The sequence below is a fragment of the Lactuca serriola genome, chromosome 8 (genome assembly GCF_051521515.1).
Source record: "Lactuca serriola cultivar US96UC23 chromosome 8, Lser_US96UC23_V15, whole genome shotgun sequence".
NCBI lineage: Eukaryota > Viridiplantae > Streptophyta > Magnoliopsida > Asterales > Asteraceae > Lactuca > Lactuca serriola.
The window spans coordinates 18,871,582-18,943,670 of NC_136415.1; the positions used below are offsets into that span (position 1 = coordinate 18,871,582).

Sequence of the window (72,089 nt, forward strand, 5' to 3'; positions counted from 1 at the left end):
GGAGGTAAGGGCCTCGCCCCAACTCCGTTAACGAAGCTACTAAGGAATGCTACGGCTTACTCATAGTCTTCAACACTTCCACCACTGACTGCTAGTGCGAAGGCACCCATGTGCCATTAGCTCTCAAGATCCTCATTCCGACTCCCTGGAGTCCTACGGGCAATCCACAACCTGAATTCCCAACCACGTGCTAACCATTACCATCACACGCACTAGCTGATGGGGGTTTCTCAAACTCCCAACCCTGAAATCCTCGATCCATCAAACGCTGAACCACTTATTTTCCTTCTCGGAGATCATACACTCATTCAGGATCTGCGTGCTCCTACCTTTGCACGCTCGGAGGATTCTCCCCCACTACGATCCTGCTTACCCCTCGTTGCTCAATACTCAAAAGAAATCCTTGCTACTATTCCATAATCAACCTGCTGAGGAACCCAAGCTTACCATAGCTAGGGATCTAACCAATCCATCTCTAACACTATACAACTCCGATCTAGTGAGACATACCAAGTCCCTCCCAAGCATGCTACCGTTACTGCATCCTACGTAACCTTCTCCAATAGGGCACATCCCCTCACTACCATTCGAATATCCAAGGTATGCAGATGGCATAAAACTCGATCACAGTCAACCGCTCAAAAATAAAATACTCATACCGATAATGATGCAGAACTATAAAAATATAATTATGCACAAATAAAAGAATTGAAAACAGAAATCGCATACCTGCAACGTCTGGTGCTGATCACGCCTCCAAGGTAGTCATCTGAAGAGCTCTGCCTCCTACCGCAAGCGCCTCTGCACGGCCCTGACGGCCGTCTGTGATCCTCAAAGTTGCAGGGGCAGGTGCCATCACCCGTCCTGCTGAAAACAAACTGGGTCACTGGGCCTTCTTGTGGCCCCGCTAAAATGACCAGCCTGACCGCACTTGAAACAGCCATACTCACCACCGCTACCACTCCTGCACGCGCCCCCGTGCGCCCTGCCAAACTTCCCGCACCGACTGCGGTCCTGATAATCCCTCGATCTCGAATCCGATCCCTTGGGCCTTTTGCCTGAACCTGCAGTTACCTGAACCTCATCTGACTTCCTCTTTCGGATCTGCTCCAAATCACTCTCCCTCTCTCTAGCCCGAGAAATCATATCTTCCAGCGTCTTACAGCTGGATCTGCTCACGAACTCCCTGATGTCATCCCTCAACATCTCATGGTATCGGGCCTTCTTCATCTCCTCATCCGTGACCTACTGAGGTACAAGAAGAGCCCTCTCCTTGAACTTGGTGGTGATCTCCACCACAGTCTCAGTGGTCTGCGTCAAATCCTGAAACTCTCGTGCCAACTGCTGCACCTCAATAATTGGTGAAAACTCCGCCCTGAACCTGGCCGAGAAATCGCTCCAAGTCATCGCGTCCAACGCGGCATCATCCCCCAAAGCATGACCAATCTCCTCCCACCAATCCCTCGCTCTGTCCTTCAGAAGACATGAAGCGAGTCTGACCTTGTCCCCCTCAGGTTACCGGCTCGTACGGAATGCGTTGGCAACATCAGCCAACCATCTGCTGCTAGCGATGGGGTCCCTAGCCCCATGATAATCTGGTGCCCCGCAAGCCCTGAACTCCCGAAATGTCAAGGTACGCACTCCCATCAATGCCATCATCTCAGTACAGAAGGCTCCCAGCCTCTCATCCAAAATCTCCAATATACCCTCCTTGACCATGCCAAAGATCACAGAAGTCTAATCTAGAATACTGCGCGTAACCTTGGCGGATATCAACTCCCTCATTCGCTCCTCGAGCTGCTCGGCCCCTGAACCCGAGCCTGATCCCTCTCCGACACCTGATCCGCCCGCTGGTCTCTCTGGCAATGTCACCATGCTGAAAATATACCATAACCACTATCAGAATATTCATCACTGATGCGAGACCAAACACACCCTACAAGGTTCCCGGTCTTGTCTCGGCCTTTCCCGAATCGAGTACGGATCCTCTACTTTTAGTAGTACGGGACCATACTACCTTCCACATCTATCCGTACTTTCCTCAGGAATTGCTTCGACTCCACCAGGTCCCTTATCCACTACTACTGCTCCCAGCACTATCTCATCCTAGGCTTACCCTGGGAAAACCTCTGACTCAACTCAAACCAATCCTCAGCTGCTGAAGGTCTCCTTGTGATGCCAATTAGCCATCACCTGGATACCATCACATGTGACGAGGCTCAGATAATCCTTCAAGTAAAAGACTCGTCCCTACAATGGTTGGACTCAAACAAGAGTTGCGCAATAGGACCAAATCCAGCACTCTGAGATTATTCAACCCTGATCACATGTGACGTGTCGTATCCACCTAATGGCTAACTCCCATCACTCAGTATCCCACAATGCACAAAGCAAGCAGCATTCAGACAAGGGAAAATCTAACCACAACATACTCAAGCAATCATATCCACATAGCAAGAAACTGACTCGCCGAGTTGTTCATCCAACTCGCCGAGTTCCTACCCAACTTCATCTGACTCGACGAGATGTTCATCCCACTCGTCGAGTTCCTCCTCATCTTCATGCTACTCGCCGAGTCCACTCAAAGGACTCGCCGAGTCCATTCAGATCTCTATACATGCAGAGGACTTTTGAGTCATGCATGGACTCCAAACTGTAGATCTACCCTTCCCAAGCCCAATCCTCATGTAAAGTTGCAAACTTTACGTGTAGAGAAGGAGATCTAGGCAAAATACACCATAAACTAGGGTTTAAGGCAAGGAGGCTCCATAATCAACTCAAGGGCTGAAACTTATGCTTCCCAAGACCAAAATTGGCTTAGATCTGAAGTAGCAACTCCAGATCTGGCTTTTAACTTAAATGGACAACTAATCATGACTTAAAAAGCCCTAAATCTCACAACCATAGAAGATCTAAAGGAAGGAAATGACTTAATACTTTCAATACCTCAGAAAGGCTCCACAAACTCCAGATCTGAAGCCAATCCTTGAAGCTTCCCTGATTCCCCTCTTTTTTCTTCCTTCAAATCACCCAAAAATGGCTTGGAAGCTTGAATGCACAACAATGGAGGCTTAGGGTTCGTTTTCTGTATGAGGGAGGCTCTAAGGAACCCTAATGGAGAGAATAAGGAGCTTAAATAGCGCCCAAAGTCCCGGATTTAGGGTTTTCCTCGAACAGACCTGACTCGTCGAGTCTCCTTGGCCGACTCGTCGAGTCGGTCACTTACTCCTCGACCCGGATCCCGCTTGGACTCGCCGAGTCCCCCCTTAAAGTTAGGGTTTTCTTTCCTTTCTTGGCCTTTAAAACTTTGGGTGTTACATCCTTAGCCCTAACTAGCATGCGATTCACAGATTCACAAATCAAATCATATCAGATAACATGTATGGGTATTTTGGGAAAACTTACTTGAGCTCATCGTTTGCGTGCACCACACCCTTTCTTATATTAGAAAACCCTTTTCTTTTAAAACATTTCCTTTTTGAATTTTCTTTACCAAGTCCTCAGTTTGAGTTCATACACACCCGAGAGTATGTTTGAATCCCTCAAACTAAATCTTTGATACCAACTTGTAACGTCCCAAAAGAAAGACCCAAAAATTTCATTTTTAGAATTAATAAAATGGTAATCGAAAACATTTTCATACAACCAAGATGGATAAAAGTGTATCACTATATCATAAAATATCAGAGTAAATCACAAAATGCAGAAGGCGGTGGTGTGTGTTATGCAATCATCCCGGGTTCTGATTAGTACTCAATTGGTTCCAACCCTTGTCAAGATTCTTGGGTTTTATGAGTTCAAGCTCGTTCGGCTAATTTTAGAAGCAAAGAGTCGAATTTTACAAATTGGTCCAAAAAAATATTCAATGCAACGGATGGATTGGCATTTAATTTATTAGAAGTTTATTAAGTTGAAAGTTCAGCTCAAGACTCGCACAAAAAGAAGCGCTTACGGAAGGCAACCCATCATTTGAGTTTGCATTTCTTTTTCCTTTATCTTTCTTTTACTTTTCAATCTTATTTTATTTGTGTTTGAAGTGTTTAAGACAATTTTCTTTTTGTTTGTTTTATTTTGTTTGGTTGTTTTAAAACTTATAGTAAGTAGGGTAATGTAGGAACTTTAAATTAATGTTTGTTTTCCTTTTATTATGTAGTTTTTGTTTTTGATCTTTGCAGAAGTTAGGTTGAGAATAGAACGACTATTTAAAGCGTGAGAGGAATAAGCGAGGGGTCGAGTCGTTAACGAGAGATTAGAAGACTTTGAGCGACATTTTTTAGTCCGGTGATTATGATTGCTAAAGGGAGTCATGTTACAGAAGAAATAAAGAGGTGTATTGCATTAATACCCTCCTTGACCAAGGAATAAAGAGGTGATTATGATTGCTTAAGTAGACATTGCACATAATACGAATGCCTTAATCAATAAAGGATGAAGTTAAAACCCCTTGCGTAAGCATATGTTTTCTAGGTTTTTAGTTTGAGTGAAAAAAGTGCGTATGAAAAAAAAGAGTGATGAAATGTTTTAAAGAATCTACGAGTATGACAACATGAAAAAGAGTTACAAAGTATCAAAGATTCAAACCAAAATTTGTATTTTTATTTTATTTGTAATTTTCTTTTCTAGGTTATTTTTCCATATATATGCTTGGGGGTTTAACCAAATATTCCTTGAGGTTAAGAAAGTTTTGCGGATGGATTTGGAGGGATGCATAAAATGAGCGTTGTTCTGAAAAAGTGGGCGAGTGTTTATGAAGATTGTAAGTATTTAGGGATAGGGGTCCTTAGGAAAAATTAGACACAAATGCATGCATTGCGGTTTTGAAAAAATGGTTGGGTTCAATTGGGATTGCCTTATGTGATATTAGGTATCTTGGGGAACTCACTAAGCTTTGTGATTACGGTTTTCAATTTATGTTTCGGGTGCTTCGGTTTTCAAATGGAAAAGTTTAGGATGATTGCAAAGCACACACCACATGTTTCCGCATTTTGTGATTTACTCTGATTTGATGATGTTTTGATGAATCCTGATTACCTTGGTTTTGTGGAAGTGATATGTATTAACGATTTATTAATATAAAGACGAAAATTTTTAAGCCATTATTTTTGGGACGTTACACAGGTATTGAATCTTTCGGTTTCGTATTAAGCTCGTTGTCAGCTATTGGATTCCCTTCAAGTCATATTAGTTTTAGTTGTGGTAGCATATGTAAGGTGTGTTTGTGTGTTTAGACTTTAGGGTGATAGGAGACCAGGTTGAGGGTTATGATGAGGGCTTCCTTGTCTATTCTTGTTTGATTGGGGCTTGGAGGTCTGAGTCATAGCCCGAAGACTTGGTAGGATCGTTAAGTTTTGTTAAGCTCGAGTTTTGTTGATTGGTTATTGGATCAGGGGTAGGCCTGAGTGTTGATGTTGGTTATTGGATCGAGGTAGGCCCGAGTATTTTTGTTGGTTAGTGGATCGGGGGTAATCCCGAGTACTGTTGTCGATTAGTGGATCAGATGTGAACCTGAGTATGGTTAGTAGATATATGAGTAGGGTTGTTAGAGCGGAGTAGGAGCCCGGTCTAGTTTTGTATACGATCATTCGATTCCCTTATGTTGGTGCATTTCATGCAGGGTTAGTAGGCAGCAGTTGGCCAAGTAGATTTAGGACCGATCAATCTATGGATATCGGTCATCATAATTGATAGGAAATATGGTTTAGCCTTATCTGTCAGTTTTTTTCAAAATTCCTCTCTGATGCGTCAATATGTGTAAGTGGCAACTATGATGTGGGATGAAGTTCTTATTTCAGATATTGTCGAGCAATGCAAGGTAGGGAGACCTTGTTCATGAGTGTCAGCGGGGAAGTTCAGTGGCTGAAGGGTTGTTCGCGATTTCAGGACCTGGAGGTCCTGCCATGAAAAGTGAATTCTTCACTTGCGAATTATCGATGTTTTGGGGAATTGTTTATCGTCAGGTTGCTTCTTCCTTGTAAGATTTGTAGATGTATCAGGAAGTAATTGATTGTGTTGAGGTGTTGCACTTGTGTATCTTGCCACTGGAGTCTCTGCTTAATTTAGCTTACGATCCCAGATTTGGATTTTGAATGTTATGGGTGTGAGTCTTGGCTTTCAGGCAATACGAGACAGCGTTAGAGGAGTCGGACGGGAAGGGCCCTCAATAGGTAATTTATAGAATGTCAACAATAAGATATTTCGAGGACTAAATCAAATTTAAGTGGGAGAGAATGATAACACCCCATTTATAGATCGGATCGACTTAGGGCTTCAAGAAGTCAAAGGCCTGTTTTTTAGGGTAAAATCAGGGCTCACGACGTGACCATTGACGGGTCACGACGTGAGAATGGATTTAATGAAGATTCAGATTTAATTGAGCTCATGACATGAGCATTAAGAGCTCACGATGTGAGGTACGCTATGTCACACCCCCGAACCAGACGGCGGAAACGTCTGGGGGCTGTCGTGACTCAATTGAATACCATAACATTGAATATATATGAAACATAACAACATTCGTCCCCATGCATTAATATAGTACAACCAGTAGTGTTTACATGAAGTACATTGTTTAAACATTACATTCCCAAAAATAAATTGTTCAGTTCGTTAATAAATAAACTGCAAGCCATCACTGAGTACGATTTCCTTCGACTCACTGGTTCCCTGAGAATACAAGTATTTTGAAAAACGTCAACATGTGAAATGTTGGTGAGTTCATAAGCGGTATTTGAAGAAAAACAATGTTCGTATCGTTTGAAAACCACCAGAAAATCCGATATTTTCTGAAAAGAGAAGCTTTTGAAAACGTTTGTGAAGATCCATAGGTATGCTTGTTTGTTTCTATACTTGTAAAAAATTGTTCATTTGAGTTATGTACATTCGAATCCGTATGTAATGAAAAACCCTAGGAAAACTCGATGTTTTCCTAATTCTTTGAATTCCATGAAGTTACATTGAAACCATTGCATAGCGTATAGTGTCAGTCCCAGGCTAAGTTGGATTATTTTTTAGCATGATTAATTGCTACAAACACGCATTACACAAACGACCAGTTTATAGCTATACTAACGATCCCGTAGGCGTCGTCCGTACTAATCACGTTATCCAACCGCCCTGACTACGTGTAGTCCCACATCCGAAGAGAAAGAGGACACGAAGACCTCGATGACTCCATTAACCGGTTGGGGATAAAAAATGTACGAGGGGTCCCAGACCCGCCTCGCATAAAAAGGTAGACTCTACTAGCAATACCAAAGGACCCCTGGGGACCAGTAGTATACAAGCCATTGAAAGTCCATTTACGTTGTGTCAGATCGGTAAAACCCAACACTTCGTAAGATAGAGGTCTTCGGGCCTTAAGATCAGGTCATTGGGCTAGCTAGGCCCAACAAACAAGATTTTACACTTTTGGGGCCCAAAGATGGTGCGTAGACGTCTGTGCACACTCGCATGTATATTGAATTCCCAAACGTTACTTGTATGAATCGTAGTGTCGTAGTGTCATAGTGTCGTCGTGTTAGTAGTTTCGGATTTTTATTGGTTCGAGACCGAACCAATTCGTTTAACAACGACTTTTGGGTATTGTAATGTATTGTGTTTCGTCGATAGTCGCGGTACCATTGTTTGATCAAATTGCATGTATTGAATTAGCCTTGAAAGTTTTCTGTTTTCAGCCCCTCATTGTTGGTAAAATTTACTTTTTCAACCCTTTAATTAAATACTTTCCGGTTTGGTCCTTAAATCAATTTTATTGACATTTTAACACCAAAAATTATTGAAATTGATATTTTTCAGCATATTTTTAAATGAAAACAGTTTAAGTCCCTGAAATTTCAGTTTTCTCGGTTATAACCCTTCTTTTTCGCAATTTTGACAATTTTGGCCCAAATTGTAAAATTTTTGCAACTTTGGTCCTTTTTAAATTTAAAAAGCATTTTAAACTTTTGAAAAGGACTTGGAACACTTATAGTCCACTGTTTTGCAGAAAAACACAGTTTTGGCCCTCCAAAACAGAACATTTCGCATAATGGGCCTTATTGGGCCGAAAATGTCATTTTTAGCCCATTAAGCTTGAAACTTATGTTTTTAATCCTCCAAATGAGTATATTTCCAGAAATTGTTTTATTGAAACTGTTTTAACACACCTCATCCATCAGAATTCGTGGTATGTCAATTTGGGCCCTTAATTTTGTATTTTTCACATTTTAGGTCCAAAAATTTGTGTTTTTAGCCCAAAGAAATTGTTACTAAACCATTTAGCCATTTTTCTAGAAATACTTTGTATGTAGAAATATATTTGATGCTAAAATCATTTAACATAGGGTATATCTCGGTTTTGAGGGGTTTCATGGCTAGATCCAACATTATAACACACAAAAGCATACATATATGCATGGAAATCATACAAGGCATACAAAACACATATAGATCTACACTTTCACTTGTATTCCCCCCCCCCCCCACAAAACTCATAAAAACAGAAAATAGGGGGGTATGAAGCTCACCTTGGTGTGTGATTTCGGTTTTTGAAGAAAATATGGAAGAAAACTTGGTGATTTTTAGCCTTAGCACTCTTTCCTTGAAGATCTCGAGTTTGGTATGCTTCTAAGATGTAAGATCACGATTTTTGCATGGATTAGGAAAAGATTTTGATGTCAAAAAGAATCTAAGTCATAGATTCAAACATAATCTTACCTTAGATGAAGAATTTGTGGGAATTTCCTCTTGAATGCTCCCTAAATTTCGTGATCTTTAAGTGGAGAGGGAAGAGTGTTCTTGAGAGAGTTTGAGAGATTTTTGTGAGTGTGTGTGTGTTTGAAGTGGCCGAGAGTGAGAGAGAGAGGAAGAAGAGATGACCTTTGAAGTGATATGCATGGAGATATGGACTAAATTGCATGGATATCCAAGAGACAATAATGAGGTGGCAAACCAAAGTCAACTCTCTTCCTTTTCTTGGGTTTGGGCCTTGGGCCGAGATTTTGGGAGGGAAAGGAAAAAAAATTGGGCCTTTGCCCCTAAGCCCAATATTAGAGTTAATCTTGGGTATGTTTTAAGTCTAAAGGAATGTGGTAGGATTTTTATATTTTCATTGGACTAGTTTAGGTTATTCATGTATCAAGGCTTTTAATTCATTTCATTCTAGGTCCAACATGACCTAAAATGTTGAAATAAATTAGTGTGGGTCCAATTAGAGCCCAATTAGGGTTCTAAGCCCATGATAGTCTAATTGAAAGCTTATTGGTCCATTTGGATCCAATAAGGGAGTCCTAGTCCAAAATGGACTTAAACAAGGACTTCTAGGGTCTCCAATTGTTTGATGACTATTTGTAGTACTTGTATGATGTATTTGATTGAAGTTTTTGATGTTATAATAGTAGGTGTCAATCATGTTCTTAAGTTTTTGATTCACATTAGCTTGAATGTAAAGGTTACATGACACAAGATTTCCGGTTGTGACACGCTACAACCCAAGCCCATAGTGTTTTAGGGTTTCCATCATATTTAAACCCCATAAACTTCATTTTAGGGTTCCAAACCAGCCTCCTTCGTCCCCAAACTCGGTAAAAACCTAACCCTAGCCTCTGCTTTTGTTTCTTGAGATTTTGGTGGAGTTTTGGATATTTGAAGAAGAAGAGATCACCATGGAAGCATGTTTGCATCTTGGAAGCTTCATTTGCAACCTTTAGCCACACTTCTGGACCAATGTGAGCAATCAAGATCCAAGCTTTATGTTTCCTTATTGTTAGATCTAAGGTTTTATGCATATTTATCCAATATCTTAAGAGTTAGAGTGTTGGGACTCCATAAAGTTGGCAACTTTATGGGTCCTTAGGGTCCTTAGATGCTTATATGTCATGGATCTGAAGTTTGAATGATGTTGGAGTTCATGCATGAGAATTTATCTTCTTTTTATCCATGAATGACCTAATTTGATCACAAGTCTTGTATTGGACATACAAGACCTTAAAGCCTCGATTTTTATGATCCTTGGGGTGTTAGGAAGCCTATGGAACAGATGGATTAGTATGGATTAAGAGGTTTTTGAATCAAAATGGCATTCAGACGGACCACACGACGTGAGGAGATGCATGTCACGTTGTGAGGGTGGTCAGACTCGGGTATTTTTTCCTATAGTGGCTCACAACATGAGCCATAAATGGCCACGTCGTGAGGGTCTACTGACCGTTGACTTTCATTGACTTTTTTTATCAAGTTTGACTTTGGGTCAAACTTGAGGATTTTGGGCTATTGATTAAGATTCTATATGGTTATGATGTTAGTGGATTCGTGGGAGCAAGCAGTGTTGAAAAAGGGGTTGTATCGCAGTGTTCATATTTCTTTGATTCGGGTGAGTTTTGCCTCATTGTACCGTTGGTCGAAGGCACCAATGTCGGCCCACTAGTTTTGGTTATCTGTCAGTAGAATGATGTAGTAGGGATTGTATATAGTCATGTAGGATGGACTGAGGACTCTTGGTATAGGCTCTCTCACATGTTCCTTATTTGGTTATGGTTCTAGAGTAGGACCACCTGTCTGTGTAACTATCTCACCTCTGAATATAGACGATCATACATTCCTTGGATTGTTGATACTTAGGATGTTGCTATGTTGTAGTGATCTGTTAGATCGGTATCCTGGTATATAGGATGTTGTTATGTTGTAGTGCTCTGCTAGATCGGTATCCTTGTATATAGGATGTTGTTATGTTGTAGTGCTCTGCTAGATCGGTATCCTGGTATATAGGATGTTGCAATGTTGTAGTGATCTGCTAGATCGGTATCCTGGTATATAGGATCCTACTATGTTGTAGTGATCTGCTATATCGGTATCCTGGTATTTAGGATGTTGTTATGCTATAGTGCACGGTTGGATCTATATGTTATATGTACCTGTTAGTTATCATCTAGTAGAGTGCCTTAGGGAGTGTTTGTGGTCATGTAGGATAGCTTGAGAACTCTTGATCTAGGCTTTCTTGCATGTTCCTTGTTTGGTTGTGGCTCTAGAATAGGATCATCTGTTCGGGTGGCTATCTCACCTCTAGCTACTTAAGGTTACACATTTCATGGAGGTTAGCTGGTGGTGGGATTGGGTGGTGTGAGAGGACTATTAGGCGAGAGTGAGTTGTATGATTGTTGTTTGTTTGTATTATGTGTCTACTTCATCCTTGTTTGTTTATATGTTGACATATGGTAGCAGTGGGTTGAGGCAGTCATGCTTTGTGCTGTAGGCCAAGATACCCCGTGCGGGTCGGCCGTATGCCGAAGGTACGGAGGCTCTAGTAGAGCGACGGTTGGGTTGAGGCGGTAGGCCAACAAACCCTGGGTATTCCAGCCCGATGGCCGAGTGGACCCGATGCATGATTGTATTTTTATCGTATGGAGTATTTTGGGGGGAACTCACTAAGATTTGTGCTTACCCAGTCGTTTACTGTTTCAGGTATCATCGATTATCTCAGGAAGGCGAAGGTGTGACTGTACACATTCATCAGCAGCAGTGAAGACTCCGCATTTTTAAATATTAGGGCCAGACCTAAGGGTGTGCAGTCGCACATGGCCCCGAAAAAAATAAGGCCCAAATTTAACAAAATTATATACTTATAATGTGTATGTGTGTGTGTGTGTGTGTGTATATATATATATATATATATATATATATATATATATATATATATGTTTCTTCAAAAATAAACCATAAATGTCACTTAGCTCAACCGGCAAAATCCCTTCACCTTCGCGCGCTGATTTTTGTTTGATGTTGGTTCGATCCCCGCCTTATTCATCCTTTTAGTAAAATCAATGTTTTTTTTAAATAAATACAAGTTACATATCAACCCCTCAAATTTAGTAGTTAATTCCATCTAATAAACCAATTCCCATAAGTTACAAGTTTGGCTTTCCTAACTTTTACAAAATCACATTTAGAGTAATTTAATCAATTTTATTTTTCGTTTTTCCTCGTACAGTTCATCATAAGCTTTAGATATATATATATATATATATATATATATATATATATATATATATATATATATATATATATATTAGGGGGCCTTTATATCGTGTTTGCACCGGGCCTAAGATAACTCAAGACCGACCCTATTAAATATTACTCTGAAATTATAATAAATATATCTGGAATAAATGTTTTCTCAATATTAGTTTTATAATTGGGAGAATTTAGTTAAATAAAAATGAAAATTTTTGGTTATGAAAATGAGACGTTTCAATAATACCAAATTTTACCTCAAGATCTAGCAAATAAGGATCAACCAGGCAGGACAATCGGGATGCAGGACCATTTCGACATATACCCTTTATGAAATCCAACAACCAAGCCAACGTGACCCTTCTAGTCACTTCTCTCGTAAGTAAATCAATTAGTATAACAACTAGGAATCATTGATAAATCTTAATCATAAGTTACCTAGTAACGACTTATGACTATAATCATGAATTACACGAAAGAAGAGTAAGTGTAGCTCACTTACATAGTTTTCCTGACTAAAAGTCCAGAAAGTTCGCAAATAAGGCTCTAACTCCACTCTTCCGGAATCTCAGATCTTCCATAGCCTAGCTAGATACACAAAAACTAGAGAATTCTAAAGCTAAATCTTGAATATTCCAGAGGAACTTTGATTGGGATAGTGTTAGAAAGTGTTTGGGGGTTAGCTTCTATTTATAAGGTGTTTTGGGGTCAGGTGCGCCATTCCCCTGGTCGGAAGAGGATGACGTGGAAAAATTTTGTCCTGACACATGGCGTGAAAATGAGTGGGGTTGTGGGGTCTTGTCGGGTGCGTCGTGCCCTTGCGTGCATGCGTACTATTTTTCAGTTTTCCAAAATTACATATCTTCTTCATACGAGCTTTGTTTTTGACGTTCTTTATATCCACACGTAGCTATTGATGGGATCTACAACTTTCATTTAGACTTCGTCGGCTAATTTTAAATTTATTTATTTCACACAGGCTTAGACTGTTAAAACTCGTATAGAATGCATAACTCTCTCATTCGGTGTCCGTTCTTTTACAGACTTTATATATTTGGACTCCTATTAACAAAAGCTTCAATTCTCGTTTAGATTGTTTTGGCCAAAAATCAACCGATCTAAAATTTGATTTCTATGTTGTATACTGCTACACTGAATCTTAGAAAAATTATAACTTCTTCTCACAAAGTCAGATTTAGATGTTATTTATATGCATGCTCTCGGTTTAACGACTACTACAACTTTCATTTTGATTACTTAAGATAAAAAGCAATTTATCAAAATTTTACTTTTTACGATACACAGAGTTGTGTCAGTTTAATCGTGAAACTTCAAAGAAGCATAACTTCTACGTTCTAAGTCGGATTTAAATGTTACTTATATTTTTTGGAATCCTTATTACGTATACTAAGACTAGGCTAAGATTATTTGTGCTAATAATCTTTTATATTCGACGTGTATTTTAATCTTATTTATTATATTATTAAATAGCTATATATTTTGCATAAAATGTCTTATAAAACACATAAGCACATAAATATATGAATAATACTTTCTTATTCATTTATATAAAGGTTACAATAGTTGACCAAAGTGATTACAGACTACGACCAATCTAGCAGGAAACACGGGTGTTATAATCTATCAAAGGAATCATCAAGGTTCGAGCTTTATACCTCCTAGAGAATGTCGAAGAAGAGCAAAGTGTGGATCTACAAGCTATGGACTCCCGAGTACTCCTTCAATGGCCTCCTTCACAAAACACACAAAGAATCACTAAAATGCTTCAAAGTTCACGCTATGGGTGTAGGGTTTTGAGGTGAATGAATGGAAAGGTGGAGGTTGAGTATGGAAAGGGTCTCAAGGAGTTAAGGCCCTTAAATAGGGCTCACAAACCCACAATTAGGGTTTAAACCTTATGCACCTACGCCTTGCATAGATATGTCTACCCTCGCATAGGGCATTAAACCCTCGCAAAGACTTGTTGACCTACGTCATGCGTAGGTGACTATCCTACGCCCCACATATGACCAAATTTCCCAAAAATTAGAACTTTAATAATACAAGAAATGTAATCGAGGAAACGTGTATTACAAATTAAATGGGTTAAACATTAATTAATTCATTAGTAATTAATTAGAATATTCTAGAACCATCTAAAATAAAGATATGTGACGATTTCAGAGAAGGATAAAGATTATCCTTAGAAACTTGAATTAAGTTGGAGACAATAAATAAGATGCTAGGGATCAAACCCTGACATTTATTGCCTATTAGAATTTTATTCTATGCCCCCCTTTTTTCTCCCCATTTGAACGAAAATCATAACCCCTCTCTAGGGTTATAGAATTTTCGTAAAAAGTCCCTCTCTCATAGGATTTCATATTTGCTAGTTGGTGTCTTACGTGTGAAGCAAAAGAGAGATTCTTGGTTTGGGTTATTTTCATCCTTGCATAGTGGTTGTGACAAGATTTCAATCAAGAAACCAAGAAGATCGATAGGTTAGTATTTTCCGAATATTAAAATAGGTACCTATAATAGTAAAACCTAGATCCATACAATGCATGTACACATAAGGTTTATATTTTGATTCTCGTTGCACAAACTAGTATGTATAAAATGCATTAAATTCTATCAATTATAACATGTTATTACAAATAAACTATGCTTTATTTCCAAAATGATAAACACTATGTTTATTTTTTAGAAATCATTTCTTCAAATCTACAAATAACATGTTATTATTCAATAGTACTCCAAATAACATTTTTTTAAATCATGTCATAATGTTTAATCCTTTCATCAAATTAAGGCCCCGTTTAATAGTTGTTAACTGAGAAAATGTTCACTAAGAAATGTCTGTCTAAGTAAGAAATTCTGACTGAGTAAGAAATCATACTGTTTGATTGTTCATCTGACTAAACGTGTTGACTGATGCAAAAATGACCATTTTACCCTAATAATAATAATAATAATAATAATAATAATAATAATAATAATAATAATAATAATAATAAATCCACACCAAATAATATAACCAAATATCACAGGTTTACATCTCACAAAACAATATCGTCCTCTTGAGTCTATAAAACATACTAGAAATACTAATAAATTTTGCCAAATTGATTTCTTGATTGAATGTTTGTATGATTGTGTCACTCATCTCAAAATCAAATCCCATATCTGCTTATAAGTTAAAACCACCATATATGGCCTAAAATGAGCTTATTATATCATTAAACCTGAGGTGGAGGTATATTAGCTTATTATATCATTGCAAAATCCTATCTACACCACAATGGATACAATAAGAATAACCATCCACATATATCATACTTCAAATCACTGCTCTTTTGTGATTCCAAACGCTGCAATCAATGAAATGCAATATGTTCATCAGTAAACAGAATGACATTTTTACCCTCAAATTATTTATTTGTAGACAAGAGATGATATCATGGTATTGACATCAGCAAAGGCATCTTTGTTAATCACTTGAACAAATATATGTGTCTGTTCAGGTACGAATAAATTCAACAAAGGCACATTCAACATCACACATGAAGTGAACAAAATAACTTTTAGAGAAATAATGGCAGAAGTCGGAAACAACAATAATCGAAACAGCAAAAATCGAGAAGTAAAAATCGAAACTTTTAGATAAATAATGGCATAAATTGAAACTATTGCAGAAATCGATGCTTGCTAGTCGATGATGGCAGAAATCAGAAGTATTTATGAGACAAGGAAGGAAAAATCAATGCTTACCTGATCAAACGAGGAAGCAGCTTCGCTGATGCTTGCTGGTTGCGAGAGAAAAAACGATTCATTGAAAGATGAGAAAGAAAGGGAAGCATTGTGTATTTACCCGTCTTGACGTCTTTCTCGCCGAAGATCGAACGAAGGGACGGTCTTTATGTCCGACGACGGCGATGGAGAGTTTTCGATGGAGGCGGTCGTTGCTGGTATCGCTTTGGGAAGAAAGAAAAGAGAGGGTCTGAGCGTAATTTTTTCAGTTAGCTCCATTTCAATGTTTGACCGAGAAAGTGATATGGGCTAGACGGTTTGATTGAAAAAGCTTCTATCAAACATATCTTGTCTGACCGAGTCAACCCAAATCGCTGACTCGGTCCCAGTCATATGGTAACAAACAAGGCCTACTAATTCACATAGGTGATTTATTTCAAAGGGTTTGTAGCCCAACGGTATCAGATGTTTGTAGCCCAACGGTATCCGAGTCGTCTTCCAAAAGTCACCTTCAATAAACACCTTCAATAAATGTCATTACAAAAGGGTTTGTAGCCCAACGGTATCAGATGTTTGTAGAAATATGGCTTTCAGCCAAATGTTGAAGGTTCGCGTATTGTTGGAAACGAAATGAATAGTTTAGAATTAAGGTAGGGAAGTGTGTTGTGTTTGCTATTTAAAAAAAACGTAATTAGTGTTGTAATTAACTTCTAATGAATAAATACATGTTTAGAATTATTTTCAAATGAATAAATAACGGGGATAATGACTTGTTAGGGTAAGATACTTTTTGAAATGTACACATTTAGTCCTTATTCTTTTTTTTTTGTAAAATAAACCCTTATACTTTATTAATATGTACACATTAGGTCCTTTTCACCGGATTCTACAGGTTTTGCTGACGTGGAAGGGTTTATTTTACAAAAAAAAAAGAATAATGACTAAATGTGTACATTTCAAAAAGTATCTTACCCTATCAAGTCATTTTCCCTTTCTTTTATTTTGTTGAAATGAAATACCCAGGTGGTATCCACAACGAGATTTTTCCAACTTTTATTCATCATGAAAAAGAGGGAGAACCCCGATCTCCAGCGACTCCTTTGTGTGTTCCTACACATCACTGGTAGCAAGGAGGAATGGTGACAAAAACAACAAGGTCGAAAGGGGAGGCAGGAGGAAGTAGAGACGGTAGTTGGCGGCGAGGAGCTGCTCTGGTAGCCCACTCGTCGATTCTTTCTTCTTTTTTTGGCAACATATCTCAAAGATGGAAGCAAAGAAAGACAGATCGGAGAAACACAACAGGTAAAGGGTGTTTAGCTATTGTTGTTCGACCGGAAGGAAAAGAGACGAGAAAGAGAAAGGTCGCTGCCCTTTTCTTGTTGTTGGAGGATCACCCACCTCCGGTGACTAAGCTAATTAATTGCTATTTAGTGCCACTTGTGCTTCCACATCAGCAAAAACTGTAGAATCCGGTGAAAAATGACCTAATGTGCATATATTAATAAAGTATAAGGGTTTATTTTACAATAAAAAGAATAAGGACTAAATATGTACAATTCAAAAAATATCTTACCCTATCAAGTCATTTCCCTGAAAGAAAATTCGTATATGACCGGTATACCGGGTATAACCGGTCACAAGGATTGCATTATTAAAAAAAATAAAGTATAAGAGTTTATTTTACAAAAAAAAAAAAATAAAGATTAAATATATACATTTTAAAAAGTATCTTATCCTAACCAATCATTATCCCTAAATAAGGATTTAACCATGTTTAGAATCAATATTTATACGTGTTTAGATTTATCTTCAAATGAATAAATAAAGATGTAAGGTTATTCTTCTCAAAAATATATCATTAAAAATATGGAATACGTATTTTTTATTTTTTTTATTTTCCAGGCTAAAAAAATATTCCCTCTCTCTCTCCACGTCATCGTCTTCGCTCCATCCGCTACCCTGCAAAAAGCTCCTAAAACCCTTTTTTTCCCCAGATTTCCACCTCTCCTTCTTCATCTTCACAAACCCACCCACAAAAAACCCTTCGACTTTTATCAGTTTTCAAGTAAAGTCTCTGTATTGATCAAGGTATTCATCCTAATACATACTTTCTAGTTTCTATATTCTTATGTTTCGTATCTTCTTTAAATCAATACTAAAGTTTCTGATGATGCTTACATTTCATTGGGTTCCTCAACAATTCGATCTTCTTTAAAATCAATGTTCATAATTTTCTTGGAATTATCTATAAATTTTCTCTTTTGATCTTTGTTTTCAACCGGGTTTCCCAAGAAACATATACATTGAATAATCTAGGTTCATAATATTCTTGAACTTAATCGTATACGTTTTGATTTCTTGAGAAGCGTTATGTAGCACTCTAATCTCACTTCAGTTTCTTTGGTTTTCCCAAAAACAGATCTTATTAATAAATTATGTTCATACTTCATATATTCTTGATTTAATGATAAACTACTTGATTTTTTAGGCATGCAAATCCTATTACCCAATAGTTAGATTGTTTTAACTATTTATGTTCATATTTTCTTGAATTTTATGATAAAACAATCTGAGTTTCTTGATTTATAAAGATCCTATATTCTCATTGGGTTTTCCAGCAGTTAGATCCTTTTAGCAATCGATGTTCATATGTTCTTCAAAATAATGTCACAATTACCATTAATTTGTTACTTTTTTCTTGAAAACATACATCAAGATCAAAGAATGCACCTTTGACACAGATGGGGTTATAACTTATAACCAACTATAAAGATTCAATCTTTTTAGGGATTTTTAGGTGAAAATTGAAGAGCATTGAGGAATAATAGATCAAGAAGGGGGAAAGGGTAACTATGTCTTTTATTGGGACACAGCAGAAATGCAAAGCTTGTGGGAAAACAGTTTATCCGGTGGAACTTTTATCTGCTGATGGTGTTGATTATCACAAGTCATGCTTTAGGTGTAGCCATTGCAAAGGTACCCTTAAGGTATGTTTTTTATCATGAAGATACACTCATCGACATGTGAAATACCGATACTAACCCTCTACTCTGTCTGCATTCATACATTCTTCTTATTCGAGTTTAAGTAATTACGGTTTACTTTCAGCTTAGCAACTACTCATCAATGGAAGGTGTACTATACTGTAAGCCTCATTTCGATCAGCTGTTCAAGGAGAGTGGAAATTTCAACAAGAACTTCCAATCACGTATGATATCTCTTCAATTTCCCCCCCCCCCCCCCCCTTTTTGCTTGTTAGTTTCTGATAAATTTTGAAACTTCTGACAGCTGCAAGGTTTGCTGAGAATTTAACACCACATCTGGTAGGTTTTCGCACAAATTCGTGTTTGATTTGGATATGTAGCGAAGATGGATCTAAGTCATGAGTTTTTGGAACCATTTTTGTAGACGAAATCACCAAGTAAAGCTGCTGGGATGTTTTCCGGCACCCAAGAGAAATGTGCGACTTGTGGCAAAACAGCTTATCCTCTTGAAAAGGTATGAATCGAAGAACCAAATCGTGTTAAAATTGAAGTGATAGATTTATTAGGGTTTTGGGTTCGGGTATGAATCAAACCTAACCGTGTTAAAAAGTGATGGGATAATTAGGGTTTTGGGTTCAGGTGACAGTGGAGAACGAAGCGTACCATAAGTCCTGTTTCAAGTGCTCCCATGGGGGATGCTCGTTATCTCCATCAAATTACGCAGCGCTAGAAGGGATTTTATACTGCAAACACCATTTCTCGCAGTTATTCAAGGAGAAGGGCAGCTACAATCATCTTATTAAGTCCGCCTCCGTCAAACGCTCTGCCGCAGCTACAGCTGCAGCGGCCGTAGCAGCCACCGCTGTTCCTGAAGCTTGAAAGTTGAAATAGGATTTTGAAATCTATGATCTTACAAATAGACGGTTGATTTGTTTTGATTTTCATTTTCATTTGGCAATCGTTGATGATCGATTTCGATGGGAAACTGGTTTGATTGTATTTACCGATGACTGTATTTTCCAAAGATGTATTTTGGGCATTTCTGGTAGACGCAATTGTTGGAAATTCTTGGCCCGGACCCGCCTACAAAATCATCTATTAACTGCCCCATTAAGGGCTGTCTTATGCCAGTTTTATAACTGCTCGTGAGCCGTTTGTGGCAGTTTTCGTGACAGTTTCATAATGTCACTAAAGGGACTATAAAGGCATGTTGAGGTCATTTTGAAAGGAGTCTTTGATCTTGGATGAGAGAGAAACTAGAGAGTAATCAATTTTGCATATACATGATTGTCTCACAAAAATGGAGAAATAAACAAGTAATCGATTTGCATTCGTATGTTAATCTGGGTATGTTAGTAATTTTTTTCAATTTATTTGGTATCGGAGCATTAAACTTGTAAACGAATCGAATCGACACGAACAAGGGCATGTTCATGTTTGTTTGTTTAGGTTAGTCGAACAAATAAACGAATATGATTGAATAAACAAATGTGTTTTCTTGTTTATGTTCGTTTGTTTAACAAATTATATTGTTCATGTTCGTTTGTTTATGTCCGTGAAAATGTCAAAAAAAACATACACGAATGTAGATAAATAAACATATATAAACATAAGCGAACATATAATATAATAACGTAATCAAACACAATTGAACATATATGAATAAAAAAAAAACTTAAATAAACGAACATAATTAAACGAACGAGACCATTGTTCATATTCGTTCGTTTAATTAAACGAATGAGAATTTGTGTTTATGTTCGTTCGTTTATTTAATAAATGAACATAAATGCAATTTCCATTGAACGGTTATAGTTCGTATAACATTCGGTTCATTTACAGCCCTACATTGCATAGTGAGTTTATTTCACGGTTAAGATGAATGTCGATAATAAATTCATCGGTTGGAATTTAAATTTCACATTTTTAATGATTTTTTTATTGTGATTATAATTTTTCAATCATGTAGCAACATATATATACGGTTTTCATCAAAGAATGGATGGACAATCATTTTTATCACACTTTTTCATAATTAATAATAGAAAAAACTATATAAACCCAACATTAAAACGAAATCTTAGGTGGAAAAACCACCGGTGTAAGGTGGAGAAGTGACATTGACGAATAGAAGCAAAACATACTCATTTCCATCAATAACCCTTTGAGTATTATCATTGTCGAGTTCAAGAACTATTCGTCGGGCCTTAGTCAACACCTCCACCTCAGGGAAAGAATAAGAACTATTGTGAGATATACAAATCTAAAATGGGGTTTTGTTGTCAGAGCTCAAAACCAAACGACGTCAATGTTGATTTCTTCTTGTTATTGCAATTACACTTCTTTATTTGGGTTGACCATAACAGATCTACAAAACTTGTAACTGGTGAAGAGTTCTCTTTCCGATCTGGAGTCTCCGACAACAAAGAAAGCGTCATAATCTTATCTTCTCTGGTAGACGAAGGCCGTGGATAAACGATGACGTCACATTTTTACCACGCCTCTTCAAATTATTATGTTCTCGTTAACCCTAACATACTCTCTTTTACCTTTTCCACACTTAATGTACCCAACATTGTTCGCCGTCGTGGGACCACATAAACCTGACCCAACAACGGCTGATACTTTAGCATTATCCCCACCACCTTCGACTCGCCGTATATCCCACCACCCCTGCATGTCTTGCAATACAACAACCACCCAAACCGTTCATTTCCTGGTCAAAAGTACAACAACCAACACCTTATTCGAGGAGTATTTTTAGAATTTGTTTTAACACGACGAACGATTGTTGGAGGATAGACATATATAAAGAAATAGAGGGGCCAAGTGTGACGACAAATATTGGACTAGGGAAAAGAAGTGATTAGTGGAAACTAAAACTTGGCATGAGGACCCTCATGCCAATGGAGGGTGATTAGAAGAGAGCCAATTAGGTGAGGAGAGGTGTATAGTAGAATTCATGGTTTGAAGGGAACGGAGGGTATTAAGCTAAAGGAAATGGACATGTCAATAAAAACAAATGGTCACGTGGATATTAAACCAATTGTATTAGGTTAGGTGATTAAATGAACATCTCAAAAATTATTTTGTTCCCTCATAAAGCACGAAAAATTCTTTAAGAGACTGAATGACAAATGTGCAAAACATCATAAAGCTAATATGTCATTTTTTCAAAAATAAAGTTAAAGATCAATAATGCAAATTACCTAAAACCACAATAAACATTCGTGTAATTTACCCTTTATATTTTATCATTAAATATTTGATTGTCTTCGATAGACTAGTATACGTTTTTCTGTTTTTCTTTACAACATTATAGTGCATTTCAACCGAGTATTGTTGCTAATATCGGATGCCACATTTGTCAAAATATTAACGTAAAGTCGACCTAAATGAACCTTCTGTACTATTGAATGTCATATGTCATAGTGGACAGTTTACTTTATTGAAATATATTCAAATTATGTAATAAGAATTAAAAACATTAATAACCTATTAAATACAATTAAAAAAAATAAACAACTTAATGAATTGTTATCGGTTGTTAATGTTATAACACTAAACAAATCAAAAGCGTGTTGCATTTTTAATAAACTTTGAATTTTAAAAATCCCATTAAGCGGAAAAGGACGCCGTTTGTGTTTTGACGACAACTTCTGGCGGGATTACAAGTTTTTCCCGCCAAAATCCCATTATCTTCTACCCCTCTCCTTCACTCGGCATAGCTTCTGTACACCTCTCTCTCTCTCTCTCTCTCTCTCTCTCTCTCTCTCTCTCTCTCTCTCTCTCGCAAGAATCAACATCAGTTTCTCTCACAGACGAGAAAATGTTGGAACTAAGGTTGGTTCAGGGCAGTCTTTTGAAGAAAGTGATGGAATCCATAAAGGATCTGGTGAACGACGCCAACTTTGACTGTTCGGCGACAGGATTCTCACTGCAGGCCATGGATTCAAGCCATGTAGCGCTTGTCTCACTCCTACTCAGATCTGAGGGTTTCGAGCACTACCGATGCGATCGTAACCTCTCAATGGGAATGAATCTCGGTAACATGGCAAAAATGCTAAAATGCGCCGGCAATGACGACATTGTCACCGTCAAGGCTGACGACGGCGGCGACTGCGTCACCTTCATGTTTGAAAGCCCTAGTAATACTTCTGCTCTCTAGTTTCTACCTTTCATTAATGCGAATTTAGGGTTTTTTGAAGGCGATTTTAGGGTTTTTTGAATTTAACAAATATCTGCATCAATAATGCGCTTTTAGGGTTTTTTGAATGCATTTTGTTGAATTTACGGGAGACTATTAGTTATATCTGCAAATCAAAATTAAATATAGGATTGTCGTTTGGTATTTCGGTCGTTACATCTAATTGATAAATCTAGTACAGTTATATGCTACAATTTTATGATGATTCGCCGCTCATCCTCTGTTTCTTTTTTAAATTTGCTACTTGTATGTGCTTATGATATTGAATTATTCGATCGAAATGTTTCAGATCAAGATAAGATTGCTGATTTTGAGATGAAGCTGATGGATATTGATAGTGAACATCTCGGAATACCAGAAGCAGAATATGAAGCCATTGTCCGAATGCCATCTGCAGAGTTTGCAAGAATCTGCAAAGATCTTAGCACCATAGGAGACACTGGTATTCTTTTTTTTTTCATCATGGTTAAAACACTCCACTTCTATTTACTTTTCAAAATCTAGTGTTAATTCATGATCAATTTGGTGTTTGTAGTTGTGATATCTGTCACCAAAGAAGGTGTAAAATTTTCCACCAGAGGTGACATTGGGACTGCAAACATCGTCTTAAGACAAAATACTTCTGTTGACAAGGTATGTAAGACTAATTACAGACCTTTTTGAAAACAAATGATATGAAATTTTACTTACTTTTTTGTGTAAAAACTTATGCAGCCAGAAGAAGCAACTATAATCGAAATGGAGACACCAGTTTCCTTAACATTTGCTTTAAGGTACATGAACTCCTTCACAAAGGCGACTCCATTAGCAAGCCAAGTGACAGTGAGTTTGTCTTCTGAGCTGCCAGTTGTGGTGGAATACAAAATTGCAGAAATGGGTTATCTAAGATTCTATTTGGCTCCAAAGATTGAAGAAGATGAGGAGATGGGCGGTGGTCATCAGGCTGAGCCCAAGAAACAACCAGAGAAGAAACCAAAGACTGAGCCTAAATCAAATGGAGAAGGGGCTCCTAAACGACGTGTCTTGAAGGTAGATCTTGATGAAGAAGAAGAGGAAACTAAACCACAGGTTGTGAAGAAATCTGGAAGTGAGAATGGTGTGAATGGTGATTATGTTGAAGTTTTGGATGTTAAGGCTGGAACTGGTGTTATTGAGCCAAAAACAGAGGTTGAAGTAATGGATGTTGAGTAGGTTAGTGATGAAAAGTCTTATGAAGTTAAGTTGTTGGGGTTAATTTTGTTTATGCAATATGAAAGTATGTATGTAAACCCTTGAGTAGTGTTTTCAAATAGAAATGAGAGAGCATTGGTGTCTTGTTTTAACATTAACTAAATCATTTTATCCAGAAAGGGTTAATGCCACTAAATAGCTATTCACATTGACTAATTAAGTTCATAGTCCTATTTTTGGCTTCATAAACCTGTCATTATGTCTTTCATAAAGTGGTTGAATGGGAAAGATATTTGTCTAGATAAAGAACTGTATAACTTTTGATATTTTTAAGACTAAAAAAACTGCTAAATAACATGTTTGTTTCTTTTTTAAACCAAACAGTCTGAATAAAACTAAATTACCGTATTACTCTTAAAAGTCAAAGAAATATTATTCATCTATCAGTTTTAACTTGTAAGAAGCTGTGAGGAAAAATAAGTAAAGATATAGCGTCTTAATATAATTAAAGCAGTGTTATTTGTGGCTGAATCCATTAAGTTTTTCTCTCTAGATTAAGTCAAAAAGTTTAATAACTATTGAGTCCCAAAGTTATACAATAACCGACTAAATGCTATTAATTGACATTAACCCTATTAAAAATGTAAGAAGTCACACAATGAAAGGATAAATGGGCATAGCCTTGAATAAATAATCTATAAGAAGTTTGAATATAACATAATTCATAGCAAATTAATTCTACAATTCTTATACTATGAACCCTAAACACAGATGTAACTAATGGCTTACTTTTGATTTTTGATGTTTGCTGTTACACATATGCAGCTTCAATGTCCCTAAGCTCAAGGTTTTATGAGCATAAAATATATAGTATATAAAAAATATGAATTTAGAGGGCAAGATCAGCAGCAACAAGCAACAGCACATAAAGCCTAACCTGCTTCAAGTTGTCCATGGTGAGCTTGTAATCTTTAACTAATTAAGTTATAAATAATAATTATGGGTCTCATTTATTGCTACGCTTCTTGGCTTCACTATAAAGAATAACTCCAATCACTGTCAATGTGTATCCCGCCATCCCAGTCACAGACACCGGATTTCTAAAAATTAGTATCGAAACAACCACTGCAACTGCCCCCTTTGCGTTTCCCAATACCTAAAATATCAAACCCTAATTTGTTACAAACAAGATCATGTTTTTCTTTGAAGCTAGAGATTGAATAGATAACTACAGACATACCTGAAGTGTAAGAGCGCTGGTGTGTTTTGTGACCAAAAAGTTTGTCAAATTCACGAAATATGCAAGCGCAGAGTTGAAAAGCAATAGCCAAACAATCCCAAAATCTTGTCTTGCAAGGGCTATTGTTATACCAACGACATTCCTTTCCATGTATAATGTTGCAGGAAGCAGGAATACGACAGCAATAGGAGCCATGTATAGAAGGAGATTCATGGAGTTCAACTTCTCCCTGAAGTAAAAAATGACATGTAATGTTAGTTGAATAGATGATAGAAATCTATCATGAATCATGAATGATTCCTTACCCTTCAGAAGAAAGCAAGATCCCTTGAACCACAGTTTTTAATGCTCTTGCAGCAGTAGCACCAATGCACATTATAAACCCAAACAGATGAAAGCTAGGCTCGCCCTAAAATCATTCAGGAATAATCAGAAAAAGGAAACATAAACTGGAAACTAATATCTGAAAGAAGCATACCCCACTAGCGATAATAACACCAGTTACAACAGGAATGAGGGTGATATAAGTAAGCCAAGCCTCCTTCTTCAAAGTCATGAGATACGCGAACACGGCAGTGAAAAACGGCGTCGTAGCACCAATCGCTTGATTAAACGATACAGGTAAATACCTAAGCGAAATGTTGCCACTTACAACGGATCCACAGAAGATTAAGCTCAGAGCAGAGATCTTAAAGAACTGAACACGAGATCGGATAGTCTGCATAGGAACCATCTTTAGCCATGCGATAGCGATGTAGCTTAGCAAAGCACAAGCTGTCATATGACACATAGTGAGGAAGATCGGGTACTTGAACCCGTAATTGCTAAGCAAATATTTGTTGAGCAATAAAACCCCAATGTTGGATGAGTACCATGACGTTACAAGCCCAATCGTGAAGAACCGGGTGGGAGACGGGCTCTTTATTGCCGACATTTCTTAACAAAATCGAAACTGGACCAATTTTTTTTCAATCTGATTGATGATAATTGATTCTTCTCCCTCTGCTTCTACAATTAGAACAAGGACGGCATTGGATCTGAGGGAGATCTAGGAAGCATTACGGAATCTGGACAGAGGATGAACTGAATCGAAACAAAACCGCGTGTTTACCAGATTGAAGATAGAGAAGAAGAGAGGTGACGCTAGCGTTCTGCGAAGGACGACCGGCGATCGACACTCGACGATCGACGACCGGCGACTATTCTGCTTAGTTAGTCTGTCTCCTTGCACAGGGAAGAGAGAAGGGGTTTGGGAGGAGGCAATTTATATACGAGTGTAATAAGCACTAACTTATATTTATAGTGCACTAAAGTGTAAATATTAATTCTTCTCGGGCGAATTTACATAACAAGTACTTTAATAATTACGAAATTTCATCTAAGATCCCACATGTAATAACTTTTGTTTAAGTAGTCTCTAAATAATGAAAAAGTTTAGTCTTGACAACTTCATATGCTATAACTCTTTTTCAAAACAGGCAAATCTAATGTTAAAGACGAGCCATTTAAAGGATGTTATAAAAAATGAAAGTACTAATAGTACAAAGTTTTGGCAAATTGATGGTGTAGATTTATGTATACTAGATAACTGTAGTATCATTTTAATGTCATAATAGAAATATATGTGATTCTTCATGTACTTGATCATCTAATATTTATTAGAATGACACAACTAAATACAAACATAGAAGAGTGGAAACAAGGGATAGCATCACAAACAGTTGATAGCCTTTTGTACCTTATTGATATATACATTTGTATGTTTATATAAAATATAAAATATAGTTAAATGGTTAATTACTTGCCTATAATTTGATGATTATATATATATATATATATATATATATATATATATATATATATATATATATATATATATATATATATATATATATATGGGGACAAAGCTGCGAAATTGGTCTTTGTGGTTTTCGAAAAACTTTAGATAAGGTCAAAATTTTTTTTAACATGCATGGAAGGTCCAAAATAAAAAACTTTCTGTGATTTTGGTAAAAAAAACTTGAAAAGACGGTTATACCCTTTTATTTTTTTTTTTGAAATTTTTATAATTATTTAAATGCTATTTTAATTTAAAAATAAAAAGAAAAAAAAATAATTATCCCCCATCCACCCCATCGTTCTCTCACACACATACACATACTTCTCTCTCTCTACTGTACCCTTCTTCTCTCTTTAACTCAAGTTCTCTTTCTCTCGTCTTCTTCATCTCACCTTTCACCTGCAAATCATGTGCAATTGAAAAAAAAAACCTCAGATGGAAAACACCTTCCTTTTCTCTCTACCTCTCATTTCCATCTTATACATGTAAGAATGAGTGATCCAAAATAACAAAAACCCACATAAACACTCATTGCAACACAAACCCAACACCACTGAGGATTTCCATACAGTAACATCAACAATGTCGATTTCAACAGTAGTCACTCCGTCACGCCTCCCTCGCCGATGAACCCTCTCAGACGATGTATGTGATTTCAAGCCACATCCCGAAGTCTTTTTCTCATTCCATACCCCTTGTCTTTCTCATACCAGATCGATTTGTTTATCATATTTCAAGGCCCAGTTTTAGGGTTTTCAAGGTCCGATTCAAAGGTTTTAAACAGAAGACGAAGATGAAAGGACATATCTCTTCATATCAAGAAACGCTTGAGAGATAGTGACGAGCCCTAATTTCTGGTTTGTTCTTTAGAGCCCTAATTTCTTTGATGGTGGTGGTCCGGTGGTGTTGAGCAAGTGGGTTTGGGGTTGCGACATCTTGAATGTAATAGAAACTTAGATCTGTTCTTGAATGAAATGTTGAGTAAATTGTATACGCCGCCATCATCTTGACAGAGCAGACAACCTTCACCCTTTATCGCAACCAAACCATCACCAGCCTTCGTCTTTCAAAGCAGAAAATTGGTGCATTACTTACGCAGGTCTGTTAATCGGAGAGCCATAAAACGACCACCACTGTTGTAACACCACTGACGATTTGATGCAACTAAAACACCACCACGATAGTTCATACATATGGATTAAAAATCGATCCATAAAGATGGGTTTTTTTTAGAGATTGATTTGATGGATCGTTTATACATATGGTGTTTTAGAAAGATCAATTCTCTATATGTGTAGGTTTTGTTGGTTCTGAGAGAGAGAGAGAGAGAGAGAGAGAGAGAGAGAGAGAGAGAGAGAGAGAGAGAGAGAGAGAGAGAGAGAGAGAGAGAAATTTTTTAAGAGAGAGAGAGAGATTTTTTAATTTTTAATTATTTAAATACCAAAATAAATAAATAAAATAGAAAAATGAAATGAAAAGGGTAAAATCGACTTTTCAAGTGTAGAAGGGACCAAAAACCTAGAAAAATTTTGATTTAGGATTTTCCATTCAAATTTGGAAACTTTTGGGCCCTAACTAAAGTTTTTTAAATAGTAGAGGACTAATCTTACAGTTTTGTTATATATGGGAGATTGCTAAGCGCATAAAAAAATTTCCTAAGTTTACACACATTTCCCTTAACTGGCTTTATTAGGTTGCATTTCATGCATTCTTTTGCCATATTTAATGTATTGTTTAGCATAATTCATATACATAACCATTAATTATTCATGTATTTTCGTGACGACTCGAGAATTGTGTGATCATGACATAACATGTTGAAATCACTACCAATGTTATTTGAACTTAAAATGGTGACAAGTAAAACATATAATCCTTTTAATAGAGATTTTGAACAATCAATTTCATATATTGTAAGCATTATAGACCATGTGATGTCATTATGCATGGTCATTACACATTTTTTTCTTGTAACGTGACCTTGTGGAATTTGGCTAGGGGTGGCAAATCGTGCTATCGTTTCGTGTTTCTGTCTGACACGACACGACAAGGTTTTATGTGACACGAGCACGACACGACACGATGCCGTGTTTTTTTAACTAACACGAAAACGAACGAATTAAAAAACGACAAACACGACACAACACGAAAAATACACCATATACTAAAAACTAGTTTATTTAATGAATACTTTATCAAATATAACACGATAAAGAACTACCAAATCGTGTCAATTTCGTGTTGAATTTTGAACACGAACACGACACGACACAACATCGTGTTTTTTACAGTTAACACGAACACGAATTCAAATTTCAGTTTCGTCCGAATTTCGTTTCGTATCGTGTCGTGTTATAAATTGTCACCCCTAAATTTGGCTTCACTTGAGATTGTTGGATATTCATTGTAGTATGTATATAATGACATTACGACAGTTATTTTGGACTAATTATAGTTGTGTAAACACCTACATGGCTTCAAGTGGAAACACCTTCATGGCTTCAAGTGCTTATTCTTCGTGTTCTAAGTGGTATTCATTAGATCCATGATAGTAGCCAACACAGGGCAAGAGTGGGCCAAGGCCTACCCACACAAAATTAATGTTACATATATATGGTATGTAAAATATATATTTTTGTTAAATAAAAAGAATTAGGGTTGTGATATGGCCTACTCGATTTAAAACTTGAAATTAATAAAAGAAAATACATTGTTGTCTATGTTTATTAGACTTCACTTTAGATTATTTTAATGATGTAAAACAATATCGTGTGCAACTTAAAATAAACAATTTAGTTAAGAATGCATATATAATTATATTTTGTTATCGTTTGAAGAATTTTGTCACTCATTTATATTTTATATATTATGACTTATCCTAAAACAAAATTTTGGCTACGTCACTAATTAGATCTAATCAATATTCCCATGTTAAGCTGGATATCGATGGAGGTGAACTACTTTGGTCGTTGATATTTTGGAAACTTAAACCTATATAAGTTCGATTGCATTATGTATAATTTCCTAAACCTCCATATGGCTTCGTTTTATTGTTTATAACAAATTCCAATTTCATGATCGTTTTATTTCATCTTTACCACTGTTGTTTACTTGTTTTGTGTAACTTTTTAATTGTCCATAAACACCAACGTTCAAGAAAAATCCAAACATCACTTGACTTATTTATAAATATAAATATCATATACTTTTTAACTTTTTAAAAGAATTGATAGCAAGTCATTGTGTTGGTTTCCTAAAAGTTCACTCAATTGAAAACTTTTTTCATGTTTGTGTACGAAATCATCAATCAATTTTATAATTGGTCATTGCATGGAAAAGTGGAATATTTCCATCACCATAACCCTTTACCTTTTCAATAATCAATATGCACATGCATGTTTGAATATACTTGTACTATATGAATTGTCGATTGTACATTTAACAATTTCAATACATTTTTAATGCAAAATTCTAATCGTAGAATTTAAATATGTTTTGAGATGATCAATGATAACTCTATTTGTGCTAGAACATTTACATAATCACAATCCCTCGTATATGCTAATTACATAGCTGTTAAAATGATGGAATATTTCTTCATGAACATAAAAAGTTTGACACAATAAAATTAATAGATCATGAGGACTGGTGCAGTTTTGACTTAACCCATATTTTGTAGCAATTTATCAAAGTCAAAGGGTGTGGTTTGCCTTTCTATCGAAGAAAAGTGTTCACTTGATGCATATTAGGCAAAACTTTAACCTTTTGAAAAATCATAAGTAAGCTATAAGTCCATAACTTCTAGTTAACGTAAGTGTTAGATCGTGAGTGTTAAATAATAACAAATAGGTCGAACGTGTTAATGTGTACCATATAATTATTGAAACAACTATAATCTAAAATTTTCAAATAAGATAATGGAGTTGTGAGTTGTGCGCATTTTTAGTGTAGGGTTGACCAAAATAATATTAGGCCTTTCGAGACATTTTTTTTGGATCATTCCCTTTTTTTATTTTATCGTATCTGAAGGTAAAGATAACCAAACTCAAATAGTTAATCAATAAACATATTGAAATTGTTAGTGATTTTTAGTGTCATCCAATCATCTAGTAGTGTAATTGTGATTGATATAAGTGTAAAAAAAAAAATCCAGCTATGATACAATACAAGTTAGGTGGTGCATTGTACACATTTGTATAAGATGAATTTGATCCGGACACAACAAATGACGGAGTTCAAGGGGACCGTGCACCCTTGCGGGCTCCCTTCAAGGATATAAAAAATTATAATTCCAATCACATTCAAGTATACAACTAAATTGATCAAACTCAGTATATACTTCTAAGCATGAATTAGATAGACATTATTAAGTATACCATTTGAACGACATGATACCAAATGAAAAAAAAAAAAATAAGTCGAGCATGAACAAGTTGTATATCAATCAATTATACAGTAACAATTTTTCAAGGGCACAATCATACTAACATGCAAACATTCACGTGTAAACAAATTACTTACAAAACAAAATACCAATTATTGGAATATACCAATTATTAAAAGTAGTTATAAGAATTAAGTTGCAAATAGTGCATAGAATTCACTAACACAAATCTCCACACTTCTCAATCAAACTTTTGTTCTCATCCATCCATATTTCATTAAGTGTACTAAATCAACTTTTACTTAGAGCCATTTCTTCAAATATAAAACATGAAAGATATTATTGATACCCTCGAGCTTTGGTGCAAGGTGAAGCTTGTAAGCTTTATTTCCAATCATCTCCAAAATTGTAAATGACCTGATATAACACATATTCTATTTCCCTCGCTTTTGTTGTTACTAAATTCGTTCTTTGTTTGTCTCAACATTCTCATGCGCTCAATGTCATATCCATTTGACACCCCGTAAATTCCTCATAAGTATACCCATCCTTTCTTCACTTCCTCTTATCTAGGATATGTTTTCAAGGGCATGTCTCCTCTAAAGCTATGGTGAGATACCTCATGGTTTTCGTCACTAAACTCATTCAAGGTTGTATTAGGAATACCGTACAACATTCCCCTAAAATCTTCTTTGACCTTCATTTCATGCATTATCAACATGCCTTGAAAATCCATGAGCATTTTTGGCTCTTAACGGGAAGCATAGTTTCCAACATAGATTCAAACACATCAAGAATAGTTAGTTCGGTTGCACTTCAAAATTTTTCACCCATCACATTTTATCCGGTCGTTGGAATGACATTAGTGGGTTGTCCTTATTGCATAACTTGGTTACTTCTTATAGTTACCATATTTAGTGGAAGTTTAAATGTTAATCCCAAAAAATTGATCAGATATTACGATATTAAAGATATAATACCCTACTAGTCGATGCTAGATAATGACCTAAATGTATTTTTACTTAAATGTACATATTCTCTAGCATTTGTGGTTTAAGTCTAGCTATTACTCTAAATATTTGCTTTACTTAAACCTAAGCTCTTATCAATTGAAAAAGCCCTTGTATAGGTAATATGATAGTTTTTAAAACATCATAATATTGAGTTTGTAAACCATTCAATAATAATGAGAGGAAAAAGTCCCAAACTTGAAAATCTTTTAACAAAGAAAAGTAAATTGCTAAAAAACATATCAATCAATGCAAGAGACTAGGTAATTATATCAAGGTTAGCTATTTCAAACATATCATAATGTCATCTAAAAATAATCATAACCTCTTTGATATCCACAATGTCAATATACAATTGCTACTAAATTGAGTACATGACAAAATAGTAGGCTAGACTTGTGAAGCCTAGTAAGTAATATCATTTTCAAACAAGTATAAGCAAAATATAAAAAACACCGTCTATATATCATAATCAAAACCTTATTTCCTTTAAAACCCCAATAAATAACAAAAAGTTCATTAATAGAAGAAAACATTCAGTGAGTAAAGTACGTTGTTATTAACTTTAGAACTTCAAAGAATCATAAAAAACGCCAACAATATATATCGTACATAATATGTGAAATGGAATAAGTTCTAAACCCCAAGTCTATAAGTCACAAAGTCGTGTCCTTTAACTCTTAAGGGACTCTTAAGGCTCTAGAAGGAAGATGGTTAGTTGAAACACACACATTAAATAACACAATAACAAATTACTATTATGTAGAGGCTTCAACTTCACGACGTAAAACTCAACATGTCTTAAAACATAAATTCTAGCACATTATATATATATATATATATATATATATATATATATATATATATATATATATATATATATATATATATACTTGAGGTGAGTATATGAACATATGAGTACATGCCCTCCTAAATAACAATGTACTTGGAAATTTTCCTTTATGTGAAATATTATATGCATGTCTTGCTTTTCTACTATATATATATATATATATATATATATATATATATATATATATATATATATATATATATATATATATATATATATATATATATATATATATAGTAGAAAAGCAAGACATGCATATAATATTTCACATAAAGGAAAATTTCCAAGTACATTGTTATTTAGGAGGGCATGTACTCATATGTTCATATACTCACCTCAAGTGTGTAAGCAATCTTCCAACAAGTTTTTTTCTAAGCTATTAAGGGGTTATGAAACACTTATATGAATATTATTAAGCCATATTAAAACACTAATTAACCATGGAATATTTAATTAGGTTTACAAAGCTTAAACATCTTCTTTTATATGATATCAAACCATGTTTAATGGGAACCTACATAAGCGACCAATTGTACAAAGGATTAATACCAAAATAGTTGGTATTTGAAAACAAACATAAGATCACATGGCATGTGTAAATTTTCTCTTTAAAAGCCACAAATATTGTACGATTGGCTTACCAGTTCATTACGAGCAAAATCTCACACACATACAAAAAAAACTTGCGAAGTTATACAACTAGATCTTAACACATCAAATTCAAATTCTAATGACTTTGGATGAATTTGAATGATCTAAAATTTTGTTTAAACATATCATTGCATCCTAATCAACATAATTAACAAAGTTGACAAAACTAATTTGAATGTGGATTTTCTACAATAAATTGAATGTGGAACACTTGAATCCACACTCAAACCACATTAGATCACCGATTCTGTTATCAATTTCAAATTTAGATGAATTAAATGGCGACTCACCATTTTTTAGGGCTCAAAATTCAAATCAAAGCCCCAAAACTTCCTATTTAATCATCTAAGATAGATTCTATCCTAATAAATGAAAATGACTTTGCCACATGTCATTCTCTCATAAAATTAGCCACATGTCATTTTGTCATAATTTGAGATATATTTATTTTCCACTTGTCATTATTTTAATTTTTATTTTCAATATATCGTTAATTTAGTTTCCATAAATTAAACCTACTATAATGACTATTAATTTCAAATTTTAAATTTTAAAGTTTAAATTTCAAATTCAATTTCAAATAAATTTACAGTTCAAACCTTTGTGTTTATCATTTTGTTATAATTAACCCGTTTAGTACACACTAAACACATAATTTTAATTTATTTATTTTTTGCATGTTTTTTTTTCCTCATAATTTTCATTTATTTCAATTTCAAATTCAAATAAAATTTCTATTTAATCATTCGTACATAACATTTTGTTTTAATCAACCCGTATAATATATGTGTCTCACAACTAGTTACATTAATAAATTAGACATGTAACACTAGAATCCATCTTCAAACACATTGAACCACAAAAGTTCGAGATATGTGGATAGTGGATCTACGAATAATTCATCACTGTTGGCAACTCAAAACTCCTATTAAAGCTTCAAAGAAGTAAGGAGATTACCTTAAGTGAATTGCTACTTGAAATGATGCTAGAAATTGAAAATAATAAAGAATCTATATTTACCGAATCAATTTCTCCTTGGGAAGATGAAAAAAATATTTACCAAATATGTGTAGTTTCAAATATATTTACCAATACAGTATAGTAGTCAAAATATTTACCAAAACAATAATTTTTTTAAACTTTTTTTAATATTTTCAGCTATTATTTTAATTTTTAGTGTTTTTTAATATAATTTTTGAACTTTTTTTAACTCTTTGATATTAACTTATATACAAAAATTACAAATATATTATATCTCATTTAATCATCATAACAAATTAGTGAAATCTCAACAAATGTCCTTAATTGTAAATAAGATTAATTGATAAACAATAATGTTAGACATCGTAGATTAAAACCAACATCAAACATACGATATATTTTTTGGGTAAAAATCCAATAACGACTTCTTATAAAAACGGAATGAAAAAATAAATATTTCTATTGACTGAACTGATTAGTTTTAATGTCTTTGCATTCACCTTGGCTTAGAGGGACATTTTTTCCGATTATGACCACTTTGCCTACAAATCCCACAAAGGTACCCATTTTTCACTTCTTTGATGTCCATTACATTCCGTAGTCTTGTTGAGCGAGGACGACCTTTTTTATTAAGCAATTGTCTAGATGAAGATTGTAACCAATACGCTTCATGAGGAAGTGAGGAAAACTCGGATGCCCAAGTAGAGCAATACTCTGCAATGGAGTAACATGTATGAACATATTGCCAACTATTCAAGGATAGTTTGGCACATACACTCAAAACATGAGAACAATGATATTTAAATATCTTCCACTTACCACATGTGCAAGTTTTTTTGTTCAAATTAACTACTTGCACATTTTTTCCCCTTTGAGTTATCAACTTAAATATATCTTTCTCTCGATTAAAAGATCTCAATGAGTGTGCACTTGCTTTTGACATCAAAGCTACTTGTTTTACAACAACTTGAGGAGTATATACATTTTCATTAGCTCTAGCACTAGATCCTAATGGACGCCTCACTTCAAAATAATGTACCAATCTATAGAAAGTAAGTTGGACACAAACTGTGATTGGTAAAAAAAGAGCACCTTTAAGTATACTGTTAAAAATCTTTAACATTTGTTGTGAGACGCCCATATCTCCTCCCACCATCATGTGCAAGTGTCCATCTATCAAGTGGATGCCTCTCTATCCACTGCCGAGCTTGTGGATTTAACTTCCCAATTTCTTCCATGATGGAGTTGAATTTCCGAACTTGATTCTGACTCCCGGCACGATAAGCTAAAGCTTTCAATTCTGAATTACGAAACTTGTCATTAAAGTTGTTGGTAAATGTCATAAACAATACCTATAGAGTAAAAAAATAATGTTACTTATAAACAATAACTATGAAAAAAGTTATACAAAAAATAGTAATAATACCTATGAAAACCGCGTGACTCTAACCATGGAGATCCATGCTCATTGACTACCTTTAGAATTCCCAAATGACGATCAAATATTAAACAAATGCCTTCACGCTCTTTCACCACGTGACTCTTGATATAAGAAAGAAACCAATTCCAACTATCATATGATTCATTTTCTACAATAGCAAATGCAAGTGGCAAAATCTGATTATTACCATCAACTCCCATTGCAATCAACATCTTTCCCGTGTACTTACCATACAAGTGTGTGCCATCAATACTAATCACAGGTCGACAATGTGCAAACCCCTTAATAGAAGGAGCAAAAGCCCAGAAAACATGTCTAAACTCCACCTGTTCCGCATTGGTTGATCTCGAAACACACCACTCGACTATAGTCCCTAGATTGAACTTATGAAGTGCGCCGAATTTTTTTGGTAAAGCCGCATACGACTCTTCCCAATTGCCAAACACTTGTTCAATTGCCTTCTGCTTTCCGGTCCAAAGCTTTTTGTATGAAGGAGTATAGCCTAATTTATCAAATATTTCAGCTCTCAGAGCAGGAACACCAATAGAAGGTTGCTCTTTTATAAGGTGTTTGGTTTCATGAGCGATCAAGCTTGCATCTAGGTTTGTATGGTCTAGAGAAATATTGTTGTTTAAACAAGTATGTGGACCAATGTACTTTGTAATTTCAAAATTTCCACTTCCTTTTCGTTTTCTTGCACGAAGTTGCCATTTACAACTAGATTGTAAATGCAACTTGCATCTTATGCTCCATAGAGTTGGTCGTGTCTCAATGACTTCAAACTGTCTATATGTCTTAATGCATTGGAGCTTGATAGCTCTTATAAGTTCTTCTCTATCCTTGAAAGAATATTTTTCCAGCTCCTGTGTAAAATCATTCTTGCTTATTGATCGTGAAACAGTCCAATTACCATCACTAATCACGTTTGTTTCCTCTATACTGGTAAAAGTTGATGGTACTTGATAGTTGTTGTCAAAAGATGTTTCACCCTTATCTACATGTGGTGGTTCATGTTCTTGAGTGATGTCAACTCCATCTTCTTCATCATATTCTTCTCCAATGTCATCTTCTTCATCAATTTCATTGTCACTAATTATTCCATTACTCACAACAACAACATGAGAAATTGTGTAGAAATCTTCATTATGAATCATATCTGATATGACATTAGCATGGTTCGTATTATGTAATAGTAATTCATTATTCCTTTGCTCTTCTAGCACAACTGGTTCATGATTTCTGCTACAAATATTACAAATTAAGTTATCACATTCAAAATAAGTAGAAACTTGTAAATCATGTAAACCACAAATGTTTATACCTAGATTCCATCTCTATGTGTTGAATTTGATCAATGTCTTCAACCTCTAAATAGAGATCAATGTTACTTACTTCTTGATGGACACGAAGCACATCAAACATGATGCCAACATCATCATTATCTTTGATGGGAAGAGGAATGTATTTTACAACATTTCCAATACCAACCGATGGATATCTACAAATTAAGTCGATGCGGTGGTGTTGTTTATCAAAAGATGTAACAAGATATATACGGTCGACCAATTCATCAAGTTGTATTATACGGTTAACATTGATTGCTTTTTTTTGGAGCTTTGCTATAATTTATACCATCCGGTCCATCACAGGTTGTCCCACCCCAATAACAAAGCATTGTAACAACCTCCATCTAATAAATGAGAACAGAACATAAATTCAATCATAAAATTGCTCCAAAATATGAATGTTGAAGCAAATAACAATTGTAAATCAAAGTAGGAATCAAATGTGTAATAACAATTGCAAATAAGCAAATTACAATTGTAAATCAGAAATCAAGTGGAATAACAGTTTGCAAATAAGCAAATAACAGTGGAATGCAGTAGCAAATAATAATAGGAATCAATCGAGAGTTAAGAAATCAAGCTACAGCCGAGGTCGTCTATGGCCAAAATCGAAGAAGAATAAGGTCTATTATGCAGTGGAGTACTCGCCGGAATCTTCTATGATAGAGGCAGACCAACCAACATCTGTTTATGGTCGAAATTGGAGCCGCCGGCATCGGCTATGGCCGAAATCGAAGGCGACGGCGACAGACGTGATCGATTGAAGACGTCGACTTTGGGGACTGGGTATTGGGTTCTTAGGTTTAACGATGAGCGTGGGATGAAACCGGTACCGACCCGTACCGTTCCCGATTTCCCGAAAACCAAATTTGGTCAAAAGTTAATTCCGAGTACCAGACCGAATTAACATCACCGGTACCGGAATGATACTGATTTTCGGTACTAGTACCGGTACCGATTCCCGAATTTCATGTATTTGGAGTACCAAGTATTATTCCATATTTTTAAATTCGGTACCGGTTACGGTACCGTACCGATACAGGATCGGGATTTGAGACAAACTGCTCATCCCTACTTTTTTTTTTTTTTTTTTGACTTGATATAACCCAAAACGGTAAATATGTTTAAAACTAAGTTATTTGGTAATTAAGTTTTTAAAAAACACCAATGTGATAAAAAAAACTCCTTTATTCCCTCTCTTAAAATCGTTAGTTGAAGTGTTGAACTACAACGTCTTTAAATCTTTCCAACTTTGACAAGACTAGTCCCTCAACTTAAGTATTTTGCAAAGTAAACCCCAGTTGGGATTTTGTAGAAATTCAAGTTCCCTAACTTCTAATTTAACCCCAAATATAAAAGTTTTACACAATCAAGTTCTAACATATGTTAATGAAGGTTATGTCAAATTCAAGTATCTCAACCCCAATAATTGAAAGGTCAAAATCTAACTACAAAATTTAAGACTTCAACTCTTAGCCTTCAAATTACTTATTAATATTTAGTTATATTGAAGAAAAACTTACACCTAAAGTTAAAAAAGAGCACAACATGCTCAGAAAGACTTGAACACATGATATCACTATTAGAAGTGCAAACCAACCAAAGACAAACACTCCAACATCAAAAACCACAAATGTTAAAATGTAATGAGGCAGGACGATCTAGCTAGAATGATATTTTTCATCTTCATTGTTTGCTAGCAGATTACATAATCATTTGTCTCATTATAAGGTGTGCTTTTGCTAGAAATAGCAAATGGAAGTTCATGTGCCCATGAAGGAGCATTTGAAATAGAAAAAAGCCCAAACAAAAAGACTTGTTGCTCACTGTTTTTGAGTATTGTTAATATTCTAAATGAATGCTTAAACGTCAAACCCATCCATAAACTTGTTCCATTTAAGATCAATGGAGACATGAATAAAAGGCTTCGGATTCACACTCTACAAACAGAAGACAACCATGGTGACAAAGCTTTCTAAAAAACTACAATTCATTCCAATGTCTGTTCAATTACCAATTCCAACATAAATTCAAATAACTTGAACAAATAGAAAATATCACAAAACTGTCAAAACATGTTTAAACACCACCAATAACATTTTCCTTCTCCCTCCCTATAAACTGCAAAAAATAATGTGAAAAAAAAATCAGATATTACAAGAATTGATATGAATGATCAGATTGGCATTTCAAATGGCATTTTACCACAAAATTTAATGTAGCAAACCTTCATATATGGGTTACAACAATAAATGTATTACCTTAGATGTTGCTTGGGTACATGAACACCCTAACCCTAGCTCCCTGCAAATAAAAAAAAGCAAAGATTTTGAGAATTTCGCTAGCAAAACAAACAAAATGATGAAAAATACCATCTACGGGTAAATACTTGCCATGGATTTAGGAGGAAGATTGGAAGTGAACTTAGCACGAACAACACCAGTGTTTCCATGAGGCCTGGTTACTTTTCCCCAAATGCATCGATAGTGTGATCCATCCCTCTTCACCTTAGCTTTATAGATGTAAGCCAAGCGCTTTCCTTGATACCAGGCTACCTCCTCTTTCGTGTTGACTCCTTCGATTTGAACCAACGATGTGTTCGGGTACTGGTTCGACTTCGACCTAACCAAAATCGTCAAAAAAATCAGCTGATTTCAATGTTATAGAAGCACAAACAATAACAATAATGATGATCCGAACTTTACCTCTTGTACCCGAGAACCGTTCCTCTAGTGTAGAGTCTGAAGAAGAAGAAAAAAAAACAAAAACAAATGTTAGCAAAAACTGAGTTTTGTTAAACACAAAGGATTAGGCGTCGGTATTCCTGGAGAACATTATACCTGACACGTTCTCCCTGGCGACCCTTCACCATTTTTGCTTCACCAAAGAGTAGCCGACGTCTGCGCTGAAGAGGAAGAAGAAGAAGATGATTACGAACCCTAATCTTGCATCTGTTACGATTCTTGATATATTGATGGATGAGAGATGGGCTGGGATTGTTGATTTATGATTTGAGATTTGGGTCGAACGATGATAAGTTTCTATTTTTCTTGGCCCACATCACAATTTACAATTTAGTGGACTTATAATTCATGACAAAATTAATACTTCCTATAGTTTTCAAAATTACTATAAATTATGTGGTTTTGGTGAAAAAAAAAATTAGTAACGTGTTATGGTCCAATTTCGAATATTTTTTTAGTGATTTTGATTCTTATACTTACAAAGATGATTATACTCTTTATATTGTTTTACTTATTTATTTATTTATGTTATTTTTTTTATTAATTAAAATTAAAAAAAATGCTCATTTCTCTCTCTCTCTCTCTAAAGAAACTCGTTTTCAGCCTCCACCACCGGAAAAAGTCTATTAGGGATGAGCATATGGACCGGGGAACCGGCCGGAACCGGTACCGGAACCCGATGGAACCGGTCGGGCCGGGACCGGGACGTTATTTTTGTGGATTTTTGGAATTGGGAACCGGTAGGAACCGGAACCGTTATAACCGGAACCGGTAGAACTAGCAAAAACCGGTAGAACCGGTAAAAACCGGAACCGTATGATGCTATTTTTCGAGGACCGGTTCCAACATTTGAAGACACGACAGGAACCGGTAGGAACCGGGAACTGGTGGAACCGGAACTGGTAGAACCGTCGGGCCGGTTCGGTTCTTGATTTTGGCCGAAGCCGGTTCCCGGTTCCGGCCGGTTCGGTCCTTTTACTCATCCCTAAAGTCTATTGTCACGCCAGACGCCGCCACCTCCTCTGCCATTTTCCAATCACCTATAAAAATACATCTCTCTTTTTCTCTCCCTCTCTGCACCGTCATCCACTAACGAACACCTCATGACTTCTCTTACTCTCGCTATCGTTCTCTACCACCTGAAAAGTCGTCATCGCCGGTTGTTCACTATTTGGATAAAACCGAAATGTCCAATTGGACAATTTGGATTAGACTATTTACTTCGGATATTCGAATTTTTGGATTAGTTTTCAGCAAAACCGAATTATTATTTTGGATTTCGGATTGGTTTTGGTTTATAAAGTAAGAATCGAATAATCCAAAAAAACTGAATAACAATTTATTATTTATTTAATTTTAATATATCTAAAATTATTTATTAATTTTATAATTTATTTTTTCAAATAAGTTCAAGAAGTTTCACATAATAAAAAACATTAATATGCATTTTATTTCAAAAGTTTTTTATCTATTAAATATTAAACTATAATATATCTTCTTACTTGTTAATAATTTTTTATAAATTTTAAATCACAACTAAATAATTTGTTTTTGCTTCTTCTATAAAATTAGCTAATATTATAATTATATATCGTTTTTAAATGTTTTGGTTTTTGAAATTGAATTATAAAAACCGATCCAACCGAATTGTAAATGGATCATTTCGGATCAGATTTGAATTTAGTTTGGACTATTCGGATCTTTATTTTGAAAATCAAAATTAATTTGGATTTATTTAATTGGATCGTATCGAACTGATCCATCCAAACGAACACCGCTACTCACCGCCAAACGCCGCCTCTTCTCCTCACCGTTGTTGGAAGTCAAAAAAAAGTTTATGGGCTTTAAAAAACAATCGATTTCTACAAATCGATTGTCATATACGTATGCTCATATCATTTCTAGGTTTAGGGTTAATGGAATCAAATAAGTATATTGTGGCGTTGAATCAAATCATAGCTAAAATCATCCCATAAATGGAATTTGAAATTGTGTGTGACTTGTGTTCTTGCATTCTTGGAGAAAATCACCAACCATGGCCACCTCTCTTGGATCTCTTTGAGCCCATATGGAGGAGAAAAATTGAAATAAACATGCTCTAATTTTTCTTATGGTGGTGTTAATAGATAGTGGTGGGAAATGAAGTAGCAGCGATGACTAAAGCTCCAAGGGTATTTTCGACGGTGTCCGCGACAACGATAGGTGGGATCTTCATTTTGGGAGAGATACGAAAATAGAGAGGGGGTGGGTGGTTGGTTAGAATCTTTTTAATTTACAATTATTTTAATTAAAATGTCTTAAAAGTAATAAAAGAAATTAAAAAGGAATTACTAAAGGGGCATATCAGTCATTTTAGGTTGAACGATGACCAAAACCACACAAAAGTCCCAACCATATGAACCAAAACCATACAAGATATCCAAAAATAGACCACCAATGCACAATCAATTTTTGTTTTTTTGTTTTTTTGATGAAACCACATAATTTTAACAACTACAATGACCATTTTTACAGTTTTGTCTGATTCAATTCATTTGAGTTTTTATAGTAAATATAGCTCACAATAAAATGAATAAATACCAAAAATAATAAATTAAAATCTATTTTTAACATATACTTTTTAACCTTTTATTCATAACATTAAATCACAATTACAATTAAATGGTTGTTTTACCATATTTAATATATTATATATTTATTATAAAGTTAAAAAAAATAACAAATTATTTTGATTCGACACAATTAGATATTGAACAAATACATGTTTTGACAAAAGTTGTCAAGATCGGGATCATATGTATGATTGTTTTTAAGTTTGCATGATCGGAATTAGGATCCTAAGATCTCATAAAATAAAACATAATTTTAATTTATAATTTTAAAACATGAAAAATATTTCAAACATTCAACTTTTCGTTCAAAAGTTATAAATTTTTTAAAATAGTAGCCATAACTCACAATACAAAATAATAAACTGTAAACTGGTAAAAGGTAAAGGTAAAAAATCATTAGCAAAAAAAATCCTACGATGCTACTTAGGGTCTTGCGATCTTACTCCAAATACGATCTATTTATGATTCAATTCGTTTTTCATACTTAGGATCGTAGGATCGTATGATACTACGATCAAGATTGCGATTTTAACAACCATGGTTTTGACCCATAACCTAATCGCTCATTTTAGTTTGATTAAAAATTAGATTGACATGTTTATTCTGATAGGTTTGACACAAAATAACATCCTATGTGCCCATGCAAACCCTATTGCTTGGATCTAGGCTTCTCTATTGTACATGCAATACATCAAAGACTTGCAAACCCTAGATCTAGTGTATATAATTCGAAATTAACATAACAAAATAGATCTAGATGATTACCTCTTCTTGAAAGCTTGAATCTTCTTGTCCTTGGAGCTTAGAGTCACAAATTTCACTCCTCTAATGGCTTACAAACACCACAAGCAAGAGGATGATCTTGGAGAGAGGTTGGAAGCTCTTGAGGTCGGCTCTGGTACTCATAGAAGTAGGGTTAGCCGATTTCTTAAGCCTTAGGGGTCTATTTATACTTGTGCTGCTAGGGTTTCAGTCAAAACCCTAATTGGATAGCTTAGGTCTTAAGCAGTCCAAAGAACCTTCCAGAATAAAGGCCTTGGACGAAATTATTGATGGGTTTTATGCATAAGAACAATCATATGTGCTCATACAAACCCTAATGCTTGGATCTAGGTTTCTCTATTGTACATGCTTTGAATCCAAGACTAATAAACTTAGATCTAACATATTATGAACTGAATTAGGGTTTATAGAATTACCTTTGATTGTTATATAGCAATAACAATCAATTCCTTGCTTGGATTGGCCTTAGAAAGCTTAGTGCCTCAAGTGCTGCACCTCTAATGGAGTCACAAACACCATATACAACTTGGATGAAGAGGAGAAGAAGAGAGGCTGAACGGCTGGAAACCCTAATGGAAGACTTGTCCACGTTTTTGGGGCATAGGGGCCCTTTATATACATGTAGGCTATTAGGGTTTACAACTAGGAAACCCTAATTTGACTGCTTAGGCCCTAAGCAACCCATGGACTCCTTAAACATATCCCTTGGACGATTTCTAATGGGCTTCCCATAGAATTCGTCCAACCTATATATTATTAGGTGATCCATAGCCCAATTATAATTATCTTATAATTACAACTTCAGTCCCCTAAGTTTAATTAATCTCTTTTAGCCACAAAATTAATTAACAATTAATTTTTGACTAATATTAATTAAACAATATGATTTCTCCTTTAATATATTATTCTCATAATATATTAATAAATCATATTTAAACCTTTCTCTCCTTAAATCATCCTACATATTGCTATGGTGAAGGCAACCCAAAAGGACCATGCTCATAATCGGGTCAAGTACATACCAAAATAGTTATGGACTTAGACACTAATCCAATAGTCTCCCACTTGGATAAGTCTAATAACTATTTTCCGTATGACTTCAGAACCTGATCAGCAATCGTAGCTTTCAAAAGCCGCTGTCAACTTTGATCTTATCAGATAGCGTGTCCTCTAGATAAGGGATTATATATTCCTCCATTCTCAAGATATCGTATAGACAAAAGACATGAATTTCAATCATTCTCTCTATACTGTTTCCCGACTTCCGATTTATGACGACTGATAACAGACTACAATTGAACACATCAACTTAGTCCTGGCTTGGCCAAACGCTTAGGTGTCATCATTAAATCGTCGAGAGGCCCACAGATATCGCTTTTATCCCACTTTGGGTAAAAGGAATGGATAAACTTCGACTCAAATGCTCGCTTGCATTTATTGATCGAGTCACACACAACAATAAGTTTTATAACACCAAGTTATTGGTGCGTTTACTTATTATCAATGTGCAACCGACCAACAAATAACAACTCACATGTCTCGGTTTCAAGAATATACAATATTATCGTCTCACTAATCACTCGTGATAAAACCATGAAGTGATCCAAGTGAGCGTGGGTTTAATCCAATACTCTAATCTTATCAAAGCACTCATGAACTCTGCAGCAAACTTGTGCCATGTCTAAACACTTCAGACAATCTACAGACAGATTCATGTCAGTCTTCCTTCATACTTACTTCCAACGTATGACCGACTGTGAATGTTTGAATAACCTAGTTATTCTGGAAGTCAAAACATGCAAACTGAAACATGACAACAATACTTAATCCTATATGGCCCCAAACTTGTGAGAGTAAATAAAACACTTCTATTTATCCACCATATTGATCACTCATTATTTATCATTTAATGTTTCGGAAAATCAACTTATTACTTAAATTACAACAACAGCTGTCCCATGCATAAAGCATGCACACTATGTTTCCTATGGTCCTTACTTTGTGAAATAGATCAATTGAAAAACCTTTTTAATGATGCTAATTTCATAATTCCCAATCCTTATCATTAGTGTAAGAACACAAGGTTCTTGGCACTACTAGAATATGCTAGATTCTAACATTTTACGCAACGATCCTTTCGTAAAGTCATAGCACAAAAGTCACCAACACTTGGCTAATGAAATTACAAAGTGCTTTCTTAGAAATTGTTACATGACAATTCCATAGACGTGAAGTCTCACATTCAAAGTACATTCCTTTGAACATCTTTCTTGCATAAAAGTTTCTAATCTAGACATAGATTCTTAATATCCAACTCCCAATATGGAAACATTTCCATATTTTCCATATGACAACTCATTCTTAATAGAATCTTATCTATTCATAATAATGTCGATATGGTCCATCCAATACCATACTTCCAACTACTCACAAGCGACCAATCCTCAGCGAACTTTGGATCATCCTTTGATAGTTGTTTAATTATTTTAGTCAAAACCAATTCTAGTCCTTTTTCCCTCTTAATGCGCTAGACATTTAGAAAATTTTAGAATGGAAAAATATTATAGCATTTGCAATCGATCCTATACCCGAAGCGTATTGGACACAATGCATAATGTCTTACATAAAGATATGATACTTTACCAATCTTTTGCCATAATATTTTATGTGTCATGTTCTCACAATTCGAACTATGAAGAGGGATGCCGTAATCATAATCGAATTTTAAGAACACACAATGTATCCTTTGACTGAAAATATTAAAATTTCTCAATCTAAGCTTTAGATTTTGAAACGAAGTATAATATTCTCTCCCTTAATTATATTAAAACAACTTTTCAACCCATGCAACTTTGCAAATTGAATCTTTGTTTTTTCTATAATTAGTATTGCTAACTTGCAATACTCGCCATAATAATCATACAAGCATAACACTTATGCTCCCACTATCATGATTATTATCATATAAGCATAACACTTATGCTCCCACTAACTTTGACATGTATTCAGAAAACAAATGAACTTTCAGAAAACAATGCCTATTGAATTTCTGAAATTCATATTTCTACCAGATGCTTCGATAAGCCTTTATCTAGGCTTCTCAGCCTTATACACCTTTGTCTTAGATAGCTCATATGTGTGTTTAAACAATTCAGAACTTATGTTACTAAGTTCCAAATGTTGAAACTAATTGCCAAATCTCATAATTCGAATTATGGAAAGGGATGCCGTAACCATAATCGAATTTTGAGAATACAATTTTCACAATCGCTATCTTCTTAAAATCTCTTTTAGTGAAAGCATTTCCTCACAGTCATTTTCATGAAGGAGGGAATCTTATGACACTTAGATTTTATGGTGTATGAGTTCCTATCCATGTGAATTTGCCAAAACCAAGGTTTGCGACAAATCCAAACTCATATGGACCGAACTTTCTTAATCTTGATTTCTTGCCCTATGGTAACACGAGTGCCCACCATGTCTTCCAAGTAGTTTAGTAACTTGTCCTTACATATCAATGTACTTTCCATCGACTAAGGCTCCAGTATGCATTCAAATGAGTACTCATAGAACTCACATACACAATTAACTCAATTGGAATGGCAAATAAACAAAATAATGTCAGCACGATAGGTTGTAAACCTCAAGTCGTGTGCTAGTGATGATCGATAAGGTATATTCTTGATTTGTTCTTGAAACCTTTCAAGACCATTAAGACTCCCACTGACTCCTTGACATATAAGATTCTCTTATCAAGAAACATTTCTTGACAAAGCAAATATTCAAGAGTTAGTGTAGTTCTTATCAAGACAAAACACTTCACACAATTGGTCCTAGTTGGTCTTTGTCTTATCCAAGACATCACAACTTACTAATTTTAAATGTGCAAGAATAAGAAAACCTTTTTCTAAATTCCACATTTGATGAGTGTTATAAACCTACTTAAGACTTTTCACTCAATGTCACAATCTTGACTTTAAGACTTGATATTGGAACGAAGTATGATTGACTTATTGATTTAACCATTTCTACAATTCTTGATTCCTCTTCTTAGACATGCAATTGCACTAAGACTCACTTAGAGGATCAATTGAGATATGGTTCTTAATCATTAAGACTTCATCATAAAAACACAATAAAAGGTACTCTCCCTTCTTCTTAGAATGGAGAAACTTTTATCTTTCTGCCTTCTTGATTCTTCTTATTCGTTCTGCTATTGATTGAAACTATTTCAGTTAACTCAGAATTATACTCAATCTTATAAGTATAACCATATTTACTAAACTTTAGTAAATCATGACGAATATCTTTGTCACCCTTGTGGTAGACTTGATCAACGTACCACCTAGTGTACTCGATCTCCTAGTCCTTCAATTGACACTTTGCCAAAGAATTAGTCTAAGTTTCCCAAATGTGAAAGTTTTTCATTCATCATACAATGCATATTGCATGATTCCAAGTTTCTGTCCAATTGAAACTTGGGCGATGAGAAACTCTCCCTATTTGGTAAACTTTTGACATTTCCACAAATAACACAATTAAGAATAAAATCCATTATTGCTAATAATAGAAACATTCAAACATTATTTCTTTCATACATGCCATTGCAAGGATAAATAAATAAGATAAAGTCAAAATTCATTTTATTGCGGAAAAAATTTGTCCTTACAATGCAATTCAATTGAAAAACAATGTTATTACATATTTCTTAACAATCTATTCTAACTCCAAGTAGTAGCTCAAGAATCCATTCTTCAAGTAATGCGATCGAAATCCATTTCTTCATGATTAGATTCAGCTCACTTCTTCCCTCAAGCTTCCTCTCTTTTCTTCGATCCTACAAAACATCAAAATGTAATCTTATCACATCATGTATTAAGAATCTAGAATAGGAACTCAAAAGAGTTAGATAATGGATTTTACCTGAAGCAGAGCCATACGTTTTGACTCTCCCATCTCTTAGATCTCTCAGGTATTTAGGGCAACTTCGTCTCCAATGCCCTTTCTTTTGGCAATAAAAACAAATGGACTCCTTTGGCACAGCACATCGGACAATCACAGACTTAGTTTTTTCTGGACTTCCAATGTTGCCAGTGTCCATTGAAGTTTGGGAGTTTGATTCACCAGAAAAATTTGATTGATTAGCACGCCAAATCATTGCTGATTCAGCAGCTATAAGCAAATAGGTGAGATCAATAAGGGTCACGTCGTGGTCCATCATATAGTACTCTCTAACGAACTCACTATATGATTCAGGAAGTGACTGAAGAACCCAGTCAACAGCCAACTCACTTGAAATCTCGACACCCAACATGTTTAACCTATCAATGTGTGTTTTCATCTCTAAGACGTGCGCACACACAGGTTTCCCATCTTCGTGTTTACTTGCCAAAAGGGCTTGAGTGAGCTTGAACTTTTCAAGCCTTTGAACTTGTGGGTCAGGGAGAACGATTGGAGGAGGTGGAGGAAGTGAAGCATGACTCTCATTTCCTTGATCGTATCTCGGAACGTCATCTTCATTTGGAAAGCTTGTTCCAAAGGATTTGGGAAGACCATTGTACGATTCAGACATCTACAAAACGGGAGAAAATTCAAGTTATGTTGATTAGAATTCTTGATGTAACACCCAAATGAAACATCAAGCTAGGATCCAACACAATACTCTACAACCTAGAAGAGGGATGCCGTAATCTAGTTGTAGAATATCTGAAGGTAGGTAAATGACGATTTACCAATTTCCACCATGAAAAACGAAAAGGAAGATTAAGTTTTAAATGAATTGAAACTCCTAGATCTTTTGAGATTCATTGAACTTTTCAATGGCATGTTTAATCTCGATTATGCCCTACTATTTGTGACTGGGATGCCGAGGATCACAAACAAGGTGTGAATAACCATACGAATCACGTGGTGCACCCAATGCTACAATCACCTAATCAATGTGCCGGTTAGCCACACACGCTCCATTGATCTATGATAAGCATCGAGCCACCCTCCGCCACCAATGTCATCCCCAAATTAGTGTGCCGGTTAACCACACACGCTCCACTAACGTTTGACAAGGGTACGAAGTGTAATTCCATGGGTTAGCATGCAATTTCACATTTTGCTAAAGTAACTATGATTTGGGAATTTGAAAAAAGCATTTAGTTACTTTGTACTTCATTATACTTATAATGGAAGGTTTCTGTCCTATCCTACCCGTTCGGCTAACGACCCTCCACTAGTCAAGAGTGCGGTGGGTAAGAGTGGATACCCATTCAATCGCCATTTTATAGGCAATTTCCTTAAACACCCCTTATAGACCAGCTTCGTGAATGAGGCCTACTAACGGTAAGACTGACTGTTTACTCATACATATATATAATATTAGACTTTTAATGTTATATATAGTATAGGGTGTATTTTACACTTTTAAAATACTAGGTGGTTTAACTTAGTAAATTATACTTTTAATTTAATTAAATGTAAACCAAAACTTTATGGGTTTATAAAATCACTTTTAATTATACACTTTAATTAATTAACAAAACCATAAGGGTGTGATTTGAACTTTTCAAAATACTAGGGTTTTAGAATTTAACATTTCAAAATTAAACTTTTGATCAACTTTTAAATTCCAAAACTTGAGGGCAAGTTTTGAAACATTTCAAAACATTAGGGATCAAACAACAAATAATTCAAATTAAACAATTAATTTTACAATTATCTATATTTGACCTAATCTTATTTTAGTCATTAGATAATTACCAAATAATTTGAAATAATCCATATTTATCATATAAACAACCAATATTTAAAAGATTTGAAATTATCAATTGTTTTGGCAAGGATAATCACTAATTTAAGATAAAAATCGGATTTTAACTTCAAAAAACAAATTAGGTATCAAATCCAAGTCAAAACAGCAGCAAAAACCCGGAATTCCCTCTGTCTGACCCCTGGACTCGCCGAGTCAGGGACAGACTCGCCGAGTTCATCCACTGACTCGCCGAGTCAGGTCGGGCAGAGGCCAAAAAACGATTTTTCAGCGAATAAAGCAGTTAAGCATCACATACAACTGAAACCAATCAAGGCTCTGATACCACTGATGGGTTTTATGCATAAGAACAATCATATGTGCTCATACAAACCCTAATGCTTGGATCTAGGTTTCTCTATTGTACATGCTTTGAATCCCAGACTAATAAAATTAGATCTAACATATTATGAACTGAATTAGGGTTTATAGAATTACCTTTGATTGTTATATAGCAATAACAATCAATTCCTTGCTTGGATTGGCCTTAGAAAGCTTAGTGCCTCAAGTGCTGCACCTCTAATGGAGTCACAAACACCATATACAACTTGGATGAAGAGGAGAAGAAGAAAGGCTGCCCAAAAACGGCTGGAAACCCTAATGGAAGACTTGTCCACGTTTTGGGGGCATAGGGGCCCTTTATATACATGTAGGCTATTAGGGTTTACAACTAGGAAACCCTAATTTGACTGCTTAGGCCCTAAGCAACCCATGGACTCCTTAAACATATCCCTTGGACGATTTCTAATGGGCTTCCCATAGAATTCGTCCAACCTATATATTATTAGGTGATCCATAGCCCAATTATAATTATCTTATAATTACAACTTCAGTCCCCTAAGTTTAATTAATCTCTTTTAGCCACAAAATTAATTAACAATTAATTTTTGACTAATATTAATTAAACAATATGATTTCTCCTTTAATATATTATTCTCATAATATATTAATAAATCATATTTAAACCTTTCTCTCCTTAAATCATCCTACATATTGCTATGGTGAAGGCAACCCAAAAGGACCATGCTCATAATCGGGTCAAGTACATACCAAAATAGTTATGGACTTAGACACTAATCCAATAGTCTCCCACTTGGATAAGTCTAATAACTATTTTCCGTATGACTTCAGAACCTGATCAGCAATCGTAGCTTTCAAAAGCCGCTGTCAACTTTGATCTTATCAGATAGCGTGTCCTCTAGATAAGGGATTATATATTCCTCCATTCTCAAGATATCGTATAGACAAAAGACATGAATTTCAATCATTCTCTCTATACTGTTTCCCGACTTCCGATTTATGACGACTGATAACAGACTACAATTGAACACATCAACTTAGTCCTGGCTTGGCCAAACGCTTAGGTGTCATCATTAAATCGTCGAGAGGCCCACAGATATCGCTTTTATCCCACTTTGGGTAAAAGGAATGGATAAACTTCGACTCAAATGCTCGCTTGCATTTATTGATCGAGTCACACACAACAATAAGTTTTATAACACCAAGTTATTGGTGCGTTTACTTATTATCAATGTGCAACCGACCAACAAATAACAACTCACATGTCTCGGTTTCAAGAATATACAATATTATCGTCTCACTAATCACTCGTGATAAAACCATGAAGTGATCCAAGTGAGCGTGGGTTTAATCCAATACTCTAATCTTATCAAAGCACTCATGAACTCTGCAGCAAACTTGTGCCATGTCTAAACACTTCAGACAATCTACAGACAGATTCATGTCAGTCTTCCTTCATACTTACTTCCAACGTATGACCGACTGTGGATGTTTGAATAACCTAGTTATTCTGGAAGTCAAAACATGCAAACTGAAACATGACAACAATACTTAATCCTATATGGCCCCAAACTTGTGAGAGTAAATAAAACACTTCTATTTATCCACCATATTGATCACTCATTATTTATCATTTAATGTTTCGGAAAATCAACTTATTACTTAAATTACAACAACAGCTGTCCCATGCATAAAGCATGCACACTATGTTTCCTATGGTCCTTACTTTGTGAAATAGATCAATTGAAAAACCTTTTTAATGATGCTAATTTCATAATTCCCAATCCTTATCATTAGTGTAAGAACACAAGGTTCTTGGCACTACTAGAATATGCTAGATTCTAACATTTTACGCAACGATCCTTTCGTAAAGTCATAGCACAAAAGTCACCAACACTTGGCTAATGAAATTACAAAGTGCTTTCTTAGAAATTGTTACATGACAATTCCATAGACGTGAAGTCTCACATTCAAAGTACATTCCTTTGAACATCTTTCTTGCATAAAAGTTTCTAATCTAGACATAGATTCTTAATATCCAACTCCCAATATGGAAACATTTCCATATTTTCCATATGACAACTCATTCTTAATAGAATCTTATCTATTCATAATAATGTCGATATGGTCCATCCAATACCATACTTCCAACTACTCACAAGCGACCAATCCTCAGCGAACTTTGGATCATCCTTTGATAGTTGTTTAATTATTTTAGTCAAAACCAATTCTAGTCCTTTTTCCCTCTTAATGCGCTAGACATTTAGAAAATTTTAGAATGGAAAAATATTATAGCATTTGCAATCGATCCTATACCCGAAGCGTATTGGACACAATGCATAATGTCTTACATAAAGATATGATACTTTACCAATCTTTTGCCATAATATTTTATGTGTCATGTTCTCACAATTCGAACTATGAAGAGGGATGCCGTAATCATAATCGAATTTTAAGAACACACAATGTATCCTTTGACTGAAAATATTAAAATTTCTCAATCTAAGCTTTAGATTTTGAAACGAAGTATAATATTCTCTCCCTTAATTATATTAAAACAACTTTTCAACCCATGCAACTTTGCAAATTGAATCTTTGTTTTTTCTATAATTAGTATTGCTAACTTGCAATACTCGCCATAATAATCATACAAGCATAACACTTATGCTCCCACTATCATGATTATTATCATATAAGCATAACACTTATGCTCCCACTAACTTTGACATGTATTCAGAAAACAAATGAACTTTCAGAAAACAATGCCTATTGAATTTCTGAAATTCATATTTCTACCAGATGCTTCGATAAGCCTTTATCTAGGCTTCTCAGCCTTATACACCTTTGTCTTAGATAGCTCATATGTGTGTTTAAACAATTCAGAACTTATGTTACTAAGTTCCAAATGTTGAAACTAATTGCCAAATCTCATAATTCGAATTATGGAAAGGGATGCCGTAACCATAATCGAATTTTGAGAATACAATTTTCACAATCGCTATCTTCTTAAAATCTCTTTTAGTGAAAGCATTTCCTCACAGTCATTTTCATGAAGGAGGGAATCTTATGACACTTAGATTTTATGGTGTATGAGTTCCTATCCATGTGAATTTGCCAAAACCAAGGTTTGCGACAAATCCAAACTCATATGGACCGAACTTTCTTAATCTTGATTTCTTGCCCTATGGTAACACGAGTGCCCACCATGTCTTCCAAGTAGTTTAGTAACTTGTCCTTACATATCAATGTACTTTCCATCGACTAAGGCTCCAGTATGCATTCAAATGAGTACTCATAGAACTCACATACACAATTAACTCAATTGGAATGGCAAATAAACAAAATAATGTCAGCACGATAGGTTGTAAACCTCAAGTCGTGTGCTAGTGATGATCGATAAGGTATATTCTTGATTTGTTCTTGAAACCTTTCAAGACCATTAAGACTCCCACTGACTCCTTGACATATAAGATTCTCTTATCAAGAAACATTTCTTGACAAAGCAAATATTCAAGAGTTAGTGTAGTTCTTATCAAGACAAAACACTTCACACAATTGGTCCTAGTTGGTCTTTGTCTTATCCAAGACATCACAACTTACTAATTTTAAATGTGCAAGAATAAGAAAACCTTTTTCTAAATTCCACATTTGATGAGTGTTATAAACCTACTTAAGACTTTTCACTCAATGTCACAATCTTGACTTTAAGACTTGATATTGGAACGAAGTATGATTGACTTATTGATTTAACCATTTCTACAATTCTTGATTCCTCTTCTTAGACATGCAATTGCACTAAGACTCACTTAGAGGATCAATTGAGATATGGTTCTTAATCATTAAGACTTCATCATAAAAACACAATAAAAGGTACTCTCCCTTCTTCTTAGAATGGAGAAACTTTTATCTTTCTGCCTTCTTGATTCTTCTTATTCGTTCTGCTATTGATTGAAACTATTTCAGTTAACTCAGAATTATACTCAATCTTATAAGTATAACCATATTTACTAAACTTTAGTAAATCATGACGAATATCTTTGTCACCCTTGTGGTAGACTTGATCAACGTACCACCTAGTGTACTCGATCTCCTAGTCCTTCAATTGACACTTTGCCAAAGAATTAGTCTAAGTTTCCCAAATGTGAAAGTTTTTCATTCATCATACAATGCATATTGCATGATTCCAAGTTTCTGTCCAATTGAAACTTGGGCGATGAGAAACTCTCCCTATTTGGTAAACTTTTGACATTTCCACAAATAACACAATTAAGAATAAAATCCATTATTGCTAATAATAGAAACATTCAAACATTATTTCTTTCATACATGCCATTGCAAGGATAAATAAATAAGATAAAGTCAAAATTCATTTTATTGCGGAAAAAATTTGTCCTTACAATGCAATTCAATTGAAAAACAATGTTATTACATATTTCTTAACAATCTATTCTAACTCCAAGTAGTAGCTCAAGAATCCATTCTTCAAGTAATGCGATCGAAATCCATTTCTTCATGATTAGATTCAGCTCACTTCTTCCCTCAAGCTTCCTCTCTTTTCTTCGATCCTACAAAACATCAAAATGTAATCTTATCACATCATGTATTAAGAATCTAGAATAGGAACTCAAAAGAGTTAGATAATGGATTTTACCTGAAGCAGAGCCATACGTTTTGACTCTCCCATCTCTTAGATCTCTCAGGTATTTAGGGCAACTTCGTCTCCAATGCCCTTTCTTTTGGCAATAAAAACAAATGGACTCCTTTGGCACAGCACATCGGACAATCACAGACTTAGTTTTTTCTGGACTTCCAATGTTGCCAGTGTCCATTGAAGTTTGGGAGTTTGATTCACCAGAAAAATTTGATTGATTAGCACGCCAAATCATTGCTGATTCAGCAGCTATAAGCAAATAGGTGAGATCAATAAGGGTCACGTCGTGGTCCATCATATAGTACTCTCTAACGAACTCACTATATGATTCAGGAAGTGACTGAAGAACCCAGTCAACAGCCAACTCACTTGAAATCTCGACACCCAACATGTTTAACCTATCAATGTGTGTTTTCATCTCTAAGACGTGCGCACACACAGGTTTCCCATCTTCGTGTTTACTTGCCAAAAGGGCTTGAGTGAGCTTGAACTTTTCAAGCCTTTGAACTTGTGGGTCAGGGAGAACGATTGGAGGAGGTGGAGGAAGTGAAGCATGACTCTCATTTCCTTGATCGTATCTCGGAACGTCATCTTCATTTGGAAAGCTTGTTCCAAAGGATTTGGGAAGACCATTGTACGATTCAGACATCTACAAAACGGGAGAAAATTCAAGTTATGTTGATTAGAATTCTTGATGTAACACCCAAATGAAACATCAAGCTAGGATCCAACACAATACTCTACAACCTAGAAGAGGGATGCCGTAATCTAGTTGTAGAATATCTGAAGGTAGGTAAATGACGATTTACCAATTTCCACCATGAAAAACGAAAAGGAAGATTAAGTTTTAAATGAATTGAAACTCCTAGATCTTTTGAGATTCATTGAACTTTTCAATGGCATGTTTAATCTCGATTATGCCCTACTATTTGTGACTGGGATGCCGAGGATCACAAACAAGGTGTGAATAACCATACGAATCACGTGGTGCACCCAATGCTACAATCACCTAATCAATGTGCCGGTTAGCCACACACGCTCCATTGATCTATGATAAGCATCGAGCCACCCTCCGCCACCAATGTCATCCCCAAATTAGTGTGCCGGTTAACCACACACGCTCCACTAACGTTTGACAAGGGTACGAAGTGTAATTCCATGGGTTAGCATGCAATTTCACATTTTGCTAAAGTAACTATGATTTGGGAATTTGAAAAAAGCATTTAGTTACTTTGTACTTCATTATACTTATAATGGAAGGTTTCTGTCCTATCCTACCCGTTCGGCTAACGACCCTCCACTAGTCAAGAGTGCGGTGGGTAAGAGTGGATACCCATTCAATCGCCATTTTATAGGCAATTTCCTTAAACACCCCTTATAGACCAGCTTCGTGAATGAGGCCTACTAACGGTAAGACTGACTGTTTACTCATACATATATATAATATTAGACTTTTAATGTTATATATAGTATAGGGTGTATTTTACACTTTTAAAATACTAGGTGGTTTAACTTAGTAAATTATACTTTTAATTTAATTAAATGTAAACCAAAACTTTATGGGTTTATAAAATCACTTTTAATTATACACTTTAATTAATTAACAAAACCATAAGGGTGTGATTTGAACTTTTCAAAATACTAGGGTTTTAGAATTTAACATTTCAAAATTAAACTTTTGATCAACTTTTAAATTCCAAAACTTGAGGGCAAGTTTTGAAACATTTCAAAACATTAGGGATCAAACAACAAATAATTCAAATTAAACAATTAATTTTACAATTATCTATATTTGACCTAATCTTATTTTAGTCATTAGATAATTACCAAATAATTTGAAATAATCCATATTTATCATATAAACAACCAATATTTAAAAGATTTGAAATTATCAATTGTTTTGGCAAGGATAATCACTAATTTAAGATAAAAATCGGATTTTAACTTCAAAAAACAAATTAGGTATCAAATCCAAGTCAAAACAGCAGCAAAAACCCGGAATTCCCTCTGTCTGACCCCTGGACTCGCCGAGTCAGGGACAGACTCGCCGAGTTCATCCACTGACTCGCCGAGTCAGGTCGGGCAGAGGCCAAAAAACGATTTTTCAGCGAATAAAGCAGTTAAGCATCACATACAACTGAAACCAATCAAGGCTCTGATACCACTGATGGGTTTTATGCATAAGAACAATCATATGTGCTCATACAAACCCTAATGCTTGGATCTAGGTTTCTCTATTGTACATGCTTTGAATCCCAGACTAATAAAATTAGATCTAACATATTATGAACTGAATTAGGGTTTATAGAATTACCTTTGATTGTTATATAGCAATAACAATCAATTCCTTGCTTGGATTGGCCTTAGAAAGCTTAGTGCCTCAAGTGCTGCACCTCTAATGGAGTCACAAACACCATATACAACTTGGATGAAGAGGAGAAGAAGAAAGGCTGCCCAAAAACGGCTGGAAACCCTAATGGAAGACTTGTCCACGTTTTTGGGGCATAGGGGCCCTTTATATACATGTAGGCTATTAGGGTTTACAACTAGGAAACCCTAATTTGACTGCTTAGGCCCTAAGCAACCCATGGACTCCTTAAACATATCCCTTGGACGATTTCTAATGGGCTTCCCATAGAATTCGTCTAACCTATATATTATTAGGTGATCCATAGCCCAATTATAATTATCTTATAATTACAACTTCAGTCCCCTAAGTTTAATTAATCTCTTTTAGCCACAAAATTAATTAACAATTAATTCTTGACTAATATTAATTAAACAATATGATTTCTCCTTTAATATATTATTCTCATAATATATTAATAAATCATATTTAAACCTTTCTCTCCTTAAATCATCCTACATATTGCTATGGTGAAGGCAACCCAAAAGGACCATGCTCATAATCGGGTCAAGTACATACCAAAATAGTTATGGACTTAGACACTAATCCAACAATTATATGGGCTCCCACTCTTATTTTCGTCCACCCCTTAAATCCAAAAGGATTCTCAGCCCAACTCAACTAACACACAATTGACAGTTTCAGTCCCCTTTATTTAATTAATATCTTTTAGCCACATAATTATTTCTTGTCTAATATTAATTAAACTATATGATTTCTCCTTTAATATATTATTCATATAACATATTAATAAATCATAATAACCTCTTTATTCATAAATCATCCTATCATGTTGCTTTGGTGAAGGCAACCCAAAATGACCATGCACAACCGGGTCAAATACTTACCAAATATAGTTACGGCTTAGACACTAATCCAACAGTCTCCAACTTAGATAACTCTAGTAACTACAAATGCAAATACAATCCGATTAGCAATCATAGCTCTCAAAGACACTGTCGAACTCTGATCTTATCAGTAACTTGTCCTTTAGATAAGTGATCATACAATCCTCTGTTCCAGATATCGTGCGGACAATTACATGGAACATAGTCATACTTATTGTCCAACAGTTTGTTTCTCGATATCGTGCGGACTCTTATATATATATATATATATATATATATATATATATATATATATATAGAATGGGCCAAGGTTTATTTAGGATGCGCTAAGAGTGTCTCGAAGTCCATCGAGCTTTTAACCCATGGATCATATGTAAATGAAAGGTAATGGGAATTAGGGTTTACATGGATGTAACCCTAATCCTCCATAATATATAAAGGGGTCCTTGGCTCACAAAATTAGCACTAGTGTGTGTGAAAGAAAAGGTGGCCGGTTTTAGTGAGGTCCATATTCTCTCAAAGTTCTTCCAAGTTGTTTTGGTGATTTATGATTCCACTTGAGGCATTCGCATTATTGGTGCTAGGCTCTTAAAGCTCCAAGGAATCAACCACAAGAAAAAAGGTATGTAATTCTATCTAGTTTTATTATGCAAGTAACATATGATTATATGTTAGTTAGGGTAATACCTTTGAATATTCAAGTTTGCATATATAATAGAGAAAACATAGATCCAAGGTATTTAGGATTTCATGTACACCTTAGGAGTGTTAGAATGCTCAAAATCCAACAGGCGGATCTCGACATATCGATAACAAATATCATTTTATTCGACATCGGGTGGAAGAGAGACTCTTCGTAGTGAAGAGGGTATCGTTTGAGGATAACCCAGCAAATCCCCTTACAAAGGGACTAAGTAGGGTTAAGCACTTGCAGCACGCTAGGAGCATCGAGCTGAAGGATGATATTAGTTTAGATTAGATAGCTTCGAAACGTGTAATAGATAAATGTAATTGACATTTGATGATTAAATAAAGGAGTATTATTTATAAGTAAAGTTACCATCTTATAAGTAAAGTATTGTTTATAAGCTATTTTATGGTGCACTTCTCTTATTTTTTGATGTTGTGGATATTTACTAGTGACAATTTTTAGAAGGGACTGCATAAAAACAAACAAACAAACAAACACTCGCACTATTAAATGGCTTGTGTACTAGTGCCTGTTGGAATCTATTGATAGGCTTCTCAACATCTGAAGAAAGAAACCAAAAGTATCAAACATGAAACGTATAATGACAAACTAGGTGCAAGGGTATAGTGACTTGTACTCGCCCTAATGTGGCCTCCATAACATCTGTGAACGGTATGCAATGTCAAGAATATTCTTAAGTACCTTCGGAGGACCAAGGAATGGTTTCTAGTCCTTAGTGGGAGTGATGACTTAAGGGTGTGAGGGTATAATGACGCAAGTTTTCAGACCGACAGGGATAACTACCGTTCGCATTCGGGCTGGGTCTTTACCTAAATAGAGGAGTAGTAACTTGGAAAAGTTCCAAGAAGGAGATCGTAGTTGATTCAACGTGCGAATCAGAGTACATTGCGGCAAGCAAAGCGTCAAAGGAGGCGATATGGTTGAAGAACTTCATTGGAGACCTTGGAGTTGTGCCAGCCATAAAGAAGCCAATGGAAATTTTCTATGATAATGAAGGAGCGGTTGCCTTAACCAAGGAATCGAGGGATCATGGAAGATCTCGACATATCGACAGGAAATATCATTTTATTCGACATCGGGTGGAAGAGGGACTCCTCGTAGTGAAGAGGGTATCGTCGGAGGATAACCCAACAGATCCCCTTACAAAGGGACTGAGAAGGGTTAAGCACTTACAGCACGCTAGGAGCATCGGGCTGAAGGACGATATTAGTTTAGATTATATAGCTTCGAAACGTGTAATAGATAAATGTAATTGACATTTGATGATTAAATAAAGGAGTATTATTTATAAGCAAAGTTACTGTCTTATGTTAATTGTTTACCTATTTTTTCACTTTGCATGTTTTGACTTCCTGAATAATAAGATTATCCACGGTTGATCATACTTTATGTAACGCCCGTAGATTAGGGCTAGTCAATTTAAGGACAATAAGCATCAAAAATGACTTTTTGATGGAAGATTATTTTGATGGGTTTTAGCCATAAGAACATCCTATGTGCTCATACAAACCCTAATGCTTGGATCTAGGTTTCTCTATTGTACATGCAATTTATCCAAGACTATAAACCCTAGATCTAGAATATGATAATCAATATAACATATAATTAGGGTTTAGATCATACCTTGATTGTTATGTTGCAATAACAATCTCAAATCCTCCTTGTAATGACTTTAGAAAGCTTAGAGTCACAAATGTCACTCCTCTAATGGTTCACAAACACCAAGAGCAAGAGGATGAAGAAGAGAAGAGAAGGAGGCTGCCCAAAACGTGTGGAAACCCTAGAAGGAAGCTTGTCCACGTTTTTGGGGCATAAGGGCTCTTTAAATAGTGAGGCTATTAGGGTTATCAAACAAGGAAACCCTAATTTGGATGCTTAAGCCCTAAGCAACCCATGGACTCCTTTCCTTAAAGGCCTTGGACGATTTCCAATGGGTTTCCCCATAGAATTCGTCCAACCTTATAATATAAGGCAATCCATAGCCCAATTGCAATTATCTTATAATTACAATTCCAGTCCCTTAAGTTTAATTAATCTCTTTTAGTCACAAACTTAATTCTTATTAATTCTTGACTAATATTAATTAAACAATATGATTTCTCCTTTAATATATTATTCCCATAATATATTAATAAATCATATTTAATCCTTTCTCTCCATAATTCATCCTATCAAGTTGCTTTGGTGAAGGCAACCCAAAAGGACCATGCACCATCGGGTCAAGTACATACCAAAATAGTTTTGGACTTAGACACTAATCCAACAGTCTCCCACTTGGATAAGTCTAATAACTATTCTGCGTATGACTTCAGATCCTGACCTGCAATCGTAGCTTTCCAAAGCCGTTGTCAACTCTGATCCTATCAGATACACGTGTCCTTTAGATAAGGGATCATATATTCCTCCATTCTAGATATCATATAAGACATGATTTCTAATCATTCTCTCTGTACCATTTCTCGACTTCCGATTTATGATGACCGACTAATTGAACAAATCAAATTAGCCCTAGCCCGACCGAGCATTTACGTTTGTCATCACTAAATCATCGAGGGGCCCAAAGATATCGCTTTTATCCTACTTTGGATAAAAGGAACTGATAAACTTTGATTCAATGATCGCTTGCACTTACTCACCGAATCACACACAACAATATGTTTTATAACACCAAGTTACTGGTGTGTTTACATATTATCAATGTGCAACCGATTTGCAAGATACAACTCACATATCTCGGTTTCAAGAATATAAGATGTTATCGTCTCACCAATCACTCGTGATATAATTCATGGAGTGATCCGAGTGAGCGTGGGTTTAATCCAATGCTCAAATCATATTCATAAGCACTCATGAACGTTGCAGCAAACATTTGCTTATGTCTAATACTCTTTAGACAATCCACACACCAATTCATGACAGTCTTTGTTCATACCTACTTCCAACATATGAACGACTGTGGCCCGTTCGAATAATTTGACTGTTCTAAACCAATTAAATTATTCAGAAAGTCAAAACATGCAAAGTGAAACACAAGAATAATACTAATCCCATATGGCCTCAAACCTTTGAGCATAAATAAAACACCTTTTATTTATCACCATATCGATTACTCATTATTTGTTGTTTCGGGTAATCAACTTCTTACTTGAATTATTACACCTGTCCCATGCTCTTATCATGCACACAATGTTTACTTATGGTTCTTACTTTGTGAAATAGATCAAATGAACACATTTCCAATCATACTCATTTCACAACTCCAAATCCTTTTTCATAAGTGAAAGAATATCAAATTCTTGCCACTTATATAATATGTTAGATTCTAACATTTTATGCAATGATCTTTTTCGTAATGTCATAGCACAAAAAGTCACAAAGACTGTTACTAACGATATTACAAAGTCCTCTATCGGAGATTGTTACAATACAATTCCTTAGATATGATGTCTCTCACTCAAAGTACAATCCTTTGAACATCCTTTTGCATAAAAGTTTCTAATCTAGACATAGATTTTCAATATTCAATTCCCAATATGGACACGTTTCCATATTTTCCATATGACAACTCATTCTTATTAGAATCTTATCTATTTATAATAATGTTGATATGTTCTATCCAATGCTATACTTCCAATTACTCACAAGCGACCAATCATCGACGAACTTTGGATTGTCCTTTAATAGTTGTTTAATTATCTTAGTCAAAACCGATTCCTGTCCTTTTTCCCTCTAAATACGCTAGACATTTGGAAAATTTTAGAATGGTCAAATATTATAGCATTTGCAATCGATCCTATACCCGAAGCGTATGGGACACAATGCATAACGTCTTACATAAAGATTTGATACTTTATCAATCTTCTGCCATAATATTTTATGGGCTACGTTCTCAAAATTCGAACTATTAAGAGGAATGCCGTAATCATAATCGAAATTTGTGAACACACACTATGTTTCCTTGACTAAATTATTAACATTTCACAACCTAAGCCTTTAGATTTGAAATGAAGCATAATATTCTCTCCCTTAATTATAGCAAAACAACTTTTCAACTATTGCGACTTTGCAAAGTATAACTCTTGTTTTCTATAATTAATATTGCTAACTTGCAATACTTTCCATAATAATCATGCAATCATAACATTTATGCTCCCACTATCATGATAATTATTATAAACATAACACTTATGCTCCCACTAGCTTTGACATGTATTCAGAAACAACTTAACTTTCAGAAAAACAATACTTATTGAATTTCTTAAGTTCATGTTTCTAATACCTAGTGCTTTGATAATCCTTTATCTAAGCTTATACACCTTTCCTTTAGATAGCTTATATGTGTGTCTAAACAATTCAGACTAATTGCCAAATCTCACAATTCGAATCATGGAAAGGGATATCGTAACCATAATCGAATTCGAGAATTCAATTTCACAATCACTATCTTCTTAAAATCTTTCTTAGTGAAAGCATTTCCTCGCAGTCACTTTCATGAAGGAGGGAATCTTATGACACTTAGATTTTAATGGGGTATGTGTTCCTATCCATGTGAATTGGTCAAAACCAAAGTTTGTGTGACAACCCAAAGTTATTCTGTTACATTACCCCGTTACCGTTAACGGAATATTCCACTGTATAAAAGTTCCGTTAATTAGAGGTCGTCAAATAAATAAATGTTTTATTTATTTATATTTTCATGTCGTTAAGTCGTGATAAGAGAAATAAAAACTCATAATATACATTTCCATTAAATTGGAAAAAGTTAGTTTTTATTATTACGACCACCAAATCGGGTGCGACCAAAAGCCCGTATAACGGCAGTATCGGGTAGAATTTCACTGAGCTCCAACTCCCACCCATATATATAAGGGAGAGTAAGCTCCATTTGAGCCTTTTCCACACTCTCTCTCTCTATACTCTCTCTCTAGACTCGTTTTCGACACGAATCCGCAACCAAACGCTTCCAAATCGTAAGTCCACTTACCCTAGCTTGTTCTAAACATTACTAGCTATAGTTATACCCCAAAAATCGTCCAAGAAGGCAAGGAGTAAGGAGTTTACGGCCCAAGAACACTCTAGGGCCATAAACCCCTAAAATGATGCCAAACTTGCCTTTAAACTCACCCTTAAGCTTGGAGACTAATTGGGGATTTATCCTAGGAGTGATTAAACATCAAAACATAAAGTTTTAAGGCATAAAAGAGAGTTTACGGCCCAAGCACATGCTTAGGCCGTAAACACCTCTAAACCTTGTCAAAATGCCCCAAAAGCACTCCCAAACCACCCTTAGGCTTAAGACATAATTAAGGGACTTGCTATTTCGGGTTTAGATCATTTAAACACAAGGAAATATGGGGTAACATGGAGTTTACGGCCCAAGCAAGTGCCTAGGCCGTAAACACCCCTAAACATGCTAAAATGATAGTAAATGTCCCCTAAATGGCCTTATACTTTCACTAGAAAATGCTAGGATTGAAACAAGGGCTTAAAATCAAAGAGTTGTGGGTGTATGAGAGTTCACGGCCAAGACATAGAGCTTACGGCCATAAACTCCCAAGGATTGGTCATTTGGACCATACACTCTAAAGGAGAGCACTCTTGGAACCCCAAACACCCCTATAGCCTTGAATAAATTACTAGAAGTGATATAGGGGCTTTAAACTTCCATAGAATCAAAGGATAGGAGTTCACGGCCGTGGACTCCCATAGGGGTGGTTCATGGGCCGTAAACTCCCATATAGCCCCTTAAAACACTTTAAATCCTCACATACAAATTAGATTTGGACCTAGAATAATTCCACAAGCAAGTTAAAGCCTTAAAACACACTAGAACCCCTCACCATGAGTTTATGGCCGTAAACTCATGGGGAGTTGTCCCTGGGCCGTAAACTAAGTGTAGAGAGTTTACACTCGGAGAGCAAACTCCATTCCTAAGCCATTTGAGCCCTTATTTGTTACCCGGGACACCCCAAACACTTAACCAAAGTGTTTTCCGCTCTTTAGGGTGCGTATACTTGTTTAATTAGTATTATATGTACTAATTGTATGTAAACATATGTTATCATATGTTAAATAGGTCACTAAGTGTGTCCAGGTCTTTACTTGACACCAAGCACCCAACCGGCGCCTTTGTCGGATCCACTTACGCCAGGTGATTTCATACCCCTGAATGAACCTTTTAAATGTTTTTATACGTTTTATAGGGGGGGGGGGAATACAAGTTAAACATGCCAGTTATCATATCAATCACATATGATTGATAACCCGCATGCACAAGATTTTACCACACTGTACACTGTTTTACCGAGTAGGATACTATAATGGTTTTCAAAAAGGTTTTCGATTGTTTCAAAACTCTTACTTATACTGTTGTATCTAAAATCATTTCAAACTGGTTTATAAAGGTTCCAAAGATTTCTAAAGGTTTTCACACCTATTTTATCAAGGAATACCAAATGTGATTTTCCCTGAGTATAAAGGTTTTTCCAAGGTTTTCATCAAAGTTCCCTTTCACGACGTATACTTTTACTTGTTAGTTACTGCTGCTTCGCTTTTACTTATTTAAAACTCCTACTTGATAACACATTTCCTTTGTGATACGCTTATACCGATTATTGTCTCTATATCGCTTATACTTGTAGCCACTTATACTTGATAGACGCTTTTACTTCACCAGTTGTCGTTTCCACTTTGTGATACACTTATACGTGGTACACTTATACTTCACGATTATATTATCCCACACTGTACGCTTATACTTCATGACTTGGATATTCCACTGTACGCTTATACTTCACGACTCGGATATTCCACTATACGCTTATACTTCACAAGTCGGTTATTCCACACTGTACACTTATACTTCACGATATGATTCCACTTGATACACACTCAAGCGTAGTTAGATGTATGTCTGTGCTTGTATAGATGCATATAACTAATGATTGAAGGACTTAGGAAGGCTTGTCCACCCTATTTCCTTTTCTTCGTTGAGATGTGGTATGGTGGGATCGGATGTCCATCCGAAGGTCGTTTGATTCATTAGTTATATACTATGTACACAAGCATATACATATGGGTTTACTTCAGTCAGTTCAGTTATGAGTCTCTACCTCTAGTTCAACACTTACATTAGAAACCCACTACCCACTATTTGGAAGTCTCTACCCACTATTTGGGATGCATCTTCAGGACACGGCCTTCTCTGTCGTCTAGTTGGTAACCAGAGTCTCCTGTAGGGAGAGCGGACATTGTGTGTATAGATCTATACGGGATTGACACTGCCGCACCCTGACTGCTCGCTACAGTCCACGGCCCACCAAGCCAAGGGGTGACAAATGTCACATTATACAGACGCTTGTAGGGCGTCTGGTACTCTAGTGTCGGTTAGTATGGTTACGAGTATCCCGGGTTACCTTATAATCCATGGCCTTAAGGTAACGGTATTTCACCGGCAATTTACACTGTCTGCTGGTAACTCATTTTCAGAGTCACACTGTTTTGACCTTGTAAGATGTATCTTTCATTTGATACTGTTTGCGGTCTGTATTCTCTGTTTTGACCTTGCAAGATGTATCTTTCATTTGATACTGTCTGCGGTCTGTATTCTCTGTTTTGACCTTGCAAGATGTATCTTTCATTTGATACTGTCTGCGGTCTGTATTCACTGTTTTAGACCTTACCAGCTGTACCTTTCATTTGGTACCTTCTGGGGTCTGTGTCTCCATTTGTTAGACGAAACCAGGCGTGTCGTTCGTTCAATACTCTCCTGGAGTCTATGATTCCTTTGCCTTAGTCAGCAGTCCTCATTGCTGAGGCATACGTTATTTTCCTGAATTCTCCTGCTTTCTTAAAAATAAAATTATGTATTTTGATAACGATAGCGATTAAGGGAAAAACTACTTTTTACCACATAACTCTGTCTAGTCTTGGTAGAAGGCTGCTTTCATTAAAGAAAATATAGGATTTTTTGGAAAGAACTCTAATACACTATAAACTCTTAAACTACTACATTATAAAGTTATTTGAATGAAATGTCACTAAATACTTATGAACTCACCAGCATTTGTAAAAATGCTGATACTCGCTTTTCAAATAACTTGTATTCTCAGGTTAGCATTAGACAGGTACATCGCCGGAGCTGTTGATGAAGATAGCCAGGGCCGGCCCAATGCATGGGCGGCAGCCCAGGGCATCAATTTTTTGGGGGGCATAATTCTAAGCCCAGTTAGTGTGAGTATATGTTAAAAATTCGTCTCGTTCTTTTTATTTTGTGGATCTCGTATCATAATTCATAATAGAGCTTGAGTTGAAGGCGGCAAGCAAAAAACCTAGGAGAATTGGCACGTATGGTAGAACAGAAGACGAGGAGACATGTTAATTCGGCCTTAAGGCCTTAACCAATCGACAATAGAAGATTCACTAGAACGATGCGACTTCCAAGTTGTCTTTTGGCACTATAAATCGCAAATCAACAGCTCTAATCTCCTCTCAAAACATCTCTCACAATTCTGGTCTGTGGTATACATTTTTGTTTTATTTTTCTATAAATCTGGTTATATTTGTTCTTGTATTCTCTCTACAAACCTGGTTAATGAAGGTAGTTTTTGATTGTTGTAAGCTCTATTGAGTCTGATCAATTTTTGTTATTTCTTTTAAATTGTTTTGCAATTTCCGATTCTATTATTATTGTTATATTCAATTATTAACTTATTATAATCAAATGTTTTTTTTTGTAATTTAAATAGAGTGTAATCAGTTTTTTATAGGAACTAAAGCTTAAATTTATGTAAAAACATCCTTTATAACCGGTCAGGTTCTTAGAGTCGGATTCTTAATGTTCGTGAGTGTTTTTTTGGGTTTTTGACAGTTTTGTCCATAGGCTCTTTCAAGTCTCTACAACTATTTTGAAGGTCCACATGGTTTTTTTTGGCATGATGCAATTGCTTTGTCTTACTATTGTGTTGCTGTTTCAGGGATTTTGACGCTTTTATCTCTTCATTTGAAATCATATATTTTTAGTGTTCTATTGCTTTTGTGTAGCTTCCCTCGTTTGTAGTTTTGTTGGTAGTAGCCTTGTGTTTGTACTCTTTTCCATCTTCCTGCAGCTGCAGGTGATTTTTATTCTAATGATTTGCTTGTCATTAAAAAAGAATCCAACATAGTAAAATCTCTTTGTTTTGTTTAGTTATTTTAATTGTATGATTATGTCATTCTAGGAGAATATTCTGTTATTACCCTCCAAATCATTGAATATCCATTGATTTTTACCAAATATATCAATGAGAAAGTTGAGATTTTGACGTTTGTTTGTTTGAGTACCATTGATTTTTACTCAATATATGGCTAGAAAGAGAACACCATACCTTATTTTTTGTTTATTCAGTTGTTTTAACGACTTCCTTTTGTAATTAGCAGGCTGTGTAAGAGAATATGAGGGAGATCCCATGGGGTATTAAAAATTTCATACATACACTTAAGAGCTTTTACTGTTTGTTCCATCTTAGTATGTCATAAGTAGTGCCTCTTGATTTTTTATGATTTAGTTTGTAAGTTATGCATATTTCTAGATACATTGTTTTTGATACATGTCTGAAACCAATGAGCTTTTATGATAAGTAAACACTCAAGTACTCATTTTATATATTGATTTTTTGTACTTCTTGCCTACAATTGAGTTTTTGTTATGGGTAATTGATTTTTTGCAAATGACTATATATAGATACTGTTTAGATAATGTTTGGAAGTGTTAGTGTGTATATGCCCTGCTTTTTTAAATAAAAAATTGGTTTCACCTTTCTTTTATAAGTATATGATGTATATGACTTAAGTCTATTGTGCATTTGAAGGTATAAAAGAAGGGCATTATTAATCTTTTTTCCCAGGGCATGGAAAACCTATGGACCGGCCCTGAAGATAGCTTAGTACCATGTTGTACTTATTATATTTACTTGTATTACTTTGATATACTGTAATGTAAACCATGTAAAACTATTACTATTAATGCAATGTTTTGTTGTACTTTGATTACTATAATGCTTGTGTTGTGATACTTGACATGACATCATCCACCCCAGAAGGTTTCCGTCGTTCCGGTTTTGGGGTGTGACAGATTGGTATCAGAGCATTGTTTATAGTGAGCTAAGTATATCAATTCATAAAAGATATACAGCCTATAAATACAAAGGGATAAAACACTCTGACCAAGAATTATACTTTAAAATATAACCATATTTTACCAAAGTATAAGAACATCCAAAACCTAAACACTCGAACACAAGTATCACAAGAAGAACAATAATAAAAGTCTTCGGATGTTGAGCATTATCGTCAAACCTGGGCAGTTATGTAATCGTAAGCTGGAATAAATGTAACCTGATCAACTACATTTATTCGAGATGTGATGAACATGTGCTTGGGAGTGATAGTGGTGTACAACAGGTCTGGAACTTACCAACTTGGAATGCTAGAGTCAAACATAAAGTTAAAATACTATGGGAGTATTTTGGAACACTAAAAGATTCACATTAATCCCAGAATCACATTCAGAAGATAAGAAAACCAACAAGAAATTTAAATACCATATGGGTATTTTAGGATACATAGATAACCCTGTGTGAAGTACTAAAAAGATCGTTATTGATATACCTACAACTACAGAGGGTACACTCCCAAGGTTATATATAATAAGGATCCCATAGGCTAAGAATGTGTGGTTTCGCCCTACTTCCTTTTCCTCGTTGGGATGTGGATATAGAGTAGTATCACATATTCAAAGGCCTATCGGATCTAAGCTATATATGATTTGTATACCCTGTGTAATCGTAGCAGGACTCGATATGGATCATCCAGTGAAATGTTAATAATCTCTTAGGATTCTTTAGACATTTCCATTCTCGCACGAACCCTGTAGAAAACCCTATCCACTTCAATACTCGGCAGAAGAGTTGATTCCGACCCCGAAGAAGTTCATTGAGAAGATTTCCGGTTCGGAAATAAATGAACTGGGTCGAGACTATTGAATTCACCAAGTGCCTATATCTTCTTAGGGACATCGGTAAGAAATTCGCTTAAACTTCCGAGATTTCCAGTCATCCATCATGAAGTGATGACACCCAGAGTCGGATTCAGGAGTAAGGCGGAGAAGAGATTCAATATGTCCATGCGAGGAGAGAACCCTAGGTAACTACCCGAAGGAAACCAACGCCGATACCAGTCAAAGATACGAGGCAAACAGAGGGAGCCAGTACATGGAACCCGAGAAGTGTCTTTTCCTCATATTCGTCATGCTAATACACCCATAAAATAATACAAATTAGTGAGTTAGTGGTTACACTACTCACGCTATGTGTTAGGTAAAATTGTCGTTTCCCATTGCCAGTTACACGATTAGAGTGGATCCCCGCACCTCTATTGAGAATATTTAGCCATAAGCCTTCATGAGCCTCTCTTTTCGCGGTTTCGTTCTGAACTGTTCTCAAATCTCTCCAGGCGGGAGAGTGAAAACCTTTCCCAGTATAAAGGTAACATAGTAGGAATGACTCGCATCTTATGGCCTTTTTCCGATACTCATACCCCTACCTTGCACACCAGGACTACATCATAGGGATGTAGGTCGACACTCAGACAACCAGTACCCGAGGCACGGGAAAAATTTATGCCTAATACATTCGGGACAGATATGTCTAGGGTTAGCCATCGTCTCTCATTTACCTTGTATTCCTTTCCGTGTAGGAGAAACCATGCCACCGAAGAAGCGTAACCAGTCCACAAGCAAGAAACCTACTCTCTTATTCGATGAAGCTACGTTCCAAGCTGCAGTCTCGGCAGCCGTAGCAACTGTCATGGCTCACCTGAATGCTAACAATGCCAATGTTAGCAAGGTGCCTGTCGGGATTTCCGATCCTAACAATGGACAGCAGCAACCAACACTTTCATACCCAGCCACCCAAGAACCTCACTCAAACCCACTGAAGAGAAAGATCAAGATCGAGGAGGGAAGTACCTCGGCTCAAGGACCTTCGAAAGGGCAACGAGCTGAGACAGTCAGTATCCCTGCCAACCCTTCCATCCCTACACCTAGGAGACCATACTTAGGAAACCTTCCCCATTGCAGCAAGTGCAGCTACCATCATCATGGTGTCTGTCGGGAGCTCTATTGTGCTAGGTGCCACATGTTTGGGCATACTGCTCGCGTCTGCAGAACCCCGGTTGAGTTCATTACATCAACCACCAATGTGGCGACCCGTACAGTTTGCCACCTATGTGGTGAAAAGGGGACACTTCAAAAGGGACTGCTCAACCGAAGGGAAAGACAAAGATACAAGAGGAGTCTAACTCTAATGCTTAGGGAGAAGCATCAAGGAACCTGGTAGATTTTTGGTACGTCTCT

At 35.6% G+C, this 72,089-nt stretch overlaps 4 protein-coding genes across 6 annotated transcripts; 2 read left to right on the top strand and 2 right to left on the bottom strand.

Annotated features, from left to right (window-relative positions):
• Nucleotides 1–17,640: 17,640 nt before the first annotated feature.
• On the top strand, nucleotides 17,641–19,767 carry LOC145066477 (LIM domain-containing protein WLIM2b-like). Of its 3 annotated transcripts, none has more exons than XM_079013741.1 (6): nucleotides 17,641–17,823; nucleotides 18,508–18,722; nucleotides 18,844–18,943; nucleotides 19,024–19,058; nucleotides 19,144–19,233; nucleotides 19,359–19,767. In XM_079013741.1, the coding sequence occupies exons 2-6, from the start codon at nucleotides 18,588–18,590 to the stop codon at nucleotides 19,596–19,598; spliced, it is 600 nt and encodes a 199-aa protein (XP_078869867.1). In that variant the 5' UTR covers nucleotides 17,641–17,823; nucleotides 18,508–18,587; the 3' UTR covers nucleotides 19,599–19,767. The 3 variants fall into 3 exon arrangements, with proteins under 3 accessions (XP_078869867.1, XP_078869868.1, XP_078869866.1); XM_079013742.1 differs by having other exon boundaries at nucleotides 18,533–18,722; XM_079013740.1 differs by having other exon boundaries at nucleotides 17,642–17,823; nucleotides 18,523–18,722.
• Nucleotides 19,768–22,455: 2,688 nt separating this feature from the next.
• LOC145066475 (DNA sliding clamp PCNA-like) lies at nucleotides 22,456–24,248 on the top strand. Its single transcript, XM_079013737.1, has 4 exons — nucleotides 22,456–22,867; nucleotides 23,216–23,368; nucleotides 23,462–23,559; nucleotides 23,641–24,248. Exons 1-4 carry the CDS (start codon nucleotides 22,549–22,551, stop codon nucleotides 24,115–24,117), a joined length of 1,047 nt encoding a protein of 348 aa, XP_078869863.1. The 5' UTR covers nucleotides 22,456–22,548; the 3' UTR covers nucleotides 24,118–24,248.
• Nucleotides 24,249–24,755: 507 nt separating this feature from the next.
• LOC145066476 (Nucleotide-sugar transporter family protein) lies at nucleotides 24,756–26,611 on the bottom strand. The gene is made up of 4 exons (XM_079013738.1): nucleotides 25,815–26,611; nucleotides 25,642–25,745; nucleotides 25,337–25,565; nucleotides 24,756–25,252 (listed from the first exon to the last, which is right to left on the bottom strand). The coding sequence occupies exons 1-4, from the start codon at nucleotides 26,268–26,270 to the stop codon at nucleotides 25,103–25,105; spliced, it is 939 nt and encodes a 312-aa protein (XP_078869864.1). The 5' UTR covers nucleotides 26,271–26,611; the 3' UTR covers nucleotides 24,756–25,102.
• Nucleotides 26,612–39,814: 13,203 nt separating this feature from the next.
• Nucleotides 39,815–40,836, bottom strand: LOC145069792 (large ribosomal subunit protein eL33w-like). Its single transcript, XM_079016741.1, has 5 exons — nucleotides 40,683–40,836; nucleotides 40,548–40,583; nucleotides 40,236–40,464; nucleotides 40,104–40,146; nucleotides 39,815–39,963 (listed from the first exon to the last, which is right to left on the bottom strand). The coding sequence occupies exons 1-4, from the start codon at nucleotides 40,712–40,714 to the stop codon at nucleotides 40,105–40,107; spliced, it is 339 nt and encodes a 112-aa protein (XP_078872867.1). The 5' UTR covers nucleotides 40,715–40,836; the 3' UTR covers nucleotides 39,815–39,963; nucleotide 40,104.
• Nucleotides 40,837–72,089: the final 31,253 nt, after the last annotated feature.

Bases quoted from the DNA above. Each gene is read 5' to 3' on its own strand.
- LOC145066477 (XM_079013741.1), top strand. From the start codon at position 18,588: ATGTCTTTTATTGGGACACAGCAGAAATGCAAAGCTTGTGGGAAAACA. The intron at 18,944-19,023 runs GTATGATATCTC...AACTTCTGACAG, and splicing joins CAACAAGAACTTCCAATCAC to CTGCAAGGTTTGCTGAGAAT. The intron at 19,059-19,143 runs GTAGGTTTTCGC...CCATTTTTGTAG, and splicing joins AGAATTTAACACCACATCTG to ACGAAATCACCAAGTAAAGC.
- LOC145066475 (XM_079013737.1), top strand. From the start codon at position 22,549: ATGTTGGAACTAAGGTTGGTTCAGGGCAGTCTTTTGAAGAAAGTGATG. The intron at 23,369-23,461 runs GTATTCTTTTTT...TGGTGTTTGTAG, and splicing joins TAGCACCATAGGAGACACTG to TTGTGATATCTGTCACCAAA. The intron at 23,560-23,640 runs GTATGTAAGACT...AAACTTATGCAG, and splicing joins AAAATACTTCTGTTGACAAG to CCAGAAGAAGCAACTATAAT.
- LOC145066476 (XM_079013738.1), bottom strand. From the start codon at position 26,270: ATGTCGGCAATAAAGAGCCCGTCTCCCACCCGGTTCTTCACGATTGGG. The intron at 25,746-25,814 runs GTATGCTTCTTT...GAATGATTTTAG, and splicing joins GTGTTATTATCGCTAGTGGG to GGCGAGCCTAGCTTTCATCT. The intron at 25,566-25,641 runs GTAAGGAATCAT...TTTTTACTTCAG, and splicing joins ATCTTGCTTTCTTCTGAAGG to GGAGAAGTTGAACTCCATGA.
- LOC145069792 (XM_079016741.1), bottom strand. From the start codon at position 40,714: ATGGTGAAGGGTCGCCAGGGAGAACGTGTCAG. The intron at 40,584-40,682 runs GTATAATGTTCT...CTTCTTCTTCAG, and splicing joins CGCCAGGGAGAACGTGTCAG to ACTCTACACTAGAGGAACGG. The intron at 40,147-40,235 runs GCAAGTATTTAC...TTTTATTTGCAG, and splicing joins ATCTTCCTCCTAAATCCATG to GGAGCTAGGGTTAGGGTGTT.